Here is a 72,089-nt window from a genome sequence, read left to right as displayed (position 1 = left end):
GCTTGTGAACCTCATCTGCACTAAGGCAAGCCACAACAACATTTTTATGATGCCATTTCAATATTTGTGATTTTCTCACTTAAATGAAATGATTAACCCATGCATTTAAATAATTATTGAATTATTTGCATTCTGTTAAGTATTGGTCAGTTGTTATGCTTGATTTACAGAATAGTTGAAACTAGTTTAAGTGGGTAAAGCAAGTTAAAATTTATTTGAGGTGATGTTAGAAATAATTTTGTTATGCATGTTAGTAATTATTTAAAGCTTTGTGTTTGCATTCTTAAATTGATAAAAATTTGTTAGAAAATATTCTGTTAAATACTTGTTTAATCATATTACTTGTCTTACAGAATGTTTGAACCCAACTTAGTGATAAAGAAATTAAGAGTTGTTGATAATGATATCTTTTGGTCAAGCATATGAAAAATTTATCGGAGTTACTTTCTTGCGTAGGAAATTAATAAAATTTGTTGCAAAATATTTTGGTTAAGTTGTGAGTCATTTTGAGCAAGTAGAGTAATACGAGTTGTTGACGTTTATGCTTGGTGTGCATATGGATGACGTCGGTCATTTTTATCAATATGTGATGCATGTGTTGTTTTGCATTTCATGGCATGCTATGACACCGGTCATTTTTAGTTTAAAGTTAATCCTGAATATAACTCAACTTGAATATACCGTTGACTGGGTCATGGTGCCACTGAATCGAGTTTCTTTCCAGTGCAACCACATTTGCCTTGTGGGAAGGCCTTGATTCGGTCCATTGACACGGCCTCTGGTCGGTGCCTCCATCTAGGGAAGATTATGTTGTGTTTGCCCTGGCCCGGTAAGCACACATAATCTTGTGTGCTCGTTGATGAGATTATGGTACCGAGTCCCCGAGTGGGAGTGTTTTGACCACGACGGTGGTAGGGGTGTCTTTGGTAGACACGAGGCCACCCAGGACCAGCCCGTTGGGGATTTGGGTCGGAGTGGCCGGGAGAGTGCTATGGCAATGGAGGGGTTTTGTCGGAATGCCGTTGGTCCACCCGAATGGGAATGCGAGGCCTTGGGTTCCGTGGTGTGGGTACAGTGTGCTACCTCTGCAGAGTGTATAATCTATCGATAGCCGAGTCCACGGTCACGGACACCTCGTACTAGGTCCCACCATGAGTCAACGTTTAATAAAAATTGCACACTAAGCTATGAACTTTGCATTGTCAATGGATGGCAGAAAGGCCATCGAGGTATTTGGGACCAAATGATGGTCGTGGTTGTGATCGCCGTAAGGATCACGAGTTGTTCGTGAGAAAGACCACTATGGTGGTGTGTTTGTGGTCCAGAGATGATCACAATTGGTAAGCTGTCCTGAGGGACGTTCGGGCTTGATCACAACATGTTGACATATAATGTTGCATTATTAATAATTGGTTAAATATCATGATATTGTTTTTCATTATGATTATGCTTGTTGTGAGCTTGCAAGTACATTCAATGTACTGACCTGGCGTGTCATGCCAGATTTCAGGAAAGTCTCGTTGGAAAGGAGCGCTGTTCGAGTCTTGATCATGTCCACATCAGTGTCCCTGTGATATGGAGCTTCCGCTACGACGTTATTCCGCTGCCACGTAGTTGTTCGAGTCGAGGCCCCTTTATGTTCACTAAATAATGTACATATTGTTCCGCCGCACCGAGTGTGCCGCTTGGCCTCAACCATTGTTGTAATATGAACTCTGTTCCGCTAGCATCAATAAAGCGGTTGTTTTCTGTACCAATATGTTGTGTTTTGCCAGAAGACATGATCTCTGGGCTGGCAATGCAGGGTAAACCGGTCGCTCTGAGCCGGGGTGCCACAGTCTCTCCCACTTTAGTCGGATCGGATTTGATGAAGAGGGTCCTTATGAAGGGTAAATAGCAATTGGCATATCACCGTTGTGGTTTTTGAGTAGGTAAGAAACGTTCTTGCTAGAAACCCATAGCAGCCACGTAAAACATGCAACAACAATTAGAGGACGTCTAACTTGTTTTTGCAGGGTATGCTATGTGATGTGATATGGCCAAAAGGATGTGATGAATTAAATATATATGTGATGTATGAGATTGATCATGTTCTTGTAATAGGAATCACGACTTGCATGTCGATGAGTATGACAACCGGCAGGAGCCATAGGAGTTGTCTTAATTTATTGTATGACCTGCGTGTCAATGAAAAACGCCATGTAATTACTTTACTTTATTGCTAACCGTTAGCCATAGTAGTAGAAGTAATAGTTGGCGAGACAACTTCATGAAGACACGATGATGGAGATCATGGTGTCATTCCGGTGACGAAGGTGATCATGCCGCGCCTCGAAGATGGAGATCAAAGGCGCAAGATGATATTGGCCATATCATGTCACTTTATGATTTGCATGTGATGTTTATCATGTTTACATCTTATTTGCTTAGAACGACGGTAGCATAAATAAGATGAACCCTCACTAAAATTTCAAGAGATGTGTTCCCCCTAACTGTGCACCGTTGCGAAGGTTCGTTGTTTCGAAGCACCACGTGATGATCGGGTGTGATAGATTCTAACGTTCGCATACAACGGGTGTAAGCTAGATTTACACATGCGGAACACTTAGGTTGACTTGACGAGCCTAGCATGTACAGACATGGCCTCGGAACACAAGAGACCGAAAGGTCGAACATGAGTCGTATAGTAGATACGATCAACATGAAGATGTTCACCGATGATGACTAGTCCATCTCACGTGATGATCGGACAAGGCCTAGTTGACTCGGATCATGTATCACTTAGATGACTAGAGGGATGTCTATCTAAGTGGGAGTTCATTAAATAATCAGATGAACTTAATTATCATGAACATAGTAAAAAGGTCTTTGCAAATTATGTCGTAGCTTACGCTTTGGTTCTACTGTTTAAGATATGTTCCTAGAGAAAATTTAGTTGAAAGTTGATAGTAGAAATTATGCGGACTGGGTCCGTAAACTGAGGATTATCCTCGTTGCTGCGCAGAAGGCTTATGTCCTTAATGCACCACTCGGTGTGCTGAACCTCGAGCGTCGTCTGTGGATGTTGCGAACATCTGACATACATGTTTTGATGACTACGTGATAGTTCAGTGCGTAATGCTAACGGTTTAGAATTGAGGCGCCAAAGACATTTTTAAAACGTGCAGAACATATGAGATGTTCCAAAGACTGAAATTGGGATTTCAGACTAGTGCCCACGTCAAGAGGTATGAGACATCTGACAAGTTTCTTAAGCCTGCAAACTAAGGGAGAAAAGCTCAATCCTTGAGCATGTGCTCAGATTGTCTGAGTACTACAATCGCTTGAATCGAGTGGGAGTTAATCTTCCAGATGAGATAGTGATGGTTCTCCATAGTCACTGCCACCAAGCTATTAGAGCTTCGTGATGAACTATAACATATCAGGGATAGACATGATGATCCTTGAGCAATTCACGATGTTTGACACCGCGAAAGTAGAAATCAAGTAGGAGCATCAATTGTTGATGGTTAGTAAAACCACTAGTTTCAAGAAGGGATACTTCATGAAACGGAAAATCAGTTGCTGCTCTAGTGAAGAAACCCAAGGTTGAACCCAAACCCAAGACTAAGTGCTTCTGTAATGAGGGGAACGGTCACTGAAGCAGAACTACCCTAGATACTTGGTAGATGAGAAGGCTGGCAAGGTCGACAAAAGTATTTTGGAGATACGTTATATTAATGTGTACTTTACTGGTACTCCTAGTAGCACCAGGGTAATAAATACCGGTTCGGTTGCTAAGTGTTAGTAACTCGAAATAAAAGGCTACGGAGACTAGCTAAAGGTGAGATGACGATATGTTGGAAGTGTTTCCAAGGTTGATGTGATCAAACATCGCACCCTCCCTCTACCATCGAGATTGGTGTTAAACCTAAATAATTGTTATTTGGTGTTTGCGTTGAGCATAGACATGATTGGATTATGTTTATCGCAATACGGTTATTCATTTAAGGAGAATAATGGTTACTCTGTTTATTTGAATAATACCTTCAATGGTCTTGCACCTAAAATGAATGGTTTATTGAATCTCGATCGTAGTGATACACATGTTCATGCCAAAATATATAAGATAGTAATGATAGTACCACATACTTGTGGCACTGCCATTTGAGTCATATTGGTATAAAACGCATGAAGAAGCTCCATGTTGATGGATCTTTGGACTCACTCGTTTTTGAAAAGATTGAGACATGCGAACCATGTCTATTGGTATATATGCATGAAGAAAGTCCATACTGATGGATCGTTTGGACTCACTTAATTTTGAATCACTTGAGACATGCAAATCATACCACATGGGCAAGATGACTGAAAGGCATCGTTTTCAGTAAGATGGAACAAGAAAGCAACTTGTTGGAAGTAATACATTTTGATGTGTGCAGTCCAATGAGTGCCGAGGCACGCAGTGGATATCGTTGTGTTCTTACTTCACAGATAATTTGAGTAGATGCTGAGTATATTTACTTGATGAAACACAAGTCTGAATTATTGAAAGGTTCAAGTAATTTCAGAGTGAAGTTGAAGATCGTGTGACAAGAGGTTAAAATGTCTATGATATGATCATAGAGATGAATATCTGAGTTACGAGTTTGGCACACAATTAAGACATTGTGGAAATTGTTTCACAACTAATACCGCCTAGAACACCATAGTGTGATGTTGTGTCCGAACATCATAACTGCACCCTATTGGATATGGTGCATACCATGATGTCTCTTATCGAATTACCGCTATCGTTTATGGGTTAGGCATTAGAGACAACCGCATTCACTTTAAATAGGGCACCACGCAATTCTGTTGAGACGACACCGTATGAACTGTGGTTTAGAGAAACCTAAGCTGTCATTTCTTGAAAGTTTGGGGCTGCGACGCTTATGTGAAAAAGTTTCAGGCTGATAAGCTCGAACCCAAAGCGGATAAATGCATCTTCATAGGATACCCAAAACAGTTGGGTATACCTCCTATTTCAGATCCGGAAGCAAAAGTGATAGTTTCTAGAAACATGTCCTTTCTCGAGGAAAATATTCTCTCGAAAGAATTGAGTGGGAGGATGGTGGAGACTTGATGAGGTTATTGAACCGTCACTTCAACTAGTGTGTAGCAGGGCACATGAAGTTGTTCCTGTGGCGCCTACACCAATTGAAGTAGTAGCTTATGATAGTGATCATGAAACTTCGGATCAAGTCACTACCAAACCTCGTAGGTCGACAAGGATGCGTACTACTTCAGAGTGGTACGTAATCCTGTCTTGGAAGTCATGTTGCAGACAACAATGAACCTACGATCTATGAATAGGCGATGGTGGGCCCGGATTCCGACGAATGGCTCGAGGCCATAAAAATCCAAGAGAGGATCCATGTATAAAAGCAAAGTATAGACTTTGGAAGAACTACTTGATGGTCGTAAGGCTGTTGGGTGCAGATGGATTTTAAAAGGAAGACAGACAATGATGGTAAGTGTCACCATTAAGAAAGCTCGAACTGTCATTAAGATGTTTTCCGACAAGTTCAAGGAGTTGACTACGATGAGACTCTCTCACTCGTAGCGATGCTAAGAGTCTGTTGGAATTATATTAGCAGTTACTGCATTATTTATGAAATCTTGCAGATAGGATGTCAAAACATTGTTTCCTCGACAATTTTCTTGAGGAAAGGTTGTATGTGATACAACCAGAAGGTTTTGTCAATCCTGAAATATCCTAACAAGTATGCAAAGCTCCAGCAATCCTTCTAAGGACTGGAGTAAGCATCTCAGAGTTGGAATGTACGCTTTGATAAGATGATCAAAGATTTTGGGTTTATACAAAGTTTATGAGAAACTTGTATTTCCAAAGAAGTGAGTGGGAGCACTATAGAATTTTTGATGAGTATATGTTGTTAACATATTGTTGATAAGAAATGATGTAGAATGTCTGGAAAGCATGCAGGGTTATTTGAAAAGTGTTTTTCAATGGAAAACCTGGATTAAGCTACTTGAACATTGAGCATCAAGATCTATAAGGATAGATAAAAAACGCTTAATAGTACTTTCAAATGAATACATACCGTGACAAGATTTTGAAGGAGTTCAAAATAGATCAGCAAAGAAGGAGTTCTTGGCTGTGTTACAAGGTGTGAGTATTGAGTAAGACTCAGGACCTGACCACGGCAGAAGAGAGAGAAAGGACGAAGGTCGTCCCCTATGCTTTAGACGTAGGCTCTACAGTATGCTATGCTGTGTACCGCACCTGAAGTGTGCCTTGCCATGAGTTAGTCAAGGGGTACAAGAGTGATCCAGGAATGGATCACATGACAGCGGTCGAACTTATCCTTGGTAACTAGTGGACTAAGGAATTTTCTCGATTATGGAGGTGGTAAAAGAGTTCATCGTAAAAGGTTATGTCGATGCAAACTTTGGCACTAATTCGGATGACTCTGAGTAATAAACTGGGTTCGTATAGTAGAGCAGTTATTTGGAATAGCTCCAAGTAGCGCGTGCTAGCTGCATCTACAAGATGACATAGAGATTTGTAAAGAACACACGGATCTGAAAGGTTCAGACCCGTTGACTAATAACCTCTCTCACAAGAGAGATATGAACAAACCCCGTTGGATTCATTGCAATCACATAGTGATGTGAACTAGATTATTGACTCTAGTGCAAGTGGGAGACTGTTGGAAATATGCCCTAGAGGCAATAATAAAATGGTTATTCTTGTATTTCCTTGTTCATGATAATTGTCTATTGTTCATGCTATAATTGTATTAACTGGAAACCGTAATACATGTGTGAATACATAGACCACAACATGTCCCTAGTGAGCCTCGACTAGCTCGTTGATCAATAGATGGTTATGGTTTCCTGACCATGGACATTGGATGTCATTGATAACGGGATCACATCATTAGGAGAATGATGTGATGTACAAGACCCAATCCTAAGCATAGCACAAGATCGTGTATTTCGTTTTGCTAGAGATTTTCTAATGTCAAAGTTTTATTTCCTTAGACCATGAGATTGTGCAACTCCTGGATACCATAGGAATGCTTTGGGTGTACCAAATGTCACAACGTAACTGGGTGGCTATAAAGGTGCACTACAGGTATCTCCGAAAGTGTCTGTTGGGTTGGCACGAATCAAGACTGGGATTTGTCACTCCGTATGACGGAGAGGTATCTCTGGGCCCACTCGGTAATGCATCATCATAATGAGCCCAATGTGACTAAGGAGTTAGTCACGGGATCATGAGTTATGGAACGAGTAAAGAGACTTGCGGTAACTAGATTGAATGAGGTATGGGGATACCGACGATCGAATCTCGGGCAACACTACAAAAAAATACACTTCCGTGATGATACGTGTTTGTCACAGTAGGTCGCGTTTTTTGTCATGCATGTACATCCATGACGATTTTATGAGAGAATCAAGATAGTCATACCTGTGCTGTCGTAGAAGTGTTCCATGACATTACCAAAATTATCATCACGGAAGTGTCCACTTCCATGACGATAAATCACGCGTCACAGAAGTGCTTTCGTCAAGGGTGACCGACACGTGGCATCCACCGTAATGGAATGGCGTTAAGCTATCGAGTCGGGTTTTGGATCCGATAACCCGTTAACAGCCCCGACCAATGGGGATTTTCCACGTGTAAAATCATCATTGGCTGGAGGAAACACGTGTCGGCTCACCGTTGGGACAGATGTCATCCGCTCATTGGACCGAAGGTGCCTATGATACGGCGACACGTGGCACGGCCCAACAGAGGCCCATTCCTGTGAAAAGACCGGCCCGTTTGACTTGGTCAAAAGGTGGCGGGCTGGCCCACGGAAAGCCTGTTAACGGCCTGTTCGCATATAGCCCATTTACAGCCCGCTAACCCAGGGCCCGTTACGCCCTATCCGAATTAGGCCTAGTAGCGTCATCTGGGCCGTCCAATATGATTCAGCCCATTTGAACTTCCGGCCCATGTGTGGCCCATGACTTCTTTCGGCCCATATGAGGATCTTTGTAACTCTTGGCCCATTAACGACCCGTGGTGAAACTGGCCCGTAATGAACAGTGTATCACTTTATACCCATTAACGGCCCGTTATTCCATTGGGCCGTTTCCAGCCCAAGTTATCTTTCGGCCTTCTCAGGGCCCATTGATTCTTGGGCTCATTTGCAGCATTCGGTTACATACGTCCTGTTACTGTCATTTTCTGCTTGTGGGCCAAATTCAGCCCGTCGTTACAGTCGGCCCGTTTGCGGACCGTTAATACGTTGGGCCGTTTTCATGTAAAAAAAACCCATTGGGCTATTTTCATAGAGTTATCAAATACGGCCTATTAACGGCCCGTTGTGGTCCATGAATAGTACGGCCCATGATTGGCGAAATGATGATACGCCCCATAGAAGGCCCATGGATCCTACGGCCCGTTTGAGGCCCATGGGTAGTACGACCCGTAGAAGGCCCATGGATCGTACGACCCGTAGAAGGCCCATGGACCCTATGGCCCGTAGAAGGCCCATGGACCCTAAGGCCCGTATAGAAGGCCGATGGATCCTACGGCCGGACGAAGGCCCATGGATCATACGGCTTGCAGGAGGCCCATGGTTACAACAGTCCGTGTGTTGCCATGATTATTTTGGCCTAGTTACCAAAAATAGGCTATTGTGGCCACTAGAAAAAAATAGAAAAATAACTGCAGTGACTACAAGCAAACAACTAAACAAGACAATAAGGAAATAAATAAGCAAGCAATTAACGCTAGCCTATTACCGCTATTACACATATTACATCCACCGGGCATCAAAGTTCGCCACCAGTGCAAATATAGGGAACAAAGCAACACATTACATACACTGGTCGTCAAAATTGGCCACCAGTGCAAATAAACGCGGCAGCAAAACAAGAGCATAACTGAAACAACTTCAGAAGAGCTCAAGAAATGTTATCCTGGGTGTCCACCATGCTGGCAATAAGCTTAGCAAGCTGATTAGCTTTGTCCTGTTTGGCGCTAAAATCCTCCAATGCTTGCTGTTGCACCAGAAAGTATGCATCTGAATGCTCCAGGGACTTCCGGTCCTTCCGCTTCTTGTCGCAGCACAGCTGATCGATGTCTTTCAGCTTGTAGTTGAGACTCAAGAAACCGAACTGATTTAGACAGTGAGTTTGAATAGCTTGTGCAAGCGGTAGTGGCCAGTAACTCGAACACTAAACCAAGACAAGACTTTGGGGTTGTCTCGCTGTCTTCAAGATAGTCTTCCTTAGCTGTTTTATCAGCTTTGTTGGAGACCAACAAGGATGTGTCACTATCCTGAACCTTATCTACATTACTTCCTTTACCATTGCTTAATAAGGCACTCTTCCCCAATATTCTGTCAGCATTCTAAAAGAAGAAACAAGCAGACACATAACACGTTTAGCATGTACTAGTATATGAAACTCATTTCGGTGAACCAGTTCACTAGTAAGGTGGACAGGATTAAACTACCAAGTCTTCTATTGCCAAGTACTAGTACATAATAAAAGCATCAAACAAACATATATCTATGTCCTATGGTCACTGCATTGTCTTGCCAAATCAAAATAGAGACACGGTTCAAATCGTATCAGTTCAAGACAAAGCGGCAGTGAAAGAATAAAAAGCGTGGGAAACTACACGGCACAACAAGATTTCAGATGGGTACCACGGGTCTACATGTACAACAACACTATTGGCTCTGTTGTGATGCTAGTAATGTGCATGATATGAAAGTCAATTGTATACACAATTGAAATTGAAATCAACAGAGCTATTGATAAGAGCAAACCTATTAAAGAAACATGCATGAACATACCTGCTGTGCCATTGGAGTTTCGATTGGATACTTCAATTTAAAAATAAGTTTGTATGAGTAAATACAGTGATACAAGAGCAAAGCAATCATAGTTAAAAAAGGCGCGCCTAAGCGAGCGCTTAAGCGCGCCTAGGCTCTAGGCGTTGGCAAAACACATTGCGCATAACTACGCATAATCTGTGCATAACTGCGCATAAGCATGCACTTTGGTCAGTAAAGCGCAAGGCGGTGGCAAAACGCACAATTAACGCCTGGCGCTTTTTTGAACTACGATAGCAATGGAATCTTAAATTAGAACAGTTGTTCTTCAGGTTTAGGCACGTGTTCTACATGAACAGAGTACAGTAAGACACAAGAATATAATACTTAAGAATAGAAAATGAGCTCATAGACCTTACCACATTCTTGGTTCGGGACCAGTATAGAACAAGGCGTTCCCAGTCATTGTCCAGTAAATGTGTCTCAGGAGAACGTAAGGGAATTTGATGAGTTTCTTTGCCGGCGAAGTACATTTTCTTCAGGTAATTCCGATACTGCCACCAAGCATTCTTGAAGATAGCAGAGGTATTAGCACAGGTTACCCCATCCTGAGTTTCCAAATCGGTCCTTCTCTATAGAGAAAAATGGGAAAATTTGCTGTATTATAACCATCATGGAGGTAGGATGTATGGGACGAAGCAAAGTAATTGCCATGAATAACATTACTTACACATAACTCCTGGACAAACACCTGCAACTGGCTTTTTCCTTCGTCTTCAGTATAATATTTCCAAGATGGGAATATATGCACATACGATTTAACAACATCAAATGCGATAGATGCTAAACTACGACTAGCTGGTTGTGCTTCCTCCACAGGAATAGGCGTACTAACTGGTGGAGTTGGGGTTCGCCGTGATAGTACTGGCCCTTTGGGCACTGGAGCTGCCTTACTAACTGCTCTTGTTTGGGAGCTCTGTGGTGGAGATGGTGCTGTGTCAACAGGAACTGGGTTACTATCGGCTGGGGTTGGGGTTAGATTGGGTGAAGCTGGTTCTTTGTCCATCGTAGTAGGGGTACAATCTGTGAGAGTTTGGGTTATGTGTGGTAGGGCTGGTTCTTGTGCATGTACAACCGGGGTGCTATCTCCACCAAGAGGTAGCACTGTTTTATTTGAAGACCCTGTTTTTAGTCCGCTAGATACTGGCATCACCCGCTCCAATTCAAATGGCTGATAAACAGGAAACATAGTTGAATGTACAAACATTGTATGAGAGACAGATGCAATAGATAGTGTGGAAAAAAGAGGGCATGAAATAGTTGACATGTATATTGTTTAACTAAAATGGATAGCATGACATAATTTCACATATATGATGTCTATCTAAACTAGATAGCATAGCATAACATAATTCAAAGATATGATGAATAACTAAACAGGATCGCATGACATAATTCACCTACATGTTATCTAAGTAATCAGGATCGCATCATTTAATTGACATATGTGGTTTATATGCTAAACAGAGGGCATTCGATATGATGTCTGAACTAAGAACATGGTGTTGAATATTGTGTATATGGTGTCTAAACTATGCAATGCAAGACACCGTATGCATGATATGAGCAGTATAACCGTGCCAAGTTAGAGCATACACCTCAGTGGGGGAATAAGACTGGTCATCTGTCTCTGAATCCATATCTGAGGAGCTATCAGGACCCAACAAGAGATCTGCTTCGACAGGTAGCACTGTCTGCTCTAAAGGCCTTGTTCTCACTGCAGATTTTTCCATCTCCCACCCAAATGGCTGATTCACAGGAAGAGTAGTTTAATGTACAAACATTGTCGACAAATGGAAATGTAATGAAGAAAAGGATGGGCAAGATATCATTCAAATATATGATGCCTGGTTAAACAGGATGTCATTGCACATTTCACATATATTATGGCTGGCTAAAAGACATGAGACTGCATAATTCCCATATATGATATAGAAACTAAACAAGTGGCATTATAGAACATGTCTAAACTAAGCAGATGACATATATGATGTCAAAAGTAGGCACTGCAAGGCAACATATGCATGATATGACTAACATCATCATGCCAAGGTAGAGCAAACACCTTGGGGGGTAAATAGGAGTGGTCAGCGGCGTCTGAATCCGCCTCAGAACAGATATCTTCCTCTGGATTACAATCTGGAGAGGGGTGGGGAGGGTTTGCCATTGAACCCACCATGGAGCGATGTCTGCATGACATTGTATTGCAGCGCAAAACTCTTCTCTTTTTCTCTACATGTTCAGCATGACTGTGTACAATATCTGACATGCATATGAAAAAAATATGGTGAGATTATGTAAGGAGAGCATGCAGAAATTTAGAGTGATGGTAACAACCAGTGGATCGACGTTTTTCCATTGAACCAAAATAGCCCTAATGGATCGATGTGAATGTATAGTAATAAGTGATGCAACAAGTGAACAACCTCTTTGCCGTAGCCGTGTCGAACTTAGCATCATTGGGTTGGTCGCTAAAGCAGTTGAGGCAGAGGTGGCTGTCGGAGGTGTGGAGGAAGATCTAAGGAATCTGTAGACGGCGTCCAGGGCACTACTCTGTTGTGATGGATCGTTCTGTCATTGGAGCAGCTTCGGTGAGCCGTAAGACGTCAAGGCTGAAGCAGCACAAGACAGACATCGTCAATCTCAAGTGGGATTCTAATAGCATCTCCAATAGATGATGTAAAATGGATGTAAAATTAACATCACCAAAAACCACCTGACTACAACAGATGAGGTAAAAACTGTTGACTCCGAACTTAACTGTCGAAACTAAAATTTACTGTGGAATCTGAATGCTACTGTCAAAACTGAACGCAATGGTAGCAGAGAGGCACTTGATATGTAGTTTAGGGAGGGCCTGCAGTTCATCTTCAACCTGCACCCCCCTGAGCCGCCAGCCACCACCGGCCGAACCGCCGGCCCCAGCTCCGCCTCGCCGCCCCGAAACAACTCACCACCGCCGCCCCGGCCAGCCCTCTAGGCCCCCCGCCCCCACCCTGAACCCTAATATAGATAGTGGGGTACCTCTCCGACGAGCCCCCGTCCCCGCTGCGGGTGGTTCTTCCTTAACTCCGGCGAGCCCCCCCAACCCCTGAAAATCGACTGACCCAAAAGTCGATTCAGTCGACTGAAGTGTGGCTTAATCGGAGCAGAGCAGCAGCACGAGCGAGGGGGAGAGCAGCAGCAGCAGCTGGGCGAGCGAGCGATCGAGCGAGAGCTGGAGCAGCAGCAGCGCGAGCGAGCGAGAGCCGAAGTAGCAGCAGCAGATCCGGCTGGTATGGACGCCGCCGCCGAAGGGGCCTCGCACTGGGGGAGAGCCGTCGTGGAGATGTCGCCCGCGGAGCCAGCTTCAAGGTAGCCGCTCCATGGGGGTGCGGGATGGAGCACCGTCGGCGCCGGGAGGTCGAGTTAAGGAGAAGGTGCGATGCGATGAGTGTACAACCTATTTGGTGGCGTCGAGTAGGCCTCGGCTTCGTCCGAGGAGTCGGTGAGGATGCTGCGGTTCCGGTGGAGCAGGTTAAGGCGGTGCTGTGGGGATGGAGCAGCCGCGATAGACGAGGCGATCGTCGGAGCAGCTCCTTGGAGGTGGAGGACGGGGCAGCTGAACCGCCGGGACGGCGAGATGGACGATGGATCCTCATCCGGGGAGGTGGACGAGGGACGTCGAGCTGTTGTGGTGGACGATGTCGTCGGGGAAGAGGCTCCGGCTGGGCAGCGGTGACGTGGTGGACGGAGGAGGGTGGGGTTTCGCGGCTAGAGCGGAGAGGTTATGGCGGCCTTGGATTTCGAATGGCGAAAAGGGGGCGATGGGAGGGGTGAAGCATGACTTAGGGACGCGCTTGTCCAAAATGTAGGGTGTGTTACAAAAGTAGCCCCCATCGATTTGAACTAGCGGCCCTTTCGGCTCAGGGTTAGAAGGGGGATTTCGTGTGTCGGGATTTGGCAGCTGGAGTTTTCGCGCGCGTTGTAATTTCGGGATAGCAAGGCGCGGGTTGTGAAGGCGCCAGTTCTGGGAGCACGATATCTGAATTTTCGGGATATAACAAGACGCGGGTTGAATTTTAGGGACAAGCCTAATGTGTAGTAATATTGTACTTGTACGTATCAAATCAATTCGCACTTCCCTTAACCAAAAAGAAAATGAAAAAAATAAAACTATTCACACCACCAAAAGAGAGAGTCTTGCCCCGTTTTACTATACAAATGCTATTCAAAGCTACTCCCTCCTTCCATCTATATAGGGCCTAATGCGTTTTTCGATGCTAACTTTGACCAAATATTAGAGCAATGATATATGACATGCAACTTACACAAAGCACACCGTTAAATTCGTCTGTGAAACGTTCTTTCAATGATATAATTTTCACATTGTGCATGTCATGTACTATTAATCTTGTCAATAGTCAAAGGCGGTCTTAAAAATCTCATTATGCCCTATATAGATGGAAGGAGGGAGTATGAATCCATGTTATGTCCGATTAATTTTTTTCGCTTGCTGTATAATGCATGTAACCTACTCATACCAACATTTTAGTGCATTCCAAATGTCTATACTACCGATGCAATTCGAACTAAATTTGAATTCGTTTCTCTATTTCAATAAGAATCTACAATCATGATTGTTGCCAACTTCAACCATCATAGTTTCCTTGCTATCCGCCAGATATAAATCGGATGACCTATAATGCAGGATGGCAGGCACACCATCATCAACAACTCCGTTTTTTTTATAAGAGTAGAGATAAAATATATTAAATGTAGTATAACATGTTCATAACCACACCATGTGTATCACCGTTATATATATTCACACATGCGTCGGTTTGAAACACTATGATAAATTCTTCAAATATCCGAATTCGCTTTTTATAATGAAGGATATATGATCTCTATTCGTCTTTTACACCCACACAACCCTCTTATCTTTGTAGCTAGCGCTAACTTTCTCTTGTGCATGCACACGCCCGCATCCCTCTCACCCTCCCTCAGCATTCTCTAGATCCATCGCGCAAATTCGTCTTTTCACTTTAGGTCGTTCACCCACGGTGTGTGTAGGCTCCCCAGCTCCTTCTTTACGGCACACATCAATCGATATGCCTCTCTAGCCAGGTGTGCCTAGCACAAACACAAGCTTCCCCTCTTCTCTTGTCACCGTCCATGCCTCACTCCCACCACTCCTTTTCATCGTTCTCGTACTCGCACACTCCTCCCCCTCGATATAGTATGCCTCTCGTACCACCTCCTACATGCATCCCTCTCTCTCTATCCTTCTCCTCGTGCCTCATTTGCTTCTAACACACACATGAATGTATACCGATCGATCTCCCAACATATACCTAGATCGACTTTAACTACCCCCCATCGATCGACATACCTCACAAGTTATGTCTCTCCTTTCTCTAACAAAGGGTGATTGATCTTCCTATGTAGTTACGTCTACTTACCACAGCCACATCGTCCCCCCTCATCATTCGTGCATGCCTCCTGACCCGTCTCACACACACACGTGCACAGACAACAAGCAACCATCTCCTCTCTTATTGATATTGCGGGCGTGCCCTCCGTTTGTCTAGCAAGCCTATCCCACCATTTGTTAGAAGCAACTCCACTACCACCCCCTCCAACACTCTAGCTCTGTCTCTCTCCCAACCTTATTCCTCTCCTGCACATATGCATGGATGCCGATCGATCTCCCTTAATACATGAGGCAGATCGATCTCCTTAATACATGAGGTAGGCCTCTCTCCTCCTCCACACATATACTAGCCATTGTACCTCTATAGTTAATTGGGCCTCCCTCTTCCCCCACCACACACCGATAGTCGAGCGCTGCAGGTAGGTATCCATGCCACAGAGACAAACTGCACATGTCCCATCTCACGTTCCAGTAGGCCAGCCACTCTATATCTTTGACGTGGGCACACACAAATTCGATGGCACTCTTTATCGATCGCGCGCGCGCACACACACACACATCATCCCTCTCTTCGATTCTATGGACACCTCAAGCCGATGATACCTCCACTCTCTTCTCGTGGATCGCCCCCTCTATATATATGTTATATCCAGGACTCTATTTCACACACATTGCATATGCTACATTTTTTGATTGACCCCCCCAAAAAAACTCTCAAGAACCCACACACTATATCTCTCTAGGTTTGTATATCTCTCACACAACCCCACGTAGGTGGTGTACGTATACAAGAAGAGAATAGGTGCACCGTGCACGTACTCACGCTTCGTGCCCAGCCACACCCGCGCGGGTACACGGTGGAGCTCATTTCTTTACGAAATGGAAGCCCACGTGCTAATTTGAACGCCTGTAGCGGTTGTTTACCTAGGGAGGTCGTGTACCACGCGTGCATGAAACAAAGTTCGACTTGACGCGTTGCTGCGTTATTTTTAAATAAAGTTATAGCGCTCAATGGCACGTACACAGAATATAAAACAATTTTGATGGAGAAAAGGTAGTCCGCTCACTATATACAATGGAGCCTGCCTGCCTGGTTTGTCGCTCTTCAGAGTATCTCACACAAGGCTGCGGTGGCCTCTCTCTCTCTCACCGTTGGTCACTGATCCGGCCGCATCCCATCCGCCAGGGGAAAGGGAGTGCGGTGGCCTCTCTCTCTCTCTCACCATTGGTCACTGATCCGGCCGCATCCCGTCCGCCGGGGGAAAGGGAGGAAGTGCATCGTTTCTCCGTTTGACGGCACCGAGGCAGCACGTCCCGATCTGCGGTACACGTCGTTCTCTCTGACCAAGCTCCGGCGCGGCAGGGCCTACGCCACCTGCTCGCAGATTCCGCCCACCGCCGCTCACCTAGTTACACCCCGACGACCTCCAGGTATCCCCTCCGGCCTTGCTCCACTACCCGTCTTCCCACGTCGCTGCATGTGGATCTTCCATAGTTCTTTGCCCAAAACGTAGCTCGTCCGGCGTACTTTCCATATTGCATTCTCGTCCTCACACCGTTTTAGACAAACACAACCATGTTGTTATCTTCCCTTAGGACAAGAAATATGCTTCTTTTTGTCGTCGCATGTGTCATCAACTGTTATTGGCCAGTAATTGTTTCCTTTCTACTCGTTGCTATTGCGACCTTTTGGTGAACTGCACAAATCACTTTTTTCTTAAGAGTGTTTTGTGCAGTTGTACTAAAATGTCACACGGGCAACGTCTCTACATTTCAGTGCGACTGCACAAAGGGAGATTGGTTTTGCTCTATCCTCCTCATCCAACTCCAAGCCTAATCTTCTCCAACTAGTTAGTCTTAAGAGAGACTGCAAAGGTGACCGGCTTCTATTTGTGTGTTTATTGTTTCATCAGCAGTCCTCTATTTTCGTAATCACACTTAATATCTTTGGAACAGGGACGCTTAGCTCTATTTTAGTGGAACTGCACAAAATGATCGGAATGTTGCATGATATAGACAGCTACTTTTTTTCCCAACATGCCTTGTTGATTTAGACAGAGCTGGGGGGATGTTGCTGCCAATGAAAGCATGGATCAATTTTAATTTAACACCTTCTCACAACCCTGTCTTCAGTTGTGATGTAATTATTAGCTCTGATCTGCTAATAATTAACATGCATTAGCAAGGAAGTTAGTTTTTTATTGTTTCCGAAAGAGCATCGATGGCAAGACACGTGAAACAAAAGCTGAAAGCTCACACCATTGTACAATTTCATGTCGCTGGAAAATTATTTGTATAGTACGTCAATTATGTAAACAAATGATGGAAGCTTGATAGCATTGCCAGAAGCCTCTTCATCATCCGGGTCCATGTGCCATGCACAAAATTATACTCCTTCGTTCCTAAATATTTGTCTTTTTACAAATTTCAAACGGGCATATTTTAGAGTGTAGATTCACTCATTTTGCTTCGTATGTGTACTCCCTCCGTTCCTAAATATTCGATTCGTCTTTCTAGAGATTTCAACAAGTGACTACATACGGAGCAAAATGAGTGAATCTACACTCTAAAATATGTCTATATACATCCGTATGTGCCAGTCCATTTGAAATCTCTAAAAAGACAAATATTTGAGTAGTCACTCATTGAAATCTCTAGAAAGACAAATACTCCGGAGTATATTTAAGAACTGAGGGGGTAGTGCACAACCGCATGGGAGACTCAGCCCGGTCGTTGCGCCGCATTAATAGTGAGTAATGAGCAGTCAAATCATAAGCCCCACCTTTCCCACTGTAAGTTGCTCTGAAGAAGCAACCATCAATACGCTCTTCTTTGAATCCACTCTGTAACGCCCACGATGCCGCTATATCTCCCACGTGTCGAGGCACGACTTAGAGGCATAACCGCATAGTGGTTTTGTCGCAAGAAGGGTCATCTTCACACAATCCCATGTAATGAACAAGAATGGGATAAAGAGTTGGCTTACAATCGCCACTTCACACAATACATAAATATAATTCATACATCATCCAAAATACACACATATAGACCGACTACGGCCAAAATCCAAATGAAAATAAGATAACCCCAAATGCTGGATCCCCGATCGTCCCAACTGGGCCCCACTACTGATCATCAGGAAAAGACACATAGTAGCGACCACGTTCCTCATCGAACTCCCACTTGAGATCGATCCCATCATCTGCACTGGCATCGTCGGCACCTGCAACTTTTTTGGTAGAATCTGTGAGTCACGAGGACTCAACAATCTCACACCCGCGAGATCAAGACTATTTAAGCTTATAGGAAAGGATGGAGTAGTGAGGTGGAGCTGCAACAGGCAATAAGCATATATGGTGGCTAACTTGCACAAAAGAGAGCGAGAAGAGAAGCAACGGAACGGTCGTCATCTAGCAATGACCAAGAAGTGATCCTGAACTCCTACTTACGTCATACATAACTCAGACCGTGTTCACTTCCCGGACTCCGCCGAGAAGAGACCATCACGGCTACACACGCAGTTGATGTATTTTAATTGGGTCAAGTGACAAGTTCTCTACAACCGGACATTAACAAATTCCCATCTGCCTCATAAGCGCGGGCACGGCTTTCGAAAGATAATACCCTGCAGGGGTGTCCCAACTTAGCCCATCATAAGCTCTCACGGTCAACGAAGGATAAACCTTCTCCCGGAAAACCCGATCAGTCTGGAATCCCGGTTTACAAGACATTTCGACAATGGTAAAACAAGACCAGCAAAGCCGCCCGAATGTGCCGACAAATCCCGATAGGAGCTGCACATATCTCGTTCTCAGGGCACACCGGATGAACACTACGTACAGCTAAAACCAATCCTCGAGTTTCCCCAAGGTGGCGCTGCAAGTGGCTCTAGTTTGGACCAGCACTCAGAGGAACACTGGCCCGGGGGTTTAAATAAAGATGACCCTCGGGCTCGCGAAAACCCGGGGGAAAAGGCTTAGGCGGCAAATGGTAAAACCAAAGTTGGGCCTTGCTGGAGGAGTTTTATTCAAGGCGAACTATCAAGGGGGTCCCATAAATCACCCGACCGCGTAAGGAACGCAAACTCAAGGAACATAATACCGGTATAACAGAAACTAGGGCGGCAAGAGTGGAACAAAACACCAGGCATAAGGCCGAGCCTTCCACCCTTTACCAAATATATAGATGCATTAATTAAATAAGAGATATTGTGATATCCCAACATATCCATGTTCCGACATGGAACAAACTTCAACTTCACCTGCAACTAGCAACGCAATAAGAGGGCTGAGCAAAAGCGGTAACTTAGCCAAACAACGGTTTGCTAGGAAAGGATGGTTAGGGGCTGACATGGCAACATGGGAGGCATGATAATAGCAAAAGATAGGAAGCGCAGCATGGCAATAGAGCGAACAACTAGCAAAGCAAAGATAGAAGTGATTTCGAGGGGTGGTCATCTTGCGTGCAAGGTTCTCAGAGTTGTCGAAAGCTTGATCCTCGTAAGCGTACTCAAAAGGTTCCTCGTTCACGAACTCGTCTCCCGGCTCTACCCAAGACAAGAACACAAGCAACGGAACCACAATCAATCACGAGAAATGCACAAGCAACATGATGCAAAACATGTATGATATGCGAGATATGATATGCGATGCATATGCGTGCTCCGGAAGGAAAATGATGAACAAGGCAGTAACTTGGCAAACCAAGCATGCCACTGAAAAGATGAGATGATTTCGGTCGAAATCGATATAAAGATCACTGGAAACGGATGCACGGTTTGCAAATGGCAAGCAAAACAAGAATGACACGAATCTGTGATTAACAGCATGATAGCACATAAAATGCAACAAGCAACAATACTACAGCACTCCAACATAGAAACAAAGCACATGGCAGTGATCTACAGGAGATGCTTGACAAAAGATGAACAGTGAACTACGGCTAGTTCACAACATAACAAGCTCAAACAAGCATGGAAAAAGTGCAAAAGATAACAGGTTCACAGACTTGGTGAAATTACTGGACATGACTGAAACAGTATCAGGTAGCAATGTTCAGAGCACGAAAACAACATGCTAAAGGAAGTTAACATAGCAAAACAAGGCATGGTAGTGCTCTACTAAATGCACATGACAAAAGTCCCTTACTGACCAAAAGCCAAAAAGTACCAGAAGATATGATGGCAAGCATGTAAACCTAGCAAGTTTCGTTAACAGGTTTCAGACTTGGCAGAAAACAGAGCATGGCAGAAACAATAATATGAAGGCATCTTAGTGAGCTTGATGCACTCACCACAAGGCAATGCATGACAAAACATGCATACCTACAGAAAGATGGCATGTTTATGAAGCTATCCATGGCAAGAACAAGAGCATAGCATGTATGGATCAACTACAATAAGCTTGGCAAAATTGCATATCATGTTAAGAATCTGCCAGAAATATTTTATAGCAAAAGTAGAGCAAGATTGTGTCATGCTATGGCACTCCATAATTGCAAACAAGAGCAGTAATGGATCAATTACAACAATATCTACAAAACATCCTTAGTGAACATCTCCAAAAGATGCAAGGATCTCTCTGTAGCATCAAGTTTACATGGCAACAAAATAACAGCAGACAAAGACTTTTGCTAGTCACCACAGAGATCACAAAAATCACTAAGTCCCTGAAATCAGAAACATTACGGAGCCTAGTTTGCATGCTTTTGCTAGTCACCACAGAGATCACAAAAATAAATGGCATAAACCACTGGAAAGATGGCATGGCATACAACAAAACACATATAGAGCTCATGCCCATAAGATGCACAGATTAAATGAGAAAAAAATGGCAAATCTCCAAGTTCTGCTAAGAACCAGAAGATAACAGCAACTAGCACTCTTGCACTAGAGATTTGAGAATCAAGATGGCCTCTAATGAACATGGTGCAATTGAACAAAATGTAGAGCATCACCAGGCGAACAATTTGACATATTACACGGGCGAAACAGAGCTTTGCACAGTGAATTATGCAATGTTGAACAGGGGCACATATCATCGAAATCAAATGACTTGGGGAAATTTAGGGGGTCGAGGGGAAAGTCAACCGTACGGGATCTTCCAGATCCGATCGGGCACGAGGCCGGTGGAGCTCGCCGGAGCTGCGGGGAGGTCGCCGGAGGAGAGGGCCGGCGAGGGGAGGACGGCGGCCGGAGGAGGGGGCGCCGGCGGCGCCGGCGGAGGAGGGCGGCGCCGGCCGGGGCAGCACGCGGCTCGGGGCGGCGGCGATGGCCGCCGGCGGCTGCGCGGCCAGGCGGCGAGGCGGCGGCGGCGGCGCATGGCGGCGGCGGGGAGGCCACGGCGGCGCGAGGAGGAGGGCGCCGGCTCGGGCTCGCGGGCTCGGGCGGGCCGGCGGCGACGGCGAAGGCGGCGGTGACACGTGCCGGCGGCGGTGGAAACGGACGTGTCCGGCTCCGCCCGGACGTGTCCGGCGGCGGAGAGGGAGCGGGTCTAGGGTTTGATATGTGGGATTTTCGGAGGGGAGCACCTATTTATAGGTAGAGGGAGATAGGAGAGTCCAAATGAGGTGCGGTTTTCGCCCACACGATCGTGATCGAACGACCTACAGCATGGAATAGAGTTTGGTGGGTTTTGGGCTGTTTAGAGAGGGGGTTTTGCTGCAACACACAGAAGGCATCTGCGGTTACCCGGTTAACTATTGGAGTACCAAACGACCTCCAAATGGAACGAAACTTGACCGGTGGTCTACCAGTGGTATACTAAGGCCACTTGACAAGCCTCAGTCCATTCCGAGAATGTTTGACACCCGCTCACGAAAGAAAACAAGAGGGGTGCGCCGGAGGAGATGGGAGCGCCGGATTGCAAAACGGACAACGGGGAAAATGCTCGGATGCATGAGACGAACACGTATGCAAATGCAATGCACATGATGACATGATATGAAATGCAAGACATGAACAAAATACAAAACGAAAGACAAAACCCGACCACGGAGGGAAAATCATAACACATAGCCGAAAATGGCAAGAGTCGGAGTTACAAATATGGAAAGTTACATGCGGGGTGTTACAACACTCCACCACTACGAGAGGATCTCGTCCCGAGATCTAGGACTGAAAGACCTCCGGATATTCGGAACGGAGATGGTCCTCGCGTTCCCAGGTGGCTTCCCGGTCGGAATGGTGCGACCACTTCACTTTCAGGAATTTGATAGACTTGTTGCGAGTCTTGCGCTCAGTTTCTTCAAGAATAGCAATGGGGTGCTCATGATAAGACAGATCTTCTTGGAGGTCAATCTCTTCGAAGTTGATGGTGTGCTCAGGCGTCTTGAAGCACTTGCGGAGCTGTGACACGTGGAACACGTCGTGCACGTTCGCGAAGTTGGAAGGAAGCTCAAGTTGATAGGCGAGGTCGCCTCTTTTGCCAATGATCTTGAAAGGACCCACGTATCTAGGGGCAAGCTTCCCTTTGATACCGAAGCGACGAGTGCCTTTCATTGGAGAGACGCGGAGGTAGACATGGTCTCCGATCTCGAAAGCCACATCACGGTGCTTACTATCATAGTAACTCTTCTGGCGCGATTGCGCGGCTTTGAGATTATCACGGATGACTTTACACATTTCTTCAGCTTCTGTGATTAAGTCATTGCCAAGAAGTTGGCGTTCACCAGTCTCTGACCAATTGAGAGGAGTAAGACACTTTCTGCCATAGAGAATCTCGAATGGGGCCTTGCCCGAACTTGCTTGGAAGCTGTTGTTGTAGGAGAATTCAGCATATGGAAGACAATCTTCCCATTTCATGCCAAAGGAAATGACACAAGCCCTGAGCATATCTTCAAGAATTTGATTGACTCGCTCGACTTGGCCACTAGTTTGAGGATGGAAAGCTGTGCTGAAGCAAATGTTGTGCCCATGGCCTTCTGGAAGGAGTCCCAGAACTTAGATGTGAAGATGCTTCCACGATCAGAAGAAATCAATTGTGGAATGCCGTGCAAAGAGACAATTCTGGAGGTGTAAAGCTCTGCCAACTGAGCTGCTGTGATGGATTCTTTGATTGGAAGGAAATGAGCGACTTTAGAAAGCTTGTCGATGACAACGAAGATAGCATCATTTCCACGCTTGGACTTTGGAAATCCAGTCACGAAGTCCATTTTGATATGATCAAACTTCCATTCTGGGATAGCAAGAGGTTGGAGGAGACCAGCTGGTCGTTGGTGTTCTGCTTTCACTCTTCTACAGACATCACATTCATTCACGAATTGAGCGATTTCTCGTTTCATTCGAGTCCACCAATACGACTGCTTGAGGTCATGGTACATCTTCGTACTTCCAGGATGAATGGAAAGGAGAGAATTGTGCGCCTCGTCCATTATGACTTTCCTTAGATCACCTTTAGGAACCACAATCCGGTCCTCGAAGAATAAGGTGTCTCTGTCATCAATGCGATAGCACTTGTATTTGGCGCTCACAACCCGCCGTAGCATCAATGATTTGATCAATACGGGGAAGGGCGAAAGGATCAGCCGGACACGCCTTGTTCAAGTCCGTGTAGTCCACACACATCCACCAGGTGCCGTTCTTCTTGAGTACGAGTACCGGGTTAGCTAACCATTCTGGGTGAAAGACTTCAACAATAAACCCGGCCGCCAAGAGCCGGGCCACCTCCTCACCAATAGCTTTCCGCCTCTCTTCATTAAACCGCCGAAGGAATTGCCTGACCGGCTTAAATTTCGGATCAACATTGAGAGTGTGCTCAGCGAGTTCTCTAGGTACACCTGTCATGTCAGACGGCTTCCATGCAAAAATATCCCTATTCTCACGGATGAACTCGATGAGCGCGCTTTCCTATTTTGGATCCAGATTGGCACTGATGCTAAACTGCTGAGATGAATCTCCTGGAATGAAATCAACAAGTTTAGCCTCATCAGCCGACTTAAATTTCATTGCCGGCTCATGCTCCGTAGTCGGCTTTTTCAGAGAGGTCATATCTGTTGGGTCAACGTTGTCTTTGTAAAACTTCAACTCCTCTGTTGCGCAAACAGATTCTGCATAAGCTGCATCGCCTTCCTCACACTCCGGGGCCACCTTCCGGCTGCCGTGAACCGTAATGGTCCCATTATGACCCGGCATCTTGAGCTGTAAATACACGTAACACGGCCGTGCCATGAACTTGGCGTAAGCCGGCCGCCCAAATATGGCATGGTACGGACTTCTTATCTTGACCACCTCAAAGGTCAATTTTTCCACCCTGTAGTTGTGCTCATCTCCAAAGGCCACTTCCAACTCGATCTTGCCGACTGGATAGGCCGACTTACCAGGTACCACACCATGGAAAATAGTGTTTGACTGGCTGAGGTTCTTATCAATCAACCCCATACGACGGAACGTCTCATAATAGAGGATGTTGATGCTGCTGCCTCCATCCATGAGCACCTTAGTGAACTTATATCCTCCCACCTGAGGAGCCACCACCAAGGCCAAGTGACCCGGATTATCCACCCGGGGAGGGTGATCCTCCCTAATCCACACTATAGGCTGCTCAGACCACCGCAAGTAGCGTGGAACCGCCGGCTCAACAGCATTCACAACCCTCTTATGAAGCTTCTGATCTCGCTTACACAGACTGGTGGTAAACACATGATACTGTCCACTGCTAAGCTGCTTTGGATTGGTCTGATAACCCCCCTGCTGTTGTTGATGACCCTGGCCAGACTGCTGATTAAAGCCCCCTTGACCATTCTGAGGATTAGAATTTGAGCCGCCGCCCGGGCCATGAAAACCGCCGGGCCTGAGCCACCGCCCGGGCCATTGTTGCCGTTAAAGGCATTGGAATTTTTGAAGGCCTTCATGATTGCACAATCCTTCCATAGATGAGTAGCTGGCTTCTCTCTAGAGCCATGCCTTGGACAAGGCTCATTCAACAGTTGCTCCAGCGTCGGGCCTGACCCGCCGGCTCAGGGAGGGGGCCTCCCCTTGCGTCGCTGGTTAGTACCCTGTGAGCTGGCGTTGGCTACGAACTCTAGGCTACCGTCGGCCTTGCGCTTGCCACCTCCTTGGTTCCCCGGGTTATGCTGGGAACCCTTGCCATTGCCGTTCTTCTTTCCCTTCCCTGTCCTTTCATCATCTGAAGCGGAGTCCTTGGTACTATCAGAATCGGCGTACTTGACGAGAGCCGCCATCAGTGTACCCATATCACTGCAGTCGCGCTTAAGCCGCCCGAGTTTCATCTTCAGGGGCACGAAACGACAATTCTGTTCTAACATTAAGACTGCAGAGCCGGCGTCCATCTTATCAGATGAATGTATTATCTCCTTAACCCGGCGAACCCAATGTGTCGTAGACTCACCCTGCTGCTGCTTACAGTTAGTCAAATCCACAATTGACATAGACTGCCTACAGGTATCCTTGAAATTTTGGATGAACCGGGCTTTTAGCTCAGCCCAAGACCCGATGGAATTCGGTGGTAGCCCTTTCAACCAAGTGCGGGCAGTCCCATCTAACATCATGGTGAAGTACTTGGCCATTGCCGCTTCACTGACTTCCAGCAGTTCCATGGCCATCTCGTAACTCTCGATCCAGGCTGCGGGTTGTTAGTCAGCCGTGTAATTAGGCACCTTCCTAGGGCCTTTGAAATCCTTGGGTAGACGCTCATTGCGGAGAGCTGGCACTAAACAAGGGACACCTCCAGTCCTGGTAGGGATACCCACGTCGATGGAAGTCGTCGGATAAGCCGGGGGAGTCTGGTAAGCCGTCAACTGAGGCACCTGCTCCGCCTCTTGCCGCGCTCTGTCTTGGTCTGCTGCGTGAAAGGCTCCGTTATGAACCGGGCCATGGCCAGGGGGCGGGTCATGGCGTCGGACGTTACTTGAGCCGGTCGCTGAGACCATGTGTCTGCTATAACTCGGGCTCCGGCCTGGACGAGGGGTCGAGTGGATCCTGTCCCGGCTGTAAGAGTACGCCTCTTGCTGCGCCAGTGCTGTCTGAAGGAGTTCCCTGACCCGGCGGGTTTCAATAGCCGTCGGAGAGTCGCCGTCAATTGGGAGGGCCGCCAGCCGTGCCGCTGCGGCGACCATGTTCTCCAGCGGGTTAGCATAATGACCCGGTGGTATTGGCACATACTGAGGCGGGGCAGGGTTCACCCGGGGAGGCCCCATCACTTGTGGCTGAACAGGGGTTCCGGACCCGGGCACTATGATCCCTGGCGGGTTACTAGACCCTGCACCTGGCGTGTTGAAGAGGTTTCGAGGATCGTAAACTGGAGGGAGTCGAGATTGGGCTTTTTGATGCCTCCTTCTCATGACCTCATTGGACGCGTTTTGATCCATCGTGAGCCGGAAGGACTGTGCCTGAATCAACTGAGTTTGGGCGTCGAGAGCCGCCCTCCTGATCCCTTCTGCTGCCAGATCCTCTTTGGCTTTCACTAGATCTAACTTTAACTGCGCCACCTCCGCGTCATGCTGAGCTTGATCCGCTGGGTCAACCGCGGCGGTCAACAGGGCCGTCATCTTGTCCGTGAGATCCATCAGCACCTGAGCCGGCGAGGGCACCGGGTTTCCTGCCCCAGCAGCAGGGTTCTAAACAGGCTGCGCACCGGCCATGAAGATTCCGACCCGGCTCGGCGGCTCAAACGGGTCCGGAATACTGTCACCATCGGAACAACCCATGAGCCTACCATCTTGAAGTTGATACAACGAGTTTGACTCATCTGTGGACGACTCGCCGTCAGAGCCGGCGGCCCTCTCATCACCAGATCCAGATCTGTCAGAGTGCCCTCCATGGACACATCCCACAAAAACATGCCTCAAGGCAGGCAGGGCCCGGGCGGGTCGTGCGCGCTGAGCCGTCTCGATGAGATTGGCGCAGAGATCCGGCTCCGGGCCCGGTTCACTCTTCTATAGACATCACATTCATTCACGAATTGAGCGATTTCTCGTTTCATTCGAGTCCACCAATACGACTGCTTGAGGTCATGGTACATCTTCGTACTTCCAGGATGAATGGAAAGGAGAGAATTGTGCGCCTCGTTCATTATGAATTTCCTTAGATCACATTTAGGAACCACAATCCGGTCCTCGAAGAATAAGGTGTCTCTGTCATCAATGCGATAGCACTTGTATTTGGGAAGACCCTTGTCGATACCACATTTCACCTTCTTCACCATGGCATCAAGGAGTTGTGCCTCACGAATTTGATCTTCCAAAGTAGGAGAGACTATGAGGTTGGCAAGAAAGCCTTGAGGAACAACTTGGAGATTCAGCTTGCGGAAAGCTTCACAAAGATCCGGTTGGAAAGGCTTGAGAATTAGGCTGTTGCAATAAGCCTTCCTGCTTAAAGCATCTGCAATGACATTTGCTTTTCCTGGAGTATATTCAATACTCGGATTGTACTCTTGAATCATTTCGACCCATCGAGTCTGCCTGAGGTTGAGGTTGGGTTGAGTGAATATATACTTGAGACTCTTGTGATCGGTGAATATGTCCACTTGTCTTCCCAACAAGAGATGTCTCCACGTTATTAATGCATGGACAACTGCCGCCAACTCAAGATCGTGAGTGGGGTAGTTCTTCTCATTGGGCTTCAACTGACGAGAGGTATAGGCCACAACTTTCTTCTCTTGCATTAACACAGCACCGAGACCTTGGAGAGAAGCATCACAGAAAACTTCAAATGGCTTGGATTCATCAGGAGGAGTCAAGACAGGAGCTGTGACTAGTTTCTCTTTGAGAGTGTTGAAAGCAACGTCACACTCAGGAGACCAGACATACTTCACATGCTTCTGGAGGAGGTTGGAAAGAGGCTTTGCAATCTTAGAGAAATTCTCAACGAATCTTCGGCAATAGCTTGCAAGACCGAGAAAACTGCGGAGCTTGTCGTGGAATTGTCACGGCAGATGTCCTCAAGCTAGGACTTAGTCGTGGAGCCATCGCCGCTAGGAAGCTTGAAGGGGTTAACGGGACAAGGAACACGAGGGTTTATACTGGTTCGGCCCTTACGGTGAAGGTAAAAGCCTACGTCCAGTTGAGGTGGTATTGATTAGGGTTTCGATGACCAGGGAGCTTAACTGCTATGCCTGGCTCTCGATGAGATCTTTCTTCTTCTTAAACCGCTGCCGGGTCGTCCCTTTATATAGAGAGGTTGACGCCCAGCAGCTCTCAGAGTCCCGGCCGGCTCATAAAAGTGTCCGGCTCGGACTCTCAACTATTCTTGTTTTACACTACAAGTCTCGCCATACGGCGGTTTCTCACTACGGGCCTTAAGCCGTCTCCGGGTCTTAAGCCCATCTTTGGCCCACCATCTTTAAGCTTGGCGCCGGGCTTCAAGTGATGACCCTTATGAGTAACCCGGCCCTTTCTGGCGGGTGACTCTAAGGTTTATATCCTCAACATTAGGCCCCAGATTGATTTGAGCCGGCTCGTGTCAATCTTCAATTCTTTCGACAGAAAATCTCCGGCTTACAATTGTGTGAAGGCCATAACCCGGCGTGATGTCATCCTCTGGACTCCGGGTAATCCGTCGTGACGTCATCTTCCATTAAGTCCATTTTTTATTCCACCAGATCCGCAACGGATCTTATCTTTACTGCCATCCCGAAAATCGAGGCGCCTCTCGGGCGAGATAACCGCGCCGTGGCCTCCTCGTTTCTCGCGCCCACTTATGAGTCTGGCCTTATAAATAGCCCGACCCTCGGGTCTTTCTCATTCTCCCCCTTCTGTCGTCTCCTTCCTCTTGCTGCTCCGTGCTGCTCGAGCTCCGCCGCCGCCGCCGCAAGAGAGCTCTGCATCCTCGTCGTCCTTGGCCGCTACATCATCCTGAACCGTCCAGAGAACCGCGGCGAACCCCTGCATCCATAAGTTCCTTCCTCCTTGTAGGATAGATCTACGTTAAGCTCCTGCTGTTCTTCCCGTTCTTCGCCGTCGCCCACGAGTTCCTGGTAGTTTTCATTTTTACTGCCTCTTCTTGATCTTAAGACAGTATAGAATCAACGCGGCGGCTGTTTATCACCCATTTCAAATGCAAATAGATCCCTTTTCACTGCATAAAGGCTCCGTTCAAGCCCAAGAACTTCCTTTGCATCTGTTTTTAGGTCTAGAAACTTTCCTTTTTGCCGACCGTTTTGATCCAAATTATTTACTGCAACGTGTGAAACCTGTTTTCACCACACTTAGTAAAAAACTGCACCCGTTAAGCCATGGCAGTTTACATTTCCGGTTTAAAGAAACCACGCACCGTAGAACCTTCCGGCTCAAAGGAGGCCATGTGCCATAAAACTTTCCGGCTTATCTGTGACAAGGTCGTAGACAATCGAATTACTCTTAATACCTCCAGCGGCTTAGATAACCCGATGCACCTAGATATATGTCATTAGTCCCCTCCATAAGCCGCCACTTTAACATTGAACTGTAAATTTCCTCCGGCTTATAATTAAACCGGGCGTGTTTCCTTTTATCATAGGCTTCCAACTTTCACCATGCCTCCCAAAGCTCCCAAAGCTCCCATCACTTGCAATTGGATGAGGTCCAACGTCATCGACGAGACCTTAGCGGACTTTGTGAAGTCGGGTTATCTGCCCAAGAAGGACGTCATGTCCTACCGTGCCCCCGACCCATCAGAGGAGAGACCACAGCCAAAGGACGGGGAGGTGGTAGTTTTTGCGGATCATATGAGCCGGGGCTTCGCACCGCCCGACTCAAAGTTCTTTAGAGACGTGCTGAATTTCTTTGACCTGCGGCCACAAGACATAGGACCCAATTCTGTGTCCAATATATGCAACTTCCAAGTGTTCTGCGAAGTCTACCTTGGAGAGGAGCCCAGCCTGCTGCTCTTCAGAGAGCTCTTCTACCTGAACCGTCAGAACGAGTGCACCAACGGGCCAAGGTTGGAACCGGCATCTCCATTCCGCGACGGAGAGACTGCCTTTTCCCTTACGCCGAGCCGCCAAGTCACCCAAAGGACTAGAACCAGACGTGGTTCTACTGCCAAGACACGTCGCCGGCTGACGAGAGCCCGCTGCCCGGCTTTCGGCCTTCACGTCTGGAACCAACTCATCCTCTGTCTGACAAGTTAACTCAAGCGGAGCGCCAACCTCTGCTCCCCACCATCAACAAGATCAAGGCTCTCCTGGGCAATGGTCTCAACGGAATTGATCTGGTCCGGGTCTGGATCTCGTGGCGGGTGATCCCCTTGAGCCGCCGCCCCGGCTTAATGTGTGAATACACAGGCCGGAGAGATGACCCCCTGCAACACAGCCGCAATGATCTTCCTGAAGACGTTGCTGAAGACATGACCAAGGCCCTTTTAAATGAGAGCTTGGCAGACTGTGGGAGGACCGGGCTAGCCCCCTTCTGCAAGACCAACCCAGCCCCAGCGGTAAGCCGCTGATCTGAACATTTTATATTCTTCTGTAGATATCCTTCACCCGAATTTTTAAGAAATCATCATTGTATTTTTCAGGCTGATGACAAATTCTGGAAGGTCAAATATGACCATGAAGTGGCCAAGAAGGCCAGGAAGGCTAAGAAAGCCGCCAAGAGAGCCGCTCCCCGCAAGAAGGGAAGTAGGCCTACTGCTTCAGAGCTGCTGCAACTGAGCGACAGCTCCGAGTCAGAGGTAACCCCTGAACCTGTAATCTCTTGTTGTATTTATTGTTTATTTCTGTCCACCTTATCAATACTGTTCATCAACAGGATGACACCGGAGCAAGTAACCCGGTGGTTGAAGAGGTAATGATACTTTCTTCCGACTCGGAGCCCTTGCCAAGGCTGAAAGTCCGAAGGGTAACCCGGAAAGTAAGATTTTCTCATCCTTTAGCTTATCAAGATCCTCAATTTCTTTTGAAGCAACAGACTCATGAGAGCCGGCGGCACACCCGGACCAACAAGGACGCTGACCTCTCCTCCGGCTTACCCGACGCATCGAGGAAACGCCGAACCGAGGTTCTCTCCAACTTGTACCCTTTTCATCCTTTGGCGGGTGTTTATACGTCAACCGCTCAACTCTTCTGATTCAAACTATCAGGAAACCTCACCCTCCTCTGGTGACTCGATGCAATCAAGCCCGCTGGCCTTCAAGACCGTACCCGGGTAATAATGATCATCTCTTGTTGTGCTCATCTTTGCTCATACCTTTGTACTAACCTTTTTTGTCCTTTCAGTGCCCAGGCAAAGCTCACCAAGACGGCGAAGAAGACCAAGCCGGTCGAAGAGCCGGACTTGCCTGAACTGGAGGTAGCAGCTCAAGAACCGCCAGCTGCCTCCGCTCCCGAAGCCACCGCTCCAACCGACAAGGCAACTGCAAAAGCTTCTGCTAACCCGGAGACCTCCAGCTCGGCTCAGCCGGTCAATGACCCGGACGTGGTAATCACCCGGACGGAGTTTGTTGAGCCGGGGAGACCTACTGTATTGGCCAAGTGCTCCAACAAGGAGGAGTTGCTACAGCACCGCCGGGTTAATCTGGACCTCACCGACTACGCCAATCTGAACATTGGAGAGATCATCTCCGGCTATGTCAGCCACGTGCACAAGAGCTGGGATGTAGAGATCGGCATGGTGAACCAGATTCAGCAGAAGTCTGAGGTACTACTCTTCTTTCTTCTTGCTTACTGCATAGTTATCCTGTTATTCTTACCATAATCTAGCCCCCAAGTCTACGACTTATGATAGAATATGTTGTAGACTTAAGTTCCGGCTTACTTGCTTGAACCGGCAATTTGTAAATAGAAACGTTCGATATGCATTAGCCCCCAAGTGCCAAGTGTCTTTGCTTGGAAAGTGCTTGGGACTTCAAAATTGCATAATAACTGTTCATCCTATAACCCGGAAATTATGCAGGCTGTCGGGTGGTTGGTGCGACATATGCCAAAGGATGGCTTATCATTGTGGGAGCCAATAAAACGTCGCCGGTGCCTGGAAACGGGATGAGGCGAAGACATGCACGCCGGCGAATCTTACCCAGGTTCGGGGCTCTCCGAGGAGATAACACCCCTAGTCCTGCTCTGCGGGGTCTCCGCATGATCACTAGCTCGATAAAGAGTAGCTACAATCGCTCCTAGAGCTGTCGGAATCAAGGGAGAAGAAGAACAAGGCTAGCTCTTGCTTCTCTCTATCTATGGTGTGTGTGCGTGTGCTATGCTTGGAAGCCAAACATGCAGAGGTGCGAACCAGAAGCCAACTATGCTCAGTGGCCAACCCTTTGCATGGGTGCTCCGGGGGGTTTATATAGGCCTACCCCCCGGGGGTACAATGGTAATCCGGCTGGGATCTGGTCCCAGCCGTCAGTGTCTATGCTCGCCGGCTCCTCCGCCGGCTGCTGGGTCCCGCCGGCTGGTGGGTCCCGCCGGCTGCCGGCTACTTGGTCGACAGGCCGGCCCCACCGCCAGGGTCTTGTCGGCGGCTGCTTACTGTAGCCGCGCCTCTGATGATGAGGGCTTTGTCGAGGTAAGCATGGCTACAGTGATCCGCATCGGGGGCTATCACTGTTGCCTCACCTCGTCTTGTCTCCTTAATGGGGCTCCTGCTTCGAGGAAGGGAGTCGCCGGCTTCTAGAGGCCGGCTATGCTCCTGGCCGACTAGGAAAAGCCGGGCCGCCTTCACGCCTCTCTCTGGCTAAAGGGGCCCGCGGTCCTTGGGCCGTACAGGAGGGGGTCGTGGATGACGTCGTGGCTGGCGTGGCTACAGTGCCGGGCCGCACGGGAGACATCCCTCCCGTACGGCCTCCTGTAGCCATGCCCGCCTCGGGCTTCGGGGGCCGTAGGCCGCACTGTGGCCATGCCCCGTCAGGTCGTCGTTATGTAGGAGTGGTTGTGGTCTGGGCCGGCTTCTAGGAGTCGGTGTCCTTCTTGGCCGGCTTCTTGGAGTCGGTGAGGCGGGGTCGCCTTCCGGGAGTCGGCTTTAGTGGTAGCCGGCCGGGGGAGGCGGCCCAAATGTTTGGAGTGCTTGAAGGCCCAAAGGCCTGATAAATTTTTTGAAGAGCCAGGGGTAGCCGGTCTGGCTACCCGTGGCTACTTACTCCGACAGTAGTCCCCGAAGCTGATCGGGCTTCGAGGTGGAGTAGGGTTCGAGAAGCTCGAACAGCTTCCAATCGCGACAAGCCGGCAGCTGGGAGCCGGCCTTGGTCAGGCACGTCGCCTGAGCCGAAATCTTCTGGAGTCGGAGGGCGGGAACCCGCTGGCATGTGCGCCGGGCCGCGGGCCGGCCGCGGGCCGACGGCGCGCCACGTAGCCGGAAAGCCTGCCAGCCCACGCGCGAGACGGGACGTTGCCGCAGAGAGGGGGCCCGCCACGTCCGCGCCCCGGCCCAGGCGCGGATCTTTTGTATCCCGGAACCGCCCGCACGTTCCGTGCGGCAGTTTCGGCTCGCACTTATGCGTAATAAACGCGAGACGTGGGGGGAGTGGGCGCAGTTAATCCCACGTCTCCCCCCCACGTCCGGCCTCTTCGGCCGCGTGAGGCTATAAGTAGGGGGAGGTGGAGGGCGGCAGACCCTCGCACGCTCCTCCTACTCCCTTCGTCTTCTCGCCTTGCTCGTTCTCGCAACAGCGCCTCGCCGCCGCGCTCTTCCGCCGCACGCTCCTCCGCCGCCGTGCTAGCTTCCGCCATGCCTCCCCACGTAGAGCAGCGTGGCGGGGATTGGGATGGCTCCATCGTCCACAACGACCACATCGACTTCCTCCGCGACACACGGCGTCTGCCCAGTGCGGACAAAGTGGAGGTCCGCCTCGCGCCGGAGAAAGAAATCAGGCCGGCGCCGCGGGATGGCGAGCGGGTGGTCTTCCGCTCGCACTTCCTGCGCGGCTTCGGCTTGCTAGTGAGCGCCTTCTTCCGCACCTTGCTGGACTTCTATCAGCTCCAGCCGCACCACCTCACCCCCAACGCGGTGGTGCTGCTGTCGGCCTTCGTCACCCTGTGCGAGGGCTATCTCGGCGTCCTCCCCACCCTTGAGCTCTGGGGGGAGTTCTTCCAGTCGAAGCTGGGTACGCGCAGCCAGGGCGTGCCGGCCCACACTGGCGCCTTCATCGCGTCGCGGAGATCGGGCGCCGACAACCCCTTTCCCGTCATCACGCTGGTCCAATCGGTGAAGAAGTGGCAGAAATCATACTTCTACGTGCGGAACATCGCTCCACGGGGCGACTACGTCAACCTGCCGGCTTACGTAGCTGGCCCGCCGGCGGGGAGGCTGCCCCAGTGGTCCTTCCGGGCGGTGACGCTGTCGCAGGGAGGAAACGCCGCCATCGCCCGCCTTCGGGTGATGGTCCAGACGAAGGGCCTGACGGGGCCCGACCTTCTGGCCGCGTTCGTCACGCGCCGGGTCCTCCCGCTCCAGAGCCGGCCTCATCTGATCTGTCAGATGAGCGGCCAGCTCGATCCGAGCCGGATGTGCACCAAGGAGATGCCGCAGGCCGACGCGGCCGACATGGTGAACTACCTCGCCAACTGCCAGCTTCCCGACGACTGGCAATTCGGCAAGGAGCCATATAGCCGCGCCAATCCTCCGCCTACGGTACGCTCCCCTTCTCTTTTTCTCTCTCTCTCTCTCAGCTTTGTCGCCGAGTTCCTCTGGGCCGACTCTAACTCAGTCGGCTCGCTTTTTCGACAGAATCCTCTGCTTCGGCCGGCCAGCGGGGCGGACGTGGAGCGCCGCTTCGTCCCCGACCGGACCGAGCACGACCAGGAGGACCCCGATCTGGGGGCGGTCCATATGGAGGAAGCCGCCGAGCCGGCTGGCGGCCAAGCCGGCGGCGAAGCAGGCGGCGCCGGGTTCTCCGCGACCTTCGACGATTGGCCGGACGAGGACGAAGCCGAAGTCGTCCCGCCCCGCCAGCCAGCCTCCGGACGCGGCGCGGGCTCCTCCGGCGCGCAGCCTGCTCGGGGTAGAGGCCAGAAACGTCGCGCCACCCAGGGCATGTTCGGTAGCCGGACGAAGAAGCTGAGGGGTGAGGCGGCAGCCACTAGGCGGGAAGAAGCGGCCGCGAAGGCGGCTCGCTTCCGCAAAGTGGTGAAGCAGCCGCAGGCTATGTCAGCGTAAGCTTTCTTTCTTTCTGTGTATTCTCCTTCTTTCTTTTCTTGGGTGGTCTTCTGAACCTTTGTCTTCTTTTCTTTGATCAGAGCTCCACTGTCACTCGAGCGGGCGGCTGCCGGCTCCGTTGTCGAGTCGCCAGGGGGCTCTGGGAGCACCACCCGCCGCGTAGATCCCCGCGCCGCCCTCCTGGAGGCGACGGAAAGGAACGCGCGGGAGGTGCGGGAGGAGCGGGAAGCGCGGGAGGCGGAGGCACGGAAGGCAGCCGCCGCCCAGGCAGCTCGAGACAAGGAGGCGGCAAAGGCGCTCGCCGAGGCTGCAGCCAAGGCCCAGGCAGAGGCCGAGACCGAAGCGGCGGCAGGGGAGGCCTTGATGGTTACCCCCCTACGCGCCATGGCGCCCGGGGACGCGGATCCCTCGCCAGGGGGAGCCAGCGGTTCCCAGCCGGGTCTGGGCGGGAGCGGCGACGACGTCATCTTTGTGAGGGAGGCGCCAGGGCCGACTCCTCCGACTAGGGCGGCCCAAGGCGGCCAGACTGAGCCTGCGCCCGTACAGTCGGCGGAAGGCGAGCCGGCCGCGGGAGCTGCGGTGGCGGTCCGGGTTCCGCCAAGCCGGCGCGCAGGGAAGGCCGCGTTGGAGCCGCAGAAAGCGGCGTCGGAGCCACGGCCGGCCGTGGGCTCCAGCTCGTCGGCCCGAGACGCGGAGGCGACCAGCGCTACCTCCGGGTGGACGCCAGGCGGAGGGACAGCCGTAGTGAACATCGCCGCGCAAGACGTCCGGACCCGGCTCCAGGGCCAAGCCGCGGCGCTGCGGCAGTTCACCGACGAATTCCTCGCCACGCGGGCTGCCATCCGGGTTAGTATTCTCATCTTCTTCTTGATTTCTCTCGTGGGGGCGCGTCAGCGCACCCACTGGGTGTAGTCCCCGAGATTCGGGCCGACTGCTGAGCAGTCGGCTCGGATCTTCCTTGATGATTTCTCATCGTTGCTTTCGTTCTCACGTCGATCTTCTGTCCATCTTGCAGGACTATCACAACCTCCGAGCGGCCGCCTTCAACTCCCAGGCTCGGGAGCTGACGCAGAAGACCGCCGATCTCACTGAAAACCGAGGTATGTAACTTGATCTTTATCTCATGTGGGGGCGCGTCAGCGCACCCACTGGGTGTAGTCCCTGAGATTCGGGCCGATTGCTGAGCAGTCGGCTCGGATCTTCCTTGATGATTTCTCATTGTTCTTCTTCTTCTGTCTCTGCAGCGGCCAATGCCAGTCTGAGGGCACAGCTGGGGGAGTCCCAGACTGCTCTTCGTGCCAAGGACGCGGAGCTCGCCGCCTTGGTGCAGGAGCGCGACCGCCTGGTCAAGAAGCTGGCCGACCAGGAGGAAAGCCACAAGGCGGCGCTGAAGGCCGCGCAGGACCGCGAAGCCGCCCTCCAGGCCGAGTTCGAGACGGAGGCGGCCGGCTGGGCAGAGGCCAGGCAGACTCTGGTCTCCGGCTATGGCCAGATTGAGGATCTGGTTGACGGTAAGTCGTCTGCCCCTTCATCCTCTCTTGCCATCTGCTACTTCGACTTGTTTTTCTGACTTGGGGTTCTTTTTTCTTTTCTGCGCAGAGTACTTCCCCGGCTATTCCACTGCCGCCAACCAGGCCATCGAAGCTCGTCGCCAGGCGAAGAGGCAAGCCGGCTTTGAGATTTTGCCGACTGCCGGCCGCTCGCTGGCGGAGCAGCTCCTGGCGATCCAGGCTCGTATCCAGCCGGCTCACAGGCTGCTCCGCCGGCTTCAGCGTGCCGGGTCGCAGGTCCTGGCCGCCCTCTGGCCCGGCCAAGTGATCCCGCGCACTCCCAGTCGGACCGCCGACTGGCTGGAGGTGGCCGTCGGGCGCTTCGAGGCTTGGAAGGCGTCAGCGGCTCGCTCCGGCGCCGGGCGGGCGCTGGAGTTCGTCAAGGCCTGGTACCCAGGCCTGAATCTGGACCAGCTGGCCACCTGGCGGCAGCAAGCCGACGCGGAGCTGGAGCCGGCGCGGCCGGCCATCATTCGGCGGGCTTCGGCAATCGCCGACTACACCGACACCAACGTCTTCGCCCCCGAGGTGGACGACAATGGAGTCGCCCAGCCGGAAGATTGGTTCGGGCTGGACCCGGCGTGCGACGAGGACTCGGCGGAGGAGATCGACTCCAGCGACGAGGGCGAAGAGGAGGAGGAGGAGGGTGAAGACGTCGAGCCGGCTAGTGGAGCAGCCGGCCAGCCTGACCGCGCCTCCAGCACTACGCTGCGTGCGAGTGCGTCTCCTGTTGCGGGAGGTGGTCAAGCCGGGACCAGCTAGGCGGCCACTCCTTCAGCCGGCGAGCTGCCTTCACCGACCAACTCGGCCTTCGCGCCTTTGTCTTCTTTCTTTTGTTTCCTGTCTTGTTACTTTTGAACAATGTTTTTGGTTAAGTCTGCGCAGTTCCACCCACTGGGTGTATTGAAACTCAAGTCTATTGCCGCCTATCGGGGGCTTTTATGTATATAAGTTATGCAATCGGTCTTTCCTTGTACTTTTGCTTTTTGTGCTTCTGCTTTTTTCCTTTGCCGCCCTCCCTTGGTTGCCGTCTCCCTAGTCAAACAGTTGCTCTGCAATCTGTAGCCGGGGAGTGCCTGGCCGATTGGGGAGGGGGAGGTACTTTTAGCTCGGTCAGACTTAAGCTAAGTTTTTAGGAAGCCGGCCAGCCGACTGTTGTGACAGTCGGCAGGCGTATATGGAGGCCGTCTTTTTGCTATATAGGTTAGTTGTTCCTTAGCCGTTTTCGTGTGGGCGTCCTTTCTGTCTTCTCTCTTGCTAGTCGGACAGTCAGTTCTTTGAGCTGCGACTTTCAACAAGAGAGGACTGGGGAGCCGGCGCACTACTTTGCTGACTTCGGGAAGAACTTATAATATAGCTTAAGGCGGCCAGTCCCCGGGCCGACTAGTCGGACCCGGTGCCGGACAAGAATTCAAAATGTAATAAGACATTCATGGATATGACACTCGTCATCCATAGATAAATAAAAGGCAGTCCCCGAGTACTGTTCGGGGGGCCTGTTGGTTTGTAACTTAATACAAAAGGGGTAACGTGATACATACTGCTTTTCAGCTGTAAAATCGTCTTAGGAGGTTTGCGTTCCATGGTCGCTCCGACTCCTTGCCGGAGTCGTCTCTCTTGCGTGCTCTTGGCTTTTGCGCGTCGATCAAGTAGTAGGAGTCGTTGCCGAGTGCCTTGCTGACGACGAAGGGGCCTTCCCAAGGGGCCGAGAGCTTGTGCTGGCCGGCTGTTCGCTGGATCAGCCGGAGCACAAGGTCGCCCTCTTGGAAGGATCTTGGCTTGACCTTGCGGTTGTAGTAGCGGCGTAGGCCTTGCTGGTAGATGGAGGACCGGCTGAGGGCTAACAGCCGGCCTTCTTCCAGTAGGTCGACGCCGTCTTCTCTTGCTTCTTTGGCTTCCTCCTCCGTGTACATGGTGATCCGAGGCGAGTCGAACTCGATGTCTGTTGGGATGACAGCCTCGGCACCGTACACGAGGAAGAATGGAGTGAAGCCGGTTGACTTGTTGGGTGTAGTGCGCAGACTCCAGAGGACAGCCGGCAGCTCTTCGAGCCAGCAGCCGGCCGATCGCTCCAGTGGTACAACCAGTCGGGGCTTGATGCCGGAGAGGATAAGTCCATTTGCTCGCTCGACCTAGCCGTTTGACTGCGGGTGGGCAATGGACGCTAAGTCCAGTCGGATGTCCTGTGTCGCGCAGAAACGTGCCAGTGCGCCTTTGGCGAAGTTCGTGCCGTTGTCGGTGATGATGCTGTGCGGCACGCCGTACCGAGTAGTGATGTCGGTGATGAATGTCACGGCAGTCGGCCCGTTCAGCTTCTTAATCGGCTTTGCTTCGATCCACTTTGTGAACTTGTCCACAGCAACGAGTAGATGTGTCAAGCCACCGCGGGCCGTCTTGAAAGGGCCCACCATGTCCAGTCCCCAGACGGCGAAAGGCCAGGTGAGGGGAATGGACTTGAGGGCAGAAGCCGGCATGTGTTGTTTGGAACTGAAGACTTGACATCCTCTGCAGGTCTTGACTATTTCTTTAGCATCCTCCAAGGCAGTCGGCCAGAAGAACCCATGGCGGAAAGCCTTGGCCATGAGGGATCTTGAGGCGGCGTGGTGGCCGCATTCGCCTTGGTGGATGTCTTTGAGGATTGCCACTCCTTTTTCTGGCTCGACGCAACGCTGGAAGACTCCAGTAACGCTGCGCTTCACCAGCTCCCTGTTGATTATTGTGTATGCTGCGGCTCGTCGTTGCACTAGTCTTGCTGCGATCTCATCAGTCGGCAGCTCTCTGCTGACTAGGAACTTGAGGATGGGCTGGGCCCATGAGGGAGCTGTGACTTCTTCTGCTGTTATCGTGGCCACCATGACTCGGGTGGGTGGGTTGGGTGTTGCGTTGGGGTCGACCACCACTTCTTGCGTCGTTGCAGTCCCCGGGCCGACTGCTGCAGTCCCCGGGCCAGGCTTTGAGGTCCCTGGGCCGGGTGCGACTACGTCAGTTCCCGGGGCAGTCGTCGAAGTCCCCGCGCCGCCTGCGGGATTTCTTGAGCCGGGTCCGGCTGTTTCTGGCGCAGGCGGTACGAAGATGGAATCTGACTCTGGAGACGGCTTGATGGACGGCTTGAGGAGGCGCTGGAGGGAGACGCCAGTCGGTATGGCTTGTCGGGTGGAGCCGATCCGTGCTAGGGCATCTGCTTGGTCGTTGTCGGCCCTTGGCACATGAAGGAACTCGCACCCTTCGAAGTGTCCGCTCATCTGCTGGACGAGGAAGCGGTAGCTCGCCATGTTCGCGTCCTTGGCGTCCCAATCGCCAGATGATTGCTGGACCACTAAGTCGGAGTCGCCGTAGCACAGGATCCGGCGTATGCCGAGCTCTTTGGCTAGCCGGAGCCCATGTACGAGCGCCTCGTACTCGGCCACGTTGTTGGAGGCGGCGAAGTGGATCTGCAGCGTGTACTTGAGCTTGTCGCTTTTGGGAGAGGTGAGGACGATGCCGGCTCCCAAGCCGGTGCGCATCTTGGACCCGTCAAAGTGCATCCGCCAATGGGTAGAGTCGGGAGCCGGCGGTAAGTACTGGGTCTCGGCCCAGTCGACGAGGAAGTCGGCCAATGCTTGCGACTTGATGGCGGTGCGGGGTTGATAGAAGATCGTGTAGGGCGCCAAGGCAATGGCCCATTTGGCCACCCGGCCGGATGCATCCCGGCTGCCTATGATCTCGGCGAGCGGGGCAGTGCACACGACCGTGATGGGGTGCTCTTGGAAGTAGGGCTTCAATTTCTTGGCAGCGAAGTACACCCCATAGCACATCTTCTGGTAGTGCGGGTAGTTTTGCTTTGAGCTGGATAGTACTTCGCTGAGATAGTAGACCGGCCTCTGGACCAGCTGGGCTCGGCCTTCCTCCGGGCGCTGGACCACAACAACAATGCTGACGACTCGGCTTGTCGCGGCGATGTAGAGGAGCATGGGCTCCTTCTCAGTCGGCGCGGCCAGGACAGGCGGAGTGGTCAACATTTTCTTCAACTCATGGAAGGCTTGGTCGGCTTGATCATTCCACTCAAAGTGAGTGGACTTCTTCATGAGTCGGTACAGGGGGAGGGCCTTCTCTCCTAGTCGGCTGATAAAACGGTTCAGGGAGGCTAAGCAGCCAGTGAACTTCTGCACATCTCGCAGCTTGGTGGGTATCTCCATCCTCTCGATGGCCTTGATCTTGACAGGGTTGCACTCAATGCCGCGTTCGGAGACCAGGAAGCCTAGCAGCTGGTCGGCTGGTACTCCGAACACGCACTTCTCAGGGTTGAGCTTGATCTGGAATCGGCGTAAGTTGGCGAATATTTCCTTCAGGTCTTCCAGCAAGGTACCGCGCTTCTCTGTCTTCACCACAATGTCGTCTACGTAGACGTGGGCATTTCTGCCAAGTTGTTTCAAGAGACATTTCTGCATGCAACGCTGAAAAGTGGCACCGGCGTTTCTCAAGCCGAATGTCATTGTCAGGTAGCAGAAAGCTCCAAAGGGTGTGATGAAGGCAGTCTTCAGGCGGTCAGCTGGGTCCAACTTGATCTGATGATACCCTGAGTATGCATCCAAAAAACACAACAGCTCGCATCCCGCTGTAGAGTCTATCACTTGGTCAATCCGTGGCAAAGCAAACGGATCCTTTGGGCAGGCCTTGTTCAAGCTTGTGTAGTCTATACACATGCGCCACTTGTTATTCTTCTTCGAAACCAGAACTGGATTGGCAAGCCATTCTGGAAAGAACACTTCCATGATGAAGCCGGCTGCAAGGAGCCGGGCTATCTCTTCTCCCACGATTCTTCGCTTCTCTTCTGATAGTCGGCGGAGGGGTTGCTTGACCGGCTTTGCATCAGCTCGGACATGTAATTTGTGCTCGGCGAAATCCTTCGGGACACCCGGCATGTCCTTTGGGGACCATGCAAAGATGTCTCGATTCTCACGGAGGAAGTCGGCGAGCTCGCCTTCCTATTTACTGTCCAAGTTCGCCCCAATCACGGCGAACCTCTCCGGGTGCTCCGGGTCTAGAGGTATCTTCTTCGTCTCTTTGGCAGGCTGGAAGGAGCCCTGCGCATCACAGTCCTTGGGGTTGGGGGACAAGGTCGGCTGCTTGCCGGCCATGGCCACAACCCGTTCCAGCATCTTCTTCTCTTCCGCCACCACGAGGGACTCGGCCAGCCGGCTGCTGGCCATGGCACACTCGATGGACTTCTTGTAGTCGCCGGCTACCGTGATGATCCCTTTCGAGCTCGGCATCTTCATCTTCAGGTAGGCATAGTGGGGCACAGCCATGAACTTGGCCAAAGCAGGTCGGCCAAGCAGTGCATGATAGGGGCTCTCCAAATCCACCACCTCGAACCATATTACTTCCCGGCGAAAATGATCTTTGTCTCCGAAGAGAACATCCATCTTGATCTTGCCGATTGGAGAGCAAGATAGGCCGGGTACGATACCATGGAAGACAGTGCGGCTCGGCATGAGCTGCTTCGCTTTGATGTTCAGCTTGTCCATGGTGTCGCGGTACAGTATGTTGATACTGCTTCCGCCGTCTATCAGGACGCGGGAAAATCTGGCAGCTCGCCTCTCCGTCGCAAGGGTGACGTCCAAGACCATAGCATAGGAGCCAGGCGAAGGCATCACCTCTGGGTGGTCGGCCTGGCTCCAGCTGATGGGCTTTTCCGACCAATGCATGAACTCGGCGGTGCTAGAGGCGACTGCGTTTACTTCTTGGTGTTGCCGGCGTCGGTTGCGCTTGTCGTCAACTTGACTCGTGAAGACGACGTAGGCGTCGTGCGCTTCGGGGAACTCGTCTTGGATGGCGCCGACTGCCGGCCGGGCCGCCGGCTGCTGGGGAGCTGGAGGCGGCGGGCCGGGAGGCGGAGGCGGCACTATCCCTTCGCCCTTGGTGATGCGGGTGAGCCAGTGGCATTTCCGTGTTGTATGGTTGGACGGTTTCGCGCCGCTGTGGAACTTGCAGGGGGCATCGAGTGCTTGTTCGTAGGAGAAGGACGGCTGCCAGGGCGGCCGGCCTCCCTTCTTCTTGGGAGCAGGCCGCTCTTCGGGCTGCTCGTCTTCAATGGTGGCCACCTGCCGACTGGAGGAAGTCGGCATGGGGCCCTTGCGCTTGTGGTCGTTCTGGTAGGGGCGCCGGTTGGGGTCGCCAGCCGGCTGCTTGGGAGCCGGGGCGACCACTTTCCCCGAGGCGTCCACTCGGAGCTCGGTCTTCGTGGAGGAGTCGGCAGTGGCGTACTTGTCGGCGGTGATCAGCAACTCATCGAGGGTAGCCGGCTCGTCGCAGAGGAGTCGGTGCTTGAGGAGGGTGCCCTCTCGGCACCCGGCAGTGAAGTACTCGATGGCCTGGACCTCGTGCACTCCCTCGCAGGAGTTGCGGAGCTCGGCCCATCGCGTGAGGTAGTCGCGGGTCGACTCGTTGGGCCCCTGGACGCAGAGGGAGAGCTGGCGAGGCTTGGGAGGCCGCTTGTAGGTGCTGGTGAAGTTGCGGACGAAAACCTCGGTGAAGTCCAGCCAGCTGTTGATGCTGTATGGCTTGAGGCTGTTGAGCCACGTGCGCGCCGTCCCTTGCAGCATCAAGGGGACGTACTTCACGGCGACGCGCCGATTGCCGTTGGCGATGCTGACGGCTGTGGAGTAGTCGATGAGCCAATCTTCCGGCTTCACCGAGCCATTGTACTTGGGCGTGTCTCTGGGGAGCGAGAACCCTTTGGGGAAGGGCTCGTCGCGGATGCGGGGGCCAAAGCATGGCGGGCCGACATCGTCTTCTTCTTCTAACGCCAGGGACCGAGCAAGGCGGTCGATCCTGTGGCGGGCGTCACTCTCGCCGACTCCTTCTCGGCGGCCGAGTCGGTCGCCAAGAGTCGGATGTGTGATGGGCGGCGGAGTGAGGCGTCTTTCTCTTCGAGGCGGGGGAGGAGGCAGGTTTCCCTGATGTTCAACCGCCCGAGGGCGGCCTTCCGCGTCGCGCTCGATAGTGATGCGGGTCCGGCTGCGGCTGGCAGCCGGCTCCTTGTCTTTCTTCTGGCGCGTGCCGCTCGCAGTCGGCGAGCGGGACGTCGCGGCGTGCTCCCGGCGCGGGGGATGGCTATCAGCTCGGGCGCCGGCTTCGTGCCGTTCTGCAGCCGCGTCGATCAGCTGCTGGATCCGTCTTGTCATGTAAGGGAGCTCATCGGCTCCCAGCCCATTGAGCTCCTCTGCTGCCGCCTGAGCGGCTCGCAGATTCTCGAGCGGGGTGGCGTAGACAGGGCGATCTACGCCCAGCATGCTGGCAACGGCTGCGCAGCGCTTCTGGACGAAGCCGGCTCGGCTCGGGCCGCTCGGCGGCGGCGTCCCGAAGGCGGCGCGGTCGACTTCGCGCTGGTGGGCCTCGGTGAGGCGTCTCATCGAGGCTATCTTCTTGCTCTCCGTGATGAGGGCAAGACGGCGTGCCTCCAGGGTCTCGGCGTCGGCGTCGGCCGGGAGGGGGATGGAGAGGTCGTGCATCGCTGCTTGCTGAGCGTCGCGGGCGCTCCCGCCCGAGTTGGAGACGTGGCTGATGACCAGCACTTCGGTGACAGCGCTGCTGCCGCTGTCAGCTCGAGGGAGTGGGTCGTCGAAGACCACCACGTCGGAGGGGTAGGCGTCGAGCGACGCGGTGTCGGAGTCGATGAGCATCGGGTCGGTGGAGCCGACAGACTCCATATCCGCAGCAGGCTCGCTGGAGACGTGAAGTTGGTCGAGGAGGCTGACGAGGCGGCTCTCGGGGTAGTCGGTGCCTGCGTCGGACGCAGGCTCGTCGGAGATGCGAGTCTCGCCGAGCAGATCGGCGAGGCGGCTCGCTGTGCAGGCGTCGTCGACGCCTTGCAGCGCGTCGGGGCAAGCGCCATCGGGCGCAGCAGGCTGGCTGCGCTCGCGGGGGAGGAAGAAGGTTCCCGTCCAGAACAGGTCTCCGGACGACGGTGCACCTGGCCCCACGGTGGGCGCCAAATGTCGGGTGGTTGGTGCGACATATGCCAAAGGATGGCTTATCATTGTGGGAGCCAATAAAACGTCGCCGGTGCCTGGAAACGGGATGAGGTGAAGACATGCACGCCGACGAATCTTACCCAGGTTCGGGGCTCTCCGAGGAGATAACACCCCTAGTCCTGCTCTGCGGGGTCTCCGCATGATCACTAGCTCGATAAAGAGTAGCTACAATCGCTCCTAGAGCTGTCGGGATCAAGGGAGAAGAAGAACAAGGCTAGCTCTTGCTTCTCTCTATCTATGGTGTGTGTGCGTGTGCTATGCTTGGAAGCCAAACATGCAGAGGTGCGAACCAGAAGCCAACTATGCTCAGTGGCCAACCCTTTGCATGGGTGCTCCGGGGGGTTTATATAGGCCTACCCCCCCGGGGTACAATGGTAATCCGGCTGGGATCTGGTCCCAGCCGTCAGTGTCTATGCTCGCCGGCTCCTCCGCCGGCTGGTGGGTCCCGCCGGCTGCCGGCTACTCGGTCGACAGGCCGGCCCCACCGCCAGGGTCTTGTCGGCGGCTGCTTACTGTAGCCGCGCCTCTGATGATGAGGGCTTTGTCGAGGTAAGCGTGGCTACAGTGATCCGCGTCGGGGGCTATCACTGTTGCCTCACCTCGTCTTGTCTCCTTAATGGGGCTCCTGCTTCGAGGAAGGGAGTCGCCGGCTTCTGGAGGCCGGCTATGCTCCTGGCCGACTAGGAAAAGCCGGGCCGCCTTCACGCCTCTCTCTGGCTAAAGGGGCCCGCGGTCCTTGGGCCGTACAGGAGGGGGTCGTGGATGACGTCGTGGCTGGCGTGGCTACAGTGCCGGGCCGCACGGGAGACATCCCTCCCGTACGGCCTCCTGTAGCCATGCCCGCCTCGGGCTTCGGGGGCCGTAGGCCGCACTGTGGCCATGCCCCGTCAGGTCATCGTTATGTAGGAGTGGTTGTGGTCTGGGCCGGCTTCTAGGAGTCGGTGTCCTTCTTGGCCGGCTTCTTGGAGTCGGTGAGGCGGGGTCGCCTTCCGGGAGTCGGCTTTAGTGGTAGCCGGCCGGGGGAGGCGGCCCAAATGTTTGGAGTGCTTGAAGGCCCAAAGGCCTGATAAATTTTCTGAAGAGCCAGGGGTAGCCGGTCTGGCTACCCGTGGCCACTTACTCCGACACAGGCTGCTTGCAAGAAGTTTGAAGCTGACATCTCCGATCTGAAGACCCGGCTGAGGACGCAAGAAACTGAGAGCCGGAAGGCCAATGCCAAATTTGTGTCCAGTATTGCTGCGCAAGAAAAGCTGAAGACGGACTTTGATGCTGAACGGAAAGCTTCGGCCGAAGAGAAGGCTACTCTGGTGAACCGGGCCGAACAGGCGGAGAAGGCTCTGACAGAGAAGACCGCCGAACTCTCCGGCTTAAAACGCCAAGTGTCCCAGATGGTTGCCGCAATCTTCGGTAAGTCATTCCACCGGCTTTCGTCCAGTTTAAAATTTTTATGTCTCATAACCCAGCATTGCCGGCGGCTTATCTTACTCTGTTACATAGGTCCCAGAAGCGCCAACCTCAACCAAAGCGTGGTGACCAAGTTGAAGGCCGTGTACACCCTGGTGGAGCAACTCTACACCGGGTCATAGCGCGCCTTGGCCGTGGTGGCCCTATCAAATGAGGTGCCGACTCATCTGGCGGAAGTTCTTCGCCGGCTTGCCGTTCTTCCCCAACGTGTCCAAGAGCTGCGGCGGGCCTCTGCATGAGCCGAAGCTATCGCCGCTCTGAGCCGGGCCAAGGCGTTCCTTCCAGAGTTAGACCCGGCGGACATTGCCCTCGGCTATCCCAGTTTGAAGGAAGACAACACACCCTTCGACCAAAGGGACTTTGCAGCCTGCGTGAAGATCGTGCGCCCGGTGGCCACCCTCATTGGAAACGACACAGATCTGACCAAGTACTAGCCGGGTTACAATGCAGAAAATCAGAGGATCCCCACTCCGCGTTATGAAGCTATCAGCTTAGTCCTGCCAGCTCGTAAGCACACCTTAGCCCCAAAGATTGACCCGGCCGGGTTAATTGACGAGGAAGCTCAATTTGAAGCTCTGAGCGGCATTGACTGGAAGTCGTCAACTTTCCAGGTCTTGGGAACAGCCAAAGGAGAGGAGAGGGATGAGCCGGAGACTTCAACTCAGCAAGCATCGTAACTCTGCAGGCGGCTTATTAAACAATGCTTCACCCTTTTGGACTCGATGAGTCTTGTAATAGAGTAGGACCAACACTTTAACTTTGCCGTGCCATCGTGCACGCGTTGAATGCTGAAGTCCATTGAAGTTGTCTCCTTTATATTTCCCCGGGTCATAATCGATCATTCATTTTCCTTAAGCTCAAATAGTTGCCTTTAACTATCCTGCATAGAAGGACAAATCACAAGTCTCTAGGCAGCTTACCGCACTGAGAATCATAGTTATATATATATAACCCGGAATATGAATCAAAAAAGACTGGTCCTCAATTATGTCCTTAATATAGCCGTAATAACACACTTATCGGCCTGCAAGCACACTTCCGGCTTAGATAACCCGGGTAATAAGGTTGGTACCTCAATTCCGGTTTACCAGTCTTAATAACACCGATTATATTCGACTAGTACTATAAATCAAAGTTAAGCCGGCAAAGTGAGACCCGCCGTGCACACCTGAAATAATCAGAAGAACTCACTATAAATCCAAAGAACGTAGGGGCTTCCGGTTCAAATATGACCAGAAACCCGTCCCAAAGGGGTTATGCTAGGATTCGAATGCGATCATATAGCCCCCAGTGGGTGTGGCGATGCCAATCAAGAGGGTACCGACAGCTATGTTCTCTTTGGTTCGAATACGACCCATGTTTGAACAGGAAGCCCCCAAATGACTTTAAGAATTGTTTAACGACGCTGATTCGAATACGATCCACGTCGGTTCCCAAAGGGGTTAAACTATGATTCAAATATGATCAAAGAAAACTCCCCAATGAGCTCGGCACTTTGCCAATCAAATGGGTATCAACAGCTATGTTCTCTTTGGTTCGAATACGACCTATGTTTGAACAGGAAGCCCCCAAATGACTATATTGTGTATGGCTAGATTCGAATACGATCATAAGCCGGATCCTCCTTCAAGTTATCACATGATCTTGTAATGTAAACAACAGATTCATCTTTGGAGGAGAAAAAAGGACAGAGGTCCTGCTTTATTGCTTATCATAATATATACATGGCTTAGAGAAATATGTACATTATGAGAGCTGGTGGCTCAAGTGTAATAAGGCCGAAGCTGAGCTATGTTCCACGGCCGACGGGTCTCTTCCTCCAACTTATGTGAATCTTTGTGCTCCCGAATATCAATGAGGTAATATGACCCATTGTGCAAATTCTTGCTGACCACAAAGGGCCCTTCCCAAGGCGGGGATAGCTTGTGCGCATCTGTTTGATCTTGGATGAGCCGGAGCACCAGATCGCCTTCCTGAAAGACCCGTGATTTAACCCGGCGACTATGATAACGGCGCAGGTCCTGTTGGTAAATCGCTGAGCGAGCTGCTGCCACATCACGCTGTTCGTCCAACAAGTCAAGAGCATCTTGGCACGCCTGTTCATTATCCATCTCAACATAAGCTGCCACTCGAGGCGAGTCATGACGGATGTCACTGGGGAGGACTGCTTCCGCTCCATAAACCATGAAGAAAGGCGTGAAACCTGTAGACCTGTTAGGAGTAGTGTTGATGCTCCATAACACGGAGGGTAACACCTCCACCCAACAACCCGGCGTCCGTTGTAAAGGGACCAAAAGCCGGGGTTTGATGCCTTTCAGAATCTCCTGATTAGCCCTCTCAGCTTGACCATTGGACTGAGGGTGAGCCACTGATGAAACATCAAGTCTAATATGCTCTCGTTGACAAAACTCCTCCATGGCGCCTTTGGATAAATTGGTACCATTGTCAGTTATAATGCTGTGTGGAAAGCCAAAGCGAAAGATCACCTTTTTCATAAACTGAACTGCCGTGGCTGCATCACACTTGCTAACTGGCTCTGCTTCAACCCACTTGGTAAACTTGTCAACTGCCACCAAGAGGTGGGTCTTCTTATCCTTGGACCTTTTAAAAGGCCCAACCATATCAAGCCCCCAGACTGCAAAGGGCCAAGTAATTGGGATCATCCTCAGCTCCTGAGCCGGCACATGAGCCCGTCGCGAGAACCTTTGGCAACCATCACATTTACTGACCAAGTCCTCCGCATCAGCATGAGCCGTCAGCCAATAAAAACCATGACAAAAAGCCTTGGCCACAAGAGACTTTGAGCTGGCGTGATGGCCACAATCCCCTTCATGAATCTCACGCAAGATCTCTTGACCTTCCGCAGGGGAGACACAACGCTGGAACGCTCCCGTAACACTGCGGCGATGCAACTCACCGTGATAACAATCATTGACTTAGACCGCCGGGTTATTTGTCTTGCCAAAGTTTCATCCTCAGGCAAATCTCCCCGGGTCATGTAAGCCAGACAGGGCATTGTCCAGTCCGGTATGATGTGGAGAGCCGCCACTGGTCGTGCCTCCGGGTCAGGGACGGCCAAGTCTTCCTCTGTAGGCAACTTAACAGAAGGGTTATGTAGGACGTCCAGGAAAATATTAGGCGGCACCGGCTTTCGCTGAGAGCCCAGCCGGCTTAAAGCATCAGCCGCCTCGTTCTTCCTGCGATGGATGTGCTCTACTTGGTAACCCTGAAAGTGCCCAGCAATGGCCTCAACTTCGCGGCGATAAGCCGCCATGAGAGGGTCCTTGGAGTCCCACTTTCCTGATACTTGTTGAGCCACCAAGTCTGAGTCGCCGAAGCACCTTACCCGGCTCAAGCTCATCTCCTTAGCCATCCGAAGACCGTGGAGCAAGGCCTCGTACTCAGCTGCATTGTTGGTACAAGGAAACATCAATTGTAGCACGTAATGGAACTTGTCACCCTTAGGGGAAGCCAATATGACTCCAGCCCTCGAGCCCTCCAACTGCCTGGACCCATCAAAGTGAATAGTCCAATATGTATTATCCGGCTTCTATTCGGGCACTTGTAGCTCTGTCCAATCATTGATGAAATCCACCAAAGCCTGAGATTTAACAGCAGTGCGTGGCACATACTTCAGACCATGAGGTCCGAGCTCTATAGCCCACTTAGCCACTCTCCCTGTGGCCTCCCTGTTCTGAATGATATCTCCAAGGGGGGCAGAACTGACCACAGTGATGGGGTGACCCTGGAAATAATGCTTAAGCTTCCGGCTTGCCATGAACACATCATAAACAAGTTTCTGCCAATGCGGATACCGCTGCTTGGACTCGATGAGTACTTCGCTGACATAATAAACCGGCCTCTGAACCGGATGCTCCTTACCCTCTTCCTTGCGCTCCACCACCACGGCCGCACTGACGGCTCGGGTGTTAGCAGCTACATACAGCAATAGAGGCTCCTTGTCAACCGGAGAAACAAGGACTGGGGGCTCGGCCAGCTGTCTCTTCAAATCCTCAAAAGCAGTACCAGCTGCATCATTCCAGACAAAGTCATCAGTTTTCTTCATCAACTGATATAATGGCATGGCCTTCTCCCCCAAACGGCTTATAAAACGGCTTAAAGCAGCGATACGACCCGCCAGGCGCTGGACGTCGTTTATACACGGCGGCTTAGCCAGGGAGGTGATGGCCTTGATCTTCTTTGGGTTAGCTTCAATGCCTCTGTTAGAAACCAAGAAACCCAAGAGCTTGCCTGCAGGAACACCAAAAACACATTTGGCCAGGTTAAGCATCATCTTGTAGACCCGGAGATTATCAAAGGTTTCCCTCAGATCATCTATCAAGGTTTCCTCCTTCCTGGATTTAACCACAATATCATCCACATAAGCATGAACATTGCGCCCAATCTGGTTATGAAGATAGTTCTGCACGAAGCGCTGATAAGTCGCCTGCGCACTCTTGAGTCCAAAGGGCATAGACACATAGCAGAAGGCTCCAAAGGGAGTGATGAACGCCGTCTTCTCCTAGTCCTTAACTGCCATTTTAATCTGATGATATCCAGAATAAGCATCCAAGAAACTTAGGCGCTCACAACCCGCCGTAGCATCAATGATTTGATCAATACGGGGAAGGGCGAAAGGATCAGCCGGACACGCCTTGTTCAAGTCCGTGTAGTCCACACACATCCACCAGGTGCCGTTCTTCTTGAGTACGAGCACGGGTTAGCTAACCATTCTGGGTGAAAGACTTCAACAATAAACCCGGCCGCCAAGAGCCGGGCCATCTCCGCACCAATAGCTTTCCGCCTCTCTTCATTAAACCGCCGAAGGAATTGCCTGACCGGCTTAAATTTCGGATCAACATTGAGAGTGTGCTCAGCGAGTTCTCTAGGTACACCTGGCATGTCAGACGGCTTCCATGCAAAAATGTCCCTATTCTCACGGATGAACTCGATGAGCGCGCTTTCCTATTTTGGATCCAGATTGGCACTGATGCTAAACTGCTGAGATGAATCTCCTGGAACGAAATCAACAAGTTTAGTCTCATCATCCGACTTAAATTTCATTGCCGGCTCATGCTCCGTAGTCGGCTTTTTCAGAGAGGTCATATCTGTTGGGTCAACGTTGTCTTTGTAAAACTTCAACTCCTCTATTGCGCAAACAGATTCTGCATAAGCTGCATCGCCTTCCTCACACTCCAGGGCCACCTTTCGGCTGCCGTGAACCGTAATGGTCCCATTATGACCCGGCATCTTGAGCTGTAAATACACGTAACACGGCCGTGCCATGAACTTGGCGTAAGCCGGCCGCCCAAATATGGCATGGTACGGACTTCTTATCTTGACCACCTCAAAGGTCAATTTTTCCACCCTGTAGTTGTGCTCATCTCTAAAGGCCACTTCCAACTCGATCTTGCCGACTGGATAGGCCGACTTACCAGGTACCACACCATGGAAAATAGTGTTTGACTGGCTGAGGTTCTTATCAATCAACCCCATACGACGGAACGTCTCATAATAGAGGATGTTGATGCTGCTGCCTCCATCCATGAGCACCTTAGTGAACTTATATCCTCCCACCCGAGGAGCCACCACCAAGGCCAAGTGACCTGGATTATCCACCCGGGGAGGGTGATCTTCCCTACTCCACACTATAGGCTGCTCAGACCACCGCAAGTAGCGTGGAACCGCCGGCTCAACAGCATTCACAGCCCTCTTATGAAGCTTCTGATCTCGCTTACACAGACTGGTGGTAAACACATGATACTGTCCACCGCTAAGCTGCTTTGGATTGGTCTGATAACCCCCCTGCTGATTAAAGCCCCCTTGACCATTCTGAGGATTAGAATTTGAGCCGCCGCCCGGGCCATGAAAACCGCCGGCGCCTGAGCCACCGCCCGGGCCATTGTTGCCGTTAAAGGCATTGGAATTTTTGAAGGCCTTCATGATTGCACAATCCTTCCATAGATGAGTAGCTGGCTTCTCTCTAGAGCCATGCCTTGGACAAGGCTCATTCAACAGTTTCTCCAGCGTCGGGCCTGACCCGCCGGCTCAGGGAGGGGGCCTCCCCTTGCGTCGCTGGTTAGTACCCTGTGAGCTGGCGTTGGCTACGAACTCTAGGCTACCGTCGGCCTTGCGCTTGCCACCTCCTTGGTTCCCCGGGTTATGCTGGGAACCCTTGCCATTGCCGTTCTTCTTTCCCTTCCCTGTCCTTTCATCATCTGAAGCGGGGTCCTTGGTACTATCAGAATCGGCGTACTTGACGAGAGCCGCCATCAGTGTACCCATATCACTGCAGTCGCGCTTAAGCCGCCCGAGTTTCATCTTCAGGGGCACGAAACGACAATTCTGTTCTAAAATTAATACTGCAGAGCCGGCGTCCATCTTATCAGATGAATGTATTATCTCCTTAACCCGGCGAACCCAATGTGTCGTAGACTCACCCTCCTGCTGCTTACAGTTAGTCAAATCCACAATTGACATAGACTGCCTACAGGTATCCTTGAAATTTTGGATGGACCGGGCTTTTAGCTTAGCCCAAGACCCGATGGAATTCTGTGGTAGCCCTTTCAACCAAGTGCGGGCAGTCCCATCTAACATCATGGTGAAGTACTTGGCCATTGCCGCTTCACTGACTTCCAGCAGTTCCATGGCCATCTCGTAACTCTCGATCCAGGCTGCGGGTTGTAAGTCAGCCGTGTAATTAGGCACCTTCCTAGGGCCTTTGAAATCCTTGGGTAGACGCTCATTGCGGAGAGCTGGCACTAAACAAGGGACACCTCCAGTCCTGGTAGGGATACCCACGTCGATGGAAGTCGTCGGATAAGCCGGGGGAGTCTGGTAAGCCGTCAACTGAGGCACCTGCTCCGCCTCTTGCCGCGCTCTGTCTTGGTCTGCTGCGTGAAAGGCTCCGTTATGAACCGGGCCATGGCCAGGGGGCGGGTCATGGCGTCGGACGTTACTTGAGCCGGTCGCTGAGACCATGTGTCTGCTATAACTCGGGCTCCGGCCTGGACGAGGGGTCGAGTGGATCCTGTCCCGGCTGTAAGAGTACGCCTCTTGCTGCGCCAGTGCTGTCTGAAGGAGTTCCCTGACCCGGCGGGTTTCAATAGCCGTCGGAGAGTCGCCATCAATTGGGAGGGCCGCCAGCCGTGCTGCTGCGGCGACCATGTTCTCCAGCGGGTTAGCATAATGACCCGGTGGTATTGGCACATACTGAGGCGGGGCAGGGTTCACCCGGGGAGGCCCCATCACTTGTGGCTGAACAGGGGTTCCGGACCCGGGCACTATGATCCCTGGCGGGTTACTAGACCCTGCACCTGGCGTGTTGAAGAGGTTTCGAGGATCGTAAACCGGAGGGAGTCGAGATTGGGCTTTTTGATGCCTCCTTCTCATGACCTCATTGGACGCGTTTTGATCCATCGTGAGCCGGAAGGACTGTGCCTGAATCAACTGAGTTTGGGCGTCGAGAGCCGCCCTCCTGATCCCTTCTGCTGCCATATCCTCTTTGGCTTTCACTAGATCTAACTTTAACTGCGCCACCTCCGCGTCATGCTGAGCTTGATCCGCCGGGTCAACCGCAGCGGTCAACAGGGCCGTCATCTTGTCCGTGAGATCCATCAGCACCTGAGCCGGCGAGGGCACCGGGTTTCCTGCCCCAGCAGCAGGGTTCTAAACAGGCTGCGCACCGGCCATGAAGATTCCGACCCGGCTCGGCGGCTCAAACGGGTCCGGAATACTGTCACCATCGGAACAACCCATGAGCCTACCATCTTGAAGTTGATACAACGAGTTTGACTCATCTGTGGACGACTCGCCGTCAGAGCCGGCGGCCGTCTCATCACCAGATCCAGATCTGTCAGAGTGCCCTCCATGGACACATCCCACAAAAACATGCCTCAAGGCAGGCAGGGCCCGGGCGGGTCGTGCGAGCTGAGCCGTCTCGATGAGATCGGCGCAGAGATCCGGCTCCGGGCGCGGTTCACTCTTCTACAGACATCACATTCATTCACGAATTGAGCGATTTCTCGTTTCATTCGAGTCCACCAATACGACTGCTTGAGGTCATGGTACATCTTCGTACTTCCAGGATGAATGGAAAGGAGAGAATTGTGCGCCTCGTTCATTATGACTTTCCTTAGATCACCTTTAGGAACCACAATCCGGTCCTCGAAGAATAAGGTGTCTCTGTCATCAATGCGATAGCACTTGTATTTGGAAAGACCCTTGTCGATACCACGTTTCACCTTCTTCACCATGGCATCAAGGAGTTGTGCCTCATGAATTTGATCTTCCAAAGTGTAACGCCCACGATGCGGCTATATCTCCCACGTGTCGAGGCACGACTTAGAGGCATAACCGCATAGTGGTTTTGTCGCAAGAAGGGTCATCTTCACACAATCCCATGTAATGAACAAGAATGGGATAAAGAGTTGGCTTACAATCGCCACTTCACACAATACATAAATATCATCATACATCATCCCAAAATACAATCATATAGACCGACTACGGTCAAAATCCAGATGAAAATAAGACAACCCCAAATGCTAGATCCCCGATCGTCCCAACTGGGCTCTACTACTGATCATCAGGAAAAGACACATAGTAACGACCACGTTCCTCGTCGAACTCCCACTTGAGATCGACGCCATCATCTGCACTGGCATCGTCGACACCTGCAACTGTTTATGGAAGTATCTGTGAGTCATGGGGACTCAGCAACCTCACACCCACGAGATCAAGACTATTTAAGCTTATAGGACAAGGAGGTGCAAAAAGGTGGAGCTGCAGCAGCAAAAGCATATATGGTGGCTAACTTGCGCATATGAGAGCGAGAAGAGAAGCAACGGAACGGACGTCATCTAGCAATGACCAAGAAGTGATCCTGAATACCTACTTACGTCATACATAACACAGACCGTGTTCACTTCCCGGACTCCGGCGAGAAGAGACCATCACGGCTACACACGCAGTGGATGTATTTTAATTGGGTCAAGTGACAAGTTATCTACAACCGGACATTAACAAATTCCCATCTGCCTCATAACCGCGGGCACGGCTTTCGAAAGATAGTACCCTGCAGGGGTGTCCCAACTTAGCCCATCATAAGCTCTCACGGTCAACGAAGGATAAACCTTCTCCCGGAAAAACCCGATCAGTCTCGGAATCCCGGTTTACAAGACATCTCGACAATGGTAAAACAAGACCAGCAAAGTCGCCCGAATGTGCCGACAAATCCCAATAGGAGCTGCACATATCTCGTTCTCAGGGCACACCGGATGAACACTACGTACAGCTAAAACCAATCCTCGAGTTTCCCCAAGGTGGCGCTGCAAGTGGCTCTAGTTTGGACCAGCACTCAGAGGAACACTGGCCCGGGGGTTAAAATAAGATGACCCTCGGGCTTGCGAAAACCCGGGGGAAAAGGCTTAGGCGGCAAATGGTAAAACCAAAGTTGGGCCTTGCTGGAGGAGTTTTATTCAAGGCGAACTGTCAAGGGGTCCCATAAATCACCCGACCGCGTAAGGAACGCAAACTCAAGGAACATAATCCCGGTATAACAGTAACTAGGGCGGCAAGAGTGGAACAAAACACCAGGCATAAGGCCGAGCCTTCCACCCTTTACCAAAATAAATAGATGCATTAATTAAATAAGAGATATTGTGATATCCCTACATATCCATGTTCCGACATGGGACAAACTTCAACTTCACCTGCAACTAGCAACGCTATAAGAGGGGCTGAGCAAAAGCGGCAACATAGCCAAACAACGGTTAGCTAGGAAAGGATGGTTAGGGCTAACATGGCTAAAATGGGAGACATGATATAGCAAAAGATAGGTAGCGGAGCATGGCAATAGAGCGAACAACTAGCATAGCAAAGATAGAAGTGATTTCGAGGGGTGGTCATCTTGGCTGCAAGATTCTCAGAGTTGTCGAAAGCTTGATCCTCGTAAGCGTACTCGACAGGTTCCTCGTTCACGAACTTGTCTCCCGGCTCTACCCAAGACAAGAACACAAACAAACGGAACCATAATCAACAACGAGAAATGCAGAAGCAACATGATGCAAAACATGTATGATATGCAAGATATGATATGCGATGCGTATGCGTGCTCCAGAAGGAAAAAGATGAACATGGCAGTAACTTGGCAAACCAAGCATGCCACTGGAAAGATGAGATGATTTCGGTCGAAATCGATATAAAGATCACCGGGATCGGATGCACGGTTCGCAAATGGCAAGCAAAACAAGAATGACACTAAACTGCGATAAACAGCAAGATAGCACATAAAATGCAACAAGTAGCAATGCTACAGCACCCCAACATAGCAACAAAGCAGATGGCAGTAATCTACAGGAGATGCTTGACAAAAGATGAACACTGAGCTACTGCTAGTTCACAACATATCAAGCTCAAACAAGCATGGCAAAAATGCAAAACATTACAGGTTCACAGACTCTGAAAAACTGGACATGGCAGAAATCAGCATCAGGTAGCAATGTTCAGAGCGCGAAATCAACATGCTACAGGAACTTAACATAGCAAAACAAGGCATGGTAGTGTTCTACTAAATGCACTTGACAAAAGTCCCTTACTGACCATAAGTCAAAAAGGACCAGAAGAAATGATGGCAAGCATGTAAACATAGCAAGTTTCGTTATCAGGTTTCAGACTTGGCAGAAAACAGAGCATGGCAGAAATATTAATATGTAGGCCTCTTTGTGAGCTTGATGCACTCACTACAGAGAAATGCATGAAAACCCAAGCATACCTACAGCAAGATGGCATGTTTATGAAGCTATACATGGCAAGAAAAATTGCATAGCATGTATGGATCAACTACAATAAGCTTGGCAAAAATGCATATCATGTTAAGAATCTGCCAGAAATATTTTATAGCAAAAGTAGAGCAAGATTGAGTCATGCTATGGTACTCTAAAATTGCAAAGAATTGCAGGAATGGATCAATTACAACTATAGCTACAAAACATCCTTACTGAACATCTCCAAAATATGCATGGATCTCTCTGTAGCATCAAGTTTACATGGCAACCAAATTACAGCAGACAAAGACTTGGAGAAATCACGAAGTCCCTGAATTCAGAAATATTACGGGGCCTACTTTGCATGCTTGTGCTAGTCACCACAGAGATCACAAAAATACATGGACTATACCACTGGAAATATGGCATGGCATACTTCAAAACACATGTAGAGCTCATGCTCAAAAGATGCGCCGATTAAATGATACAAAAATGACAAATCTCCAAGTTCTGATAAGAACCAGAGAATAACAGCAACTAGCCCTCTTCCAACGAAGATTTGGGCATCAAGATGACCTTAATGAACATGGTGCAATTGAACAAAATGAAGAGCATCACGAGACGAGCAATTTGACATATTATACGCGCGAATCGGAGCTACATGCAAGAAGTTATCGCATCTCGAACAAGAGCACATGCTGAAGATTTCTGGGACTTGGAAAAAAAGAGGGGCGAGGAGAAAAGTCAACGTACGATTGGATGTGGATCGGGGCTGGCTCCTCGAGCCCGAGCTCGTCGGCCGGAGGAGGAGAAGGGCGAGGCAGCGCCGGTGGAGACGGGCCGGAGGGCCGGGAGCGGGCTCCGGCGAGCCGCGGGAGGAGAGAGAGAGAGAGAGATGGTGACGTGGCGGCGGCGGATTCGCCGGGGCGCGGCGGCGGACGTTATCCGGCGCGGACGGACGCGTCCGGCGCGGCGCGGAGGGAGAGGGTTAGGGTTCGACTGAGATTTCGTTTTTCGGGATGCCCACTTATAAATAGGTAGAGGGAGCTAGGAGACTCCAAATGAGGTGCGGTTTTCGCCCACACGATCGTGATCGAACGACCTAGAGCATGGAAGAGAGTTTGGTGGGTTTTGGGCTGGTTTTAGAGGGGTTTTTTGCTGGACACTCGAATGGACTTTGCGGATGCCTGGTTAACCGTTGGAGTACCAAACGACCTCCGAATGGAACGAAACTTGACCGGTAGTCTCCGGGTGGTATATTAAGACCACTTGACAAACCTCGGTCCATTCCGAGAAAGTTTGACACACGCACACGAAAGAAAACTAGAGGGGTGCACCGGAGGAGATAGGAGCGCCGGATTGGAAAACGGACAACCGGGAAAATGCTCGGATGCATGAGACGAACACGTATGCGAATGCAATGCACATGATGACATGATATGAAAATGCATGACATGAAAAAATACAAAACGAAAGACAAAACCCGACAACGGAGGGAAAAACATATCACATAGCCGGAAATGGCAAGAGTCGGAGTTACAAATATGGCAAGTTACATGCGGGGTGTTACAACACTCCACCACTACGAGAGGATCTCGTCCCGAGATCTAGGACTGAAAGAACTCCGGATATTCGGAACGGAGATGGTCCTCGCGTTCCCAGGTGGCTTCCCGGTCGGAATGGTGCGACCACTTCACTTTCAGGAATTTGATAGTCTTGTTGCGAGTCTTACGCTCAGTTTCTTCAAGAATAACAACTGGGTGCTCATGATAAGACAAATCTTCTTGGAGGTCAATCTCTTCGAAGTCGATAGTGCGCTCAGGCGTCTTGAAGCACTTGCGGAGCTGTGACACGTGGAACACATCGTGCACGTTCGCGAAGTCGGAAGGAAGCTCAAGTTGATAGGCGAGGTCGCCTCTTTTGCCAATGATCTTGAAAGGACCCACGTATCTTGGGGCAAGCTTCCCTTTGATACCGAAGCGACGAGTGCCTTTCATTGGAGAGACGCGGAGGTAGACATGGTCTCCGATCTCGAATGCCAAATCACGATGCTTACTATCATAGTAGCCCTTCTGACGCGATTGCGCGGCTTTGAGATCATCACGGATGACTTTACACATTTCTTCAGCTTCCGTGATTAAGTCATTGCCAAGAAGTTGGCGTTCACCAGTCTCTGACCAATTAAGAGGGGTACGACACTTTCTGCCATAGAGAATCTCGAATGGGGCCGTGCCCGAACTCGCTTGGAAGCTGTTGTTGTAGGAGAATTCAGCATAAGGAAGACAATCTTCCCATTTCATGCCAAAGGAAATGACACAAGCCCTGAGCATATCTTCAAGAATTTGATTGACTCGCTCGACTTGGCCACTAGTTTGAGGATGGAAAGCTGTGCTGAAGCGAATGTTTGTGCCCATGGCCTTCTGGAAGGAGTCCCAGAACTTAGAGGTGAAGATGCTTCCACGATCAAAAGAAATCAATTGTGGAATGCCGTGCAAAGAGACAATTCTGGAGGTGTAGAGCTCTGCCAGCTGAGCTGCTGTGATGGATTCTTTGATAGGAAGGAAATGAGCCACTTTAGAAAGCTTGTCGATGACAACGAAAATAGCATCATTTCCGCGCTTGGACTTGGGAAATCCAGTCACGAAGTCCATTTCGATATGATCAAACTTCCATTCTGGGATAGCAAGAGGTTGGAGGAGACCAGCTGGTTGTTGCTGTTCTGATTTCACTCTTCGGCAGACATCACATTCATTCACGAATTGAGCAATTTCTCGCTTCATTCGAGTCCACCAATACGACTGCTTGAGGTCATGATACATCTTCGTACTTCCAGGATGAATGGAAAGGAGAGAATTGTGCCCCTCGTTCATTATGACTTTCCTTAGATCACCTTTAGGAACCACAATCCGGTCCTCGAAGAACAAAGTGTCTCTGTCATCAATGCGATAGCACTTGTATTTGGAAAGACCCTTGTCGATACCACGTTTCACCTTCTTCACCATGGCATCAAGGAGTTGTGCCTCACGAATTTGATCTTCCAAAGTAGGAGATACTATGAGGTTGGCAAGAACGCCTTGAGGAACAACTTGGAGATTCAGCTTGCGGAAAGCTTCACAAAGATCCGGCTGGAAAGGCTTGAGAATTAAGCTGTTGCAATAAGCTTTCCTGCTTAAAGCATCTGCAATGACATTTGCTTTGCCTGGAGTATATTCGATACTCGGATTGTACTCTTGAATCATCTCGACCCATCGAGTCTGCCTGAGGTTGAGGTTGGGCTGAGTGAAGATATACATGAGACTCTTGTGATCAGTGAAAATGTCCACTTGTCTTCCCAACAAGAGATGTCTCCACGTGATCAACGCATGGAGAACTGCCGCCAACTCAAGATCGTGAGTGGGGTAGTTCTTCTCATTGGGCTTCAACTGCCGAGAGGTATAGGCCACAACTTTCTTCTCTTGCATTAACACAGCACCGAGACCTTGGAGAGAAGCATCACAGAAAACTTCATACGGCTTGGATTCATCAGGAGGAGTCAAGACAGGAGCTGTGACTAGTTTCTGTTTGAGAGTGTTGAAAGCAACATCACACTCAGGAGACCAGACATACTTCACATGCTTCTGTAGGAGGTTGGAAAGAGGCTTTGCAATCTTGGAGAATTTCTCAACGAATCTTTGGCAATAGCTTGCAAGACCCAGAAAACTTCGAAGCTGCTTGACATTTTGAGGAGGTTCCCAATCCAGAACTGCGGACACCTTCTCGGGGTTAACAGCGATGCCTTTGGCAGAGATGATGTGACCAAGGAAAAGAACTTCATTGAGCCAAAACTCACATTTGGAGAACTTCGCATAGAATTGATACTCTCTGAGCTTGTCGAGCACCAATCGCAAATGTTTGGCATGATCCTGCTTATTCTTGGAGAAGACCACGATATCATCGAGATACACAAGAACGAATTCATTGGTATAGGGGTTGAAGATGAAATTCATCATCCGAGAGAACACCGGAGGAGCATTGACAAGGCCGAAAGACACGACAATATATTCATAAGAACCAAAGCTTGTTCTGAACGCTGTCTTGGGAATATCTTCTTCACAGATGCGAATCTGATGATAACCCATACGAAGGTCAAGCTTCGAGAATACTTTAGCCCCTTTGAGTTGCTCAAATAGCTCATTGATGTTGGGAAGTGGATACTTGTTCTTGATTTTCTTCTTGTTCAATGGACGGTAGTCGACACAAAGTCGGTCCGTGCCATCCTTCTTCTTGACAAAAAGAACACCACAACCCCATGGAGAAGAACTCGGTCTGATCAAACCCAGACGTTCTTGTTCATCGAGCTGCTTCTTCAATTCCTTCAGCTCGTTTGGTCCAAGCTTGTATGGACGCTTGCAAACGGGTACAGTACCAGGCTCTAGTTCGATAACGAACTCAACTGGCCGATGAGGAGGCATACCCGGAAGCTCTTCTGGAAAGACATCTTGATACTCGCAAACGACTAGAATTTGAGAGATGGCATCCAATTCGCCCTTCTCATTGAGAGAGAAAAAACCGAATGGTTTCGTCACGAGCGGCAAAAATAATCACATCCTCAGACGAGTGTGTCAATTGAATTTCCCTGGCAGCACAATCAAGTTGAGCCTTGTGCTTAGAAAGCCAGTCCATCCCGAGAATAAGATCAATATCCGAGTGACCAAGAACAATTGGAGAAGACTGAAATTTGTAGTCGCCTATCTTGATGGAAACATCCGGGACACAATTATTAGATGTCATTTGTTTGCCCGGAGACACAACCTTCAACGGGATAGGGATCTTTTCCGTCACAAATTCATGCTTGGCAACAAAAGGTCTTGAAATGAAAGAAAGAGATGCACCAGTATCAAAAAGAACTTTTGCGGGAATATCGTTAACAGGAAGATTACCCATTATCACATCAGTAGATTCCTCCGCTTGAGATGCATTCAACATGTTCACCTTTGCAAACTTTGGATTATGCTTGACCACTGCATTGCTGCAAGATCTGACAGGAGGAGGAGGAGGAAGACGCCTCTGGTTGAAGCACTTGTTAGCATAGTGACCTTTCTGCTGACATTTGTTGCAAGTCACCTCTGAGAGTGGATGGTGATAAGGAGCATTGGACTTCGGAGCTTGATTCTGAGACTTGTTCTGATAGCCAGAGTTGGAAGAGTTGGAAGAACTATGGCCACCTTTGCTCTTCTGCTGGTAAGGCTGACAAAACGGAGGAGGAGGAGGCAACCAGAACTTCTATTGCTTAGCTGACACAAGTGAGGAAGAAGAAGACTGAACTGCGTCCCTGACTCTTTTCTTAGAAGCCTCACACTTGAGCTGAGCAGCCTCTTGCTTCAGTGCCATATTATAGAATTGATCAAACTGAGTAGGCTCAACAAGAACGAGAGCTAACTGCAGATCCTCTCTAAGGCCACCTCTGAAGTGATAGATCATGCTCTTTTCATCAGGAACGTCTTGTTTAGCGAAGCGAGCAAGTTTCTGAAACTGGATGTTGAATCGATACACAGACATGTTGCCTTGCTTGAGATTGCGGAACTCCTCGCGCTTGCTCTCAACAACACTTTGTGGAATGTGGTGCGCTTTGAAGTCCCGACAGAAGTCAGTCCAAGTGATCACACGACCTCCTCTGGAATCTTTGTATTGCTGAAACCAATCAGCAGCTTGGTCCTTGAGCTGAAAAGAAGCGAACTTGACATAGTCCTCAGGCCTGACATTGCTACATTCAAAATGCTTGTTGATGTCCACGAGCCAATCATCGGCATCCGTGGCCTCGGCACAGTAGCTGAAAGACTTGGGCTGATTTGCGAGAAACTGGTTGAGTGTAGCGAAGTGAGGCTGATTGTTGCCTTGACCTTGATTGCCTTGCCCTTGGGTGCGTTCTTGCAAGAGTTGCAGAATCATCTGAGCATTGGCGTTGGTGGCTGCCATGATAGCTTGCCATGCCTCCGGAGGCGGAGGTGGTGGCGGAGGGTTCACCTGACTCCCTTCATTGTGATCCGAATTCTGACGCGTTGGCGGAGCCATCCTGAAGAGGGTGACATCCGTTAGCATCTTGATAGACAAATAGACAAGTAGAATCAACGGATAGAAATTGCAACATATAGTCTTCACAATAAACATTCGAACGAAGATGAACGAATGAATTCCATAGTAAATCATCACACTTCCATAAGTTGAGAAGCCACTTGGAAAAGATATGGAATCAACATATGACTTCGAAGCAACTCGAATACCACAATTCAAAACAAAACAAAGTATTGGCTTGCAGAATAAGCCGGAACAAACATATGATAGATATTTCGTCCGAAGTTTTCGTGGTGGGGCCCACACGGGCTCAATCGTACAAGACCATCATGTACAAGGCTGTGCACATGACATACGAAGCGTCCCCGAGTCGGCATAGCCAAGGACTCTTTAAGACACTACGAGACCACTGTAAAATCAACCGTGTACAGGCGGACCACTAGACGTCGAACCCCAATCTCATATCATGCGTCTGTCGGAAAGATATCCTAAGGCTACTAGAATTCCCACTTATAAACTCCCGAAACTTTCTGGTTATTGCAATCTGGTGTTGGGGATACAGGGGACACAAAATATATCACCCAAACTAGCAATCCCTAGATCCAGCTGTATCCATCCGTCAACACATAACCAAGAAACCTTCGGAAATCGTTTACCTCAACCTTCGAAAAGCATCCATTATACGAGTTATGGCAATACTCCCAAACTCCCGCCCCAGTACTGGGTGGCCTCGAGGTGATCTCACCAACAACTGCATAAAAGAGATTTCGATGTCGGCGAAACTCAGGTATTCCAGAACTGCAACAATAAAATTGTGACGACAACACCTCGGAGCTCAACTCCCCGGGACACTGCCACAACCCCTAAATGTCAGGAGGCACCAAGAACAATGTTCTCGTCACAAAACCATCGGAACGATTCCAAGATACCTGCGTGATCCTAATTTTTTTTAGTGAAATTTGAGGAGAGAAAAGTCAAAACTTCTACGTCAGGAGACCTCACCAGAGCGACGAAGGGACCGAGGAGTAAAAAGAATCCTACTCTCCGATATATATAATCCTAAGACTCAAATTTTTTTGTTCTAGACTCAACAACGCCAGCGATTCGATCAAGCAGGGGGCTCCTAAGTCGGGGATGGCTCTGATTACCAACTTGTAACGCCCACGATGCGGCTATATCTCCCACGTGTCGAGGCACGACTTACAGGCATAACCGCATAGTGGTTTTGTCGCAAGAAGGGCCATCTTCACACAATCCCATGTAATGAACAAGAATGGGATAAAGAGTTGGCTTACAATCGCCACTTCACACAATACATAAATATAATTCATACATCATCCAAAATACACACATATAGACCGACTACGACCAAAATCCAAATGAAAATAAGATAACCCCAAATGCTAGATCCCCGATAGTCCCAACTGGGCTCCACTACTGATCATCAGGAAAAAGACACATAGTAACGACCACGTTCCTCATCGAACTCCCACTTGAGATCGATCCCATCATCTGCACTGGCATCGTCGGCACCTGCAACTGTTTTGGTAGAATTTGTGAGTCACGAGGACTCAGCAATCTCACACCCGCGAGATCAAGACTATTTAAGCTTATAGGAAAGGATGGAGTAGTGAGGTGGAGCTGCAACAGGCAATAAGCATATATGGTGGGTAACTTGCGCAAAAGAGAGCGAGAAGAGAAGCAACGGAACGGTCGTCATGTAGCAATGACCAAGAAATGATCCTGAACTCCTACTTACGTCATACATAACTCAGACCGTGTTCACTTCCCGGACTCCGCCGAGAAGAGACCATCACGGCTACACACGCAGTTGATGTATTTTAATTGGGTCAAGTGACAAGTTCTCTACAACCGGACATTAACAAATTCCCATCTGCCTCATAACCGCGGGCACGGCTTTCGAAAGATAATACCCTGCAGGGGTGTCCCAACTTAGCCCATCATAAGCTCTCACGGTCAACGAAGGATAAACCTTCTCCCGGAAAACCCGATCAGTCTCGGAATCCCGGTTCACAAGACATTTCGACAATGGTAAAACAAGACCAGCAAAGCCGCCCGAATGTGCCGAAAATCCCGATAGGAGCTGCACATATCTCATTCTCAGGGCACACCGGATGAACACTACGTACAGCTAAAACCAATCCTCGAGTTTCCCCACGGTGGCACTGCAAGTGGCTCTAGTTTGGACCAGCACTCAGAGGAACACTGGCCCGGGGGTTTAAATAAAGATGACCCTCGGGCTCGCGAAAACCCGGGGGAAAAGGCTTAGGCGGCAAATGGTAAAACCAAAGTTGGGCCTTGCTGGAGGAGTTTTATTCAAGGCGAACTGTCAAGGGGGTCCCATAAATCACCCGACCGCGTAAGGAACGCAAACTCAAGGAACATAATACCGGTATAACAGAAACTAGGGCGGCAAGAGTGGAACAAAACACCAGGCATAAGGCCGAGCCTTCCACCCTTTACCAAATATATAGATGCATTAATTAAATAAGAGATATTGTGATATCCCAACATATCCATGTTCCGACATGGAACAAACTTCAACTTCACCTGCAACTAGCAACGCTATAAGAGGGGCTGAGCAAAAGCGGTAACTTAGCCAAACAACGGTTTGCTAGGAAAGGATGGTTAGGGGCTGACATGGCAACATGGGAGGCATGATAATAGCAAAAGATAGGAAGCGCAGCATGGCAATAGAGCGAACAACTAGCAAAGCAAAGATAGAAGTGATTTCGAGGGGTGGTCATCTTGCCTGCAAGGTTCTCATAGTTGTCGAAAGCTTGATCCTCGTAAGCGTACTCAAAAGGTTCCTCGTTCACGAACTCGTCTCCCGGCTCTACCCAAGACAAGAACACAAGCAACGGAACCACAATCAATCACGAGAAATGCACAAGCAACATGATGCAAAACATGTATGATATGCGAGATATGATATGCGATGCATATGCGTGCTCCGGAAGGAAAATGATGAACAAGGCAGTAACTTGGCAAACCAAGCATGCCACTAGAAAGATGAGATGATTTCGGTCGAAATCGATATAAAGATCACTGGAAACGGATGCACGGTTTGCAAATGGCAAGCAAAACAAAAATGACACGAATCTGTGATTAACAGCATGATAGCACATAAAATGCAACAAGCAACAATACTACAGCACTCCAACATACCAACAAAGCACATGGCAGTGATCTACCGGAGATGCTTGACAAAAGATGAACACTGAGCTACGGCTAGTTCACAACATAACAAGCTCAAACAAGCATGGCAAAAGTGCAAAAGATAACAGGTTCACAGACTTGGTGAAATTACTGGACATGACTGAAACAGCATCAGGTAGCAATGTTCAGAGCACGAAAACAACATGCTACAGGAAGTTAACATAGCAAAACAAGGCATGGCAGTGCTCTACTAAATGCACATGACAAAAGTCCCTTACTGACCATAAGCCAAAAAGGACCAGAAGATATGATGGCAAGCATGTAAACATAGGAGAGTCCAAATGAGGTGCGGTTTTCGCCCACACGATCGTGATCGAACGACCTACAGCATGGAATAGAGTTTGGTGGGTTTTGGGCTGTTTAGAGAGGGGGTTTTGCTGCAACACACAGAAGGCATCTGCGGTTACCCGGTTAACTGTTGGAGTACCAAACGACCTCCAAATGGAACGAAACTTGACCGGTGGTCTACCGGTGGTATACTACGGCCACTTGACAAGCCTCGGTCCATTCCGAGAATGTTTGACACCCGCTCACGAAAGAAAACAAGAGGGGTGCGCCGGAGGAGATGGGAGCGCCGGATTGCAAAACGGACAACGGGGAAAATGCTCGGATGCTTGAGACGAACACGTATGCAAATGCAATGCACATGATGACATGATATGAAATGCAAGACATGAACAAAATACAAAATGAAAGACAAAACCCGACCACGGAGGGAAAATCATAACACATAGCCGAAAATGGCAAGAGTCGGAGTTACAAATATGGAAAGTTACATGCGGGGTGTTACAACACTCCACCACTACGAGAGGATCTCGTCCCGAGATCTAGGACTGAAAGTCCTCCGGATATTCGGAACGGAGATGGTCCTCGCGTTCCTAGGTGGCTTCCCGGTCGGAATGGTGCGACCACTTCACTTTCAGGAATTTGATAGACTTGTTGCGAGTCTTGCGCTCAGTTTCTTCAAGAATAGCAACGGGGTGCTCATGATAAGACAGATCTTCTTGGAGGTCAATCTCTTCGAAGTTGATGGTGCGCTCAGGCGTCTGGAAGCACTTGCGGAGCTGTGACACGTGGAACACGTCGTGCACGTTCGTGAAGTTGGAAGGAAGCTCAAGTTGATAGGCGAAGTCGCCTCTTTTGCCAATGATCTTGAAAGGACCCACGTATCTAGGGGCAAGCTTCCCTTTGATACCAAAGCTATGAGTGCCTTTCATTGGAGAGACATGGAGGTAGACATGGTCTCCGATCTCGAAAGCCACATCACGGTGCTTACTATCATAGTAACTCTTCTGGCACGATTGCGCGGCTTTGAGATTATCACGGATGACTTTACACATTTCTTCAGCTTCTGTGATTAAGTCATTGCCAAGAAGTTGGCGTTCACCAGTCTCTGACCAATTGAGAGGAGTACGACACTTTCTGCCATAGAGAATCTCGAATGGGGCCTTGCCCGAACTTGCTTGGAAGCTGTTGTTGTAGGAGAATTCAGCATATGGAAGACAATCTTCCCATTTCATGCCAAAGGAAATGACACAAGCCCTGAGCATATCTTCAAGAATTTGATTGACTCGCTCGACTTGGCCACTAGTTTGAGGATGGAAAGCTGTGCTGAAGCGAATGTTTGCGCCCATGGCCTTCTGGAAGGAGTCCCAGAACTTAGATGTGAAGATGCTTCCACGATCAGAAGAAATCAATTGTGGAATGCCGTGCAAAGAGACAATTCTGGAGGTGTAAAGCTCTGCCAACTGAGCTGCTGTGATGGATTCTTTGATTGGAAGGAAATGAGCGACTTTAGAAAGCTTGTCGATGACAACGAAGATAGCATCATTTCCACACTTGGACTTTGGAAATCCAGTCACGAAGTCCATTTCGATATGATCAAACTTCCATTCTGGGATAGCAAGAGGTTGGAGGAGACCAGCTGGTCGTTGGTGTTCTGCTTTCACTCTTCTACAGACATCACATTCATTCACGAATTGAGCGTTTTCTCGTTTCATTCGAGTCCACCAATACGAATGCTTGAGGTCATGGTACATCTTCGTACTTCCAGGATGAATGGAAAGGAGAGAATTGTGCGCCTCGTCCATTATGACTTTCCTTAGATCACCTTTAGGAACCACAATCCGGTCCTCGAAGAATAAGGTGTCTCTGTCATCAATGCGATAGCACTTGTATTTGGAAAGACCCTTGTCGATACCACGTTTCACCTTCTTCACCATGGCATCAAGGAGTTGTGCCTCACGAATTTGATCTTCCAAATTAGGAGAGACTATGAGGTTGGCAAGAAAGCCTTGAGGAACAACTTGGAGATTCAGCTTGCGGAAAGCTTCACAAAGATCCGGTTGGAAAGGCTTGAGAATTAGGCTGTTGCAATAAGCCTTCCTGCTTAAAGCATCTGCAATGACATTTGCTTTGCCTGGAGTATATTCAATACTCGGATTGTACTCTTGAATCATTTCGACCCATCGAGTCTGCCTGAGGTTGAGGTTGGGTTGAGTGAATATATACTTGAGACTCCTGTGATCGGTGAATATGTCCACTTGTCTTCCCAACAAGAGATGTCTCCACGTTATTAATGCATGGACAACTGCCGCCAACTCAAGATCGTGAGTGGGGTAGTTCTTCTCATTGGGCTTCAACTGACGAGAGGTATAGGCCACAACTTTCTTCTCTTGCATTAACACAGCACCAAGACCTTGGAGAGAAGCATCACAGAAAACTTCAAATGGCTTGGATTCATCAGGAGGAGTCAAGACAGGAGCTGTGACTAGTTTCTCTTTGAGAGTGTTGAAAGCAACGTCACACTCAGGAGACCAGACATACTTCACATGCTTCTGGAGGAGGTTGGAAAGAGGCTTTGCAATCTTAGAGAAATTCTCAACGAATCTTCGGCAATAGCTTGCAAGACCGAGAAAACTGCGGAGCTGCTTGACATTCTGAGGAGGTTCCCAATTCACAATTGTGGACACCTTCTCGGGGTTAACAGCGATGCCCTTGGCAGAGATGATGTGACCAAGGAAAAGAACTTCATCAAGCCAAAACTCACATTTGGAGAACTTCGCATAGAATTGATACTCTCTGAGCTTGTCGAGCACCAATCGCAAATGTTTGGCATGATCCTTCTTATTCTTGGAGAAGACCAATATATCATCGAGATACACCAGGACAAATTCATTGGTATAGGGGTTGAAGATGAAATTCATCATCCGAGAGAATACTGGAGGAGCATTGACAAGGCCGAAAGACACGACAGTATATTCATAAGAACCAAAACTTGTTCTGAATGCTGTCTTGGGAATATCTTCTTTACGAATGCGAATCTGATGATAACCCATACGAAGGTCAAGCTTGGAGAATACTTTGGCACCTTTGAGTTGCTCGAATAGCTCATTGATGTTGGGAAGTGGATACTTGTTCTTGATTGTCTTCTTGTTCAATGGACGGTAGTCGACACAAAGTCGGTCCGTGCCATCCTTCTTCTTTACAAAAAGAACACCACAACCCCATGGAGATGAACTCGGTCTGATCAAACCCAGACGCTCTTGTTCATCGAGCTGTTTCTTCAATTCCTTCAGCTCGTTGGGTCCAAGCTTGTATGGACGCTTGCAAACGGGTTTAGTGCCTGGCTCAAGTTCGATAACGAACTCAACTGGCCGGTGAGGAGGCATACCCGGAAGCTCTTCTGGAAAGACATCTTGATACTCACAAACGACTGGAATCTGAGAGATGGCATTGAATTCGCCCTTCTCATTGAGAGAAAAAAACCGAATGGTTTCATCACGAGCGGCATAAATAATCACATCCTCAGAAGAGTGTGTCAATTGAATTTCCCTGGCAGCACAATCAAGTTGAGCCTTGTGCTTAGAAAGCCAGTCCATCCCGAGAATAAGATCAATATCCGAGTCGCCAAGAACAACTGGTTTAGACAGAAATTTATAGTTCCCCATCTTAATGGAAACATCCGGGACACAATTATTAGATGTCATTTGCTTGCCCGGAGACACAACCTTCAACGGGATAGGGATCTTTTCCGTCACAAACTCATGCTTGGCAACAAAAGGTCTTGAAATGAATGAAAGAGATGCACCAGTATCAAAAAGAACTTTTGCAGGAATATCATTAACAGGATGATTACCCATTATCACATCAGTAGATTCCTCCGCTTGAGCTGCATTCATCATGTTCACCTTAGCAGACTTTGGGTTATGCTTGACCACTGCATTGCTGGAAGATCTGACAGGAGGAGGAGGAGGCAGGCGCCTTTGGTTGAAGCACTTGTTAGCATAGTGACCTTTCTGCTGACACTTGTTGCAAGTCACCTCTGAGAGTGGACGGTGATAAGGAGCATTGGACTTTGGAGCTTGATTCTGAGACTTGTTCTGATAGCCAGAGTTGGAAGAGTTGGAAGAACCATGGCCACCTTTGTTCTTCTGCTGGTAAGGCTGACGAAACGGAGGAGGAGGAGGCAACCAGAACTTCTGTTGCTTAGCTGCCACAAGTGAGGAAGAAGAAGACTGAGCTGCATCTCTGACTCTCTTCTTAGAAGCCTCACACTTGAGCTGAGCAGCCTCTTGCTTCAGTGCCATATTATAGAATTGATCAAACTGAGTAGGCTCAACAAGAACGAGATCTAACTGCAGATCCTCTCTAAGGCCACCTCTGAAGTGATAGATCATGCTCTTTTCATCAGGAACGTCTTGTTTAGCGAAGCGAGCAAGTTTCTGAAACTGGATGTTGAATCGATACACAGACATGTTGCCTTGCTTGAGATTGCGGAACTCCTCGCGCTTGCTCTCAACAACACTTTGTGGAATGTGGTGCGCTTTGAAGTCCCGACAGAAGTCAGTCCAAGTGATCACACGACCTCCTCTGGAATCTTTGTATTGCTGAAACCAATCAGCAACTTGGTCCTTGTGCTGAAAAGAAGCGAACTTGACATAGTCGTCAGGCCTGACATTGCTACATTCAAAATGCTTGTTGATGTCCACGAGCCAATCATCGGCATCCGTGGCCTCGGCACAGTAGCTGAAAGACTTGGGCTGATTTGCGAGAAACTGGTTGAGTGTAGCGAAGTGAGGCTGATTGTTGCCTTGACCTTGATTGCCTTGCCCTTGGGTGCGTTCTTGCAAGAGTTGCAGAATCATCTGAGCATTGGCGTTGGTGGCTGCCATGATAGCTTGCCATGCCTCCGGAGGCGGAGGTGGTGGCGGAGAGTTCGCCTGACTCCCTTCATTGCGATCCGGATTCTGACGCGTTGGCGGAGCCATCCTGAAGAGGGTGACATCCGTTAGCATCTTGATAGACAAATAGACAAGTAGAATCAACGGATAGAAATTGCAACATATAGTCTTCACAATAAACATTCGAACGAAGATGAACGAATGAATTCCATAGTAAATCATCACACTTCCATAAGTTGAGAAGCCACTTGAAAAAGATATGGAATCAACATATGACTTCGAAGCAACTCGAATACCACAATTCAATACAAAACAAAGTATTGGCTTGCAGAATAAGCCGGAACAAACATATGATAGATATTTCGTCCGAAGTTTTCGTGGTGGGGCCCACACGGGCTCAATCGTACAACACCATCATGTACAAGGCTGTGCACATGACATACGAAGCGTCCCCGAGTCGGCATAGCCAAGGACTCTTTAAGACACTACGAGACCACTGTAAAA

Source organism: Aegilops tauschii, chromosome 5 (assembly GCF_002575655.3).
Source record: "Aegilops tauschii subsp. strangulata cultivar AL8/78 chromosome 5, Aet v6.0, whole genome shotgun sequence".
In the NCBI taxonomy this organism is placed as follows: Eukaryota; Viridiplantae; Streptophyta; class Magnoliopsida; order Poales; family Poaceae; genus Aegilops; species Aegilops tauschii.
This window is presented reverse-complemented; position numbering follows the sequence as displayed.